This window comes from Camelus ferus, chromosome 15 (genome assembly GCF_009834535.1).
Source record: "Camelus ferus isolate YT-003-E chromosome 15, BCGSAC_Cfer_1.0, whole genome shotgun sequence".
NCBI classification, from domain to species: Eukaryota; Metazoa; Chordata; class Mammalia; order Artiodactyla; family Camelidae; genus Camelus; species Camelus ferus.
This window is the reverse complement of record NC_045710.1, coordinates 2,326,457-2,398,545: the sequence shown is the minus strand read 5'-3', so window position 1 is coordinate 2,398,545 and position 72,089 is coordinate 2,326,457. Positions and strand designations below refer to the sequence as shown.

Genomic DNA, 72,089 nt, shown 5'->3' with positions numbered 1-72,089 from the left:
CATGGGCAGTCCCGGAACACCAGACGGCCCAATCATCCTGGAGGATTTCAGAAATACTGTCATTTCCGGGAAAACTATACAATTTCCAAATGTCCCCTGATAGACTCTGTCTCTGGCTTTGCAATTCCCAAGAGCTCAATTACCTCTTTATGCTAAGACAGCACCAGTTGGGCTGATTTTAAAGAGCATGTTTTAGATAAAGTATAGCCTTTTACAGATCGCTATGTTTTGCTTTCTTAAAAGAAGATAAAATTTCAAACCAATTACCTGTTTCAGAACACCTTTAAAGGAAAAAAAAAAAAAGATTGCTTATGGCAAACTCCGTCAACAGCATTTTTCTTTAGCAGAAGATCATTTTCAGTCACCTGGATTGCACAGGCACGTGTGAAGGCTGGGGCATGAAGTGGAGAAATCAACCTGCAATTATTGTGAGATGTTCACAAACTGTCCAGTAGTCATGAAGCCAGAAATAAATCTAAAAATGTGCAAATTGGAGCCTCTGTCTAAGCTCTGGATATCAGAAACTGAGCTATTAAAACACTGCTGTTCTGCCACACAAAATAGAGAGGTGAAAGGAAAAACCTGACACCATCACACGACAGCAGGCAGCACCTGAAAAGCGCCAGCTAGAACTTGCTGGCGCTCAGGAAGCAAGGTAACTGGTGACAGTCTGCCTGAGTGTGGCTTTCCCTGGAAGCAGCACATCCAAGTCCTGTGGAGTCCATATGTTATGCAAAGTCGTTTTCAGACGTCCCACCGCTCAAGCCGCTCCTCTTCCTCTCTCCTCCTTGTGACCTTTTGTGCCTGTGACTACAGCCAAATGAAGAAAATCTACTTGTCTAGTGGCTAGAGTTTAATCCTAATTAAAGTCAGATGAAAGGAAACGCAACCCCTGGAGGACGCACAGTGTGCAGGCGCCGTCTCTCTAGTAATCTGGTCACTGGGAATTCAGGCTCACCAGCTTCACTCTGACGTGGGGACGCCAGCCAGCACCTGTCACCATCAGTGCACCAGGGAGCTCTTCCAGCCCTGCTGCCTGATTCCTTTTCAAGACCTCTGAACACTCATGCTTAGAAATTGTGGGTAAGATTCCAAGGAGGGCGGATGTCTGGGGAAGGAAGGTCTGCAAATACAAAGAGCTGGGAGAAGGCTGACCCTCCGCTGCCCATCATACGGCATGTCAGCCAAGTCTAGGAGCCATCCCAACACTCTAAGACCGCATCCCTCCAGCTTAGCATGGAACGTTAGCATCCTTCCACGCCTCCCACCGAGCTTCTCACCTTTCATTCAGCCAGCGAGGTGGCCCAGGACTTTGAAGATTATCAAAATGCATCTTGGAGTGTGTTTTAAAGAAAATGCTTAAAATACAAGGTTTCTATGGATTGCAGAGATAAAACAGACACTGGAGGCCTATTTTCATGCATTTCAAAATAAGATACTTTCTGATTTTATAAGAACCTGAAAATTTTAATCCACAGCTAAATCAGAAAGTTGCAGGAATTTCCACAATATTCTGCAGGAACGTTCGGCAAATATTTACGACCTCTTTCTTTTAAGATGAACTGGGCATACACCCATGGGTGGAGCAGGCCCTACGAAGCCGGGCTTCTAGACTGGCTAACCACACATCCACACACATGACTGATAAAGAGGCCAGGAACCCACGTGGACCCCGTGAGCTTCCTGTTCACACTGGATCCCCGGGGCCTCCAAGCCCTCCTGGAGCGATGCAGCAGTGGTCCAGGGAGACGCTGTCACAGCTGAGGAATATTAGAAGACCCTCATCCTTGGGGGGCTGCTGGCAGACCTTCCGCTCCCTCTCAGTACTGCTCAGGGGAGAGCAGGAGATGCCTCTAGATTTATTGACTTGGAACGTCTCTGGGCAGAGATGCTTCTAAGTCTTTCCAGAGGGAGACACTATTTTTATCTTTCCAAGACTATCTGCTGTGAGAACATTCTCAAACCTTTGCTTAGAAGATGCTCAGAAACACCAGACTCGGGAAGAATGACCCTCCAACAGTAAATTTTTATGTCCCGTTTTCAGACTGTACCACAGTGTTATGTCTGTCAGAAGTCTAGGATTTTAAAATTCTAAGCAGTTAAGCAAATTACCTTTGTGTTTCTGGAATCTTCTGTTTATGACATTTAGAAACGCAATTCAAACTTAACAATATTGAGAGTGTCAGAGGGCAATGATTTCAGAAAGGGCATTTTCTATATTCTGTATTTTATTTTCTGAAGTCACTTATATATATTATTTCCCCACGTAATATCCATTTTTAGTTTTTAGTAAGTTTAAATAATGTTCAAAATAGGAAAACTGTAGTGTAAAACATGGTTGTGACACTTGCCGAGGTGGACACCTACCTCTCGGTGCTGGTTACGTGGGTTCCTGATTACGTTACTTTGTGTGCAGGTGATTTTGATGAATGATGATTGGGACGTGAATAACATGGCTTCTGCAACACGAAATTTTAAAAAGAGAAGCAAGAAGAAATGCTTTTGCAATGGTATATCCCCTCAATCTGAATTAAGCAGAACCTAAATGAAGAGAAACGTCAATTGACATACGTCCCCCATGGTGGTAACAGAAAGGTGGGTCACAAGGAAACAGGTTCACTTGTGGAATCTACTCTGGGTGGGATATCATTTAATTGGGACCTGAAGCCCTTAAGAGCCTCAGTCCTCAGACAAAAATCCAACTAATATTCAATGTAGTGTTGTTACCAGGGTGGCTTTTACAAAGAGCTTTGATTAGGTATCCGAATTTTGACTTAACTAGAAAATTCATCTACACAAAAACGCGTACATTACTTTCATTGCTGTAACTGGACATTCGCCACTGTCCAGCATCTCCTGGATTACAGAAGCCTGCAGTGTTACTCCAAACGTTTGAATTTGGTCAGAACCCCTGACTGTGAGCCCAGCCACTTACATGTGTGCGTATCAGGGCCACAGTTAAGGTGAAGGGAGCCTGGGGTAGGACTGGGCTCTCGACCGCAAAGCCTCCGACGTGTAAATGACCCACAAAAGACGTGCCCACCCTGTGTGTGACAGAGGACCAGGGAGCAACCGCTCCTGCACCATCCCGGCTTCTGGCTGCCCGCCCGTCCATGTGAATGCCTCTGAAGGTGCAGGAGAGGCTCGACTTGCCTGCACCGAACTTGCAGCTGTTTGCTTCCTTGGAAAGTAAGAATAATGAGGTGAGCAAACAGAAAGACATACAGTAACCGAGCCTGTCAGTAGAAAAGACAAAGCATTGTTCTCAGAAACTGCTCCATCCGGGATTCTAACGCATCTCTCCGTTGGGCACCTGCTCAAAGGAAACGGTCTTCAGTGGTCCAGGACTCCGCGCTCCCTTAGCTGGGCCAACAAATATCCTGGGACTGTTTTGTGCACACAAGTAATGTAGATATTTTTGTCATTCTATTTTATAAATGAAAGGGCCTAAAAATAATGGGCTTTGTATATGATTAATAGATATATCTGAGGTTCTATATGAAGTTAACATGAGTTATAACCCTCCATAAAACTATTTTTTCCACAAATCATAAATATGTACTCTTCAAAATTATATTCCTGAACCCAGTACTTTACTGTCAAATTTTGCCAAGAAGGATAAATCTCAGATAATTTAGCTGCACTTATGAATCTCATTATGCCCATAACACCAGTAAAATTTCAATGTAATAGAAAAATGGGAAATTAAATTATTCTTATTTATAGAACTTAGCTAACAAAGTCTTAATTAAAAAAAAATACTTTCTACCTTCCTGTCATTTTATTTTGGTGAATTTATATTTTTTAAGTGGAATTCTCCAGTGTTTGGGCGGCTTAAGAACAGGACTGGATCTTGTGTTTTCTGCTAACCATCGGGTTCTGTCTCCACATCATCATTCTGAACTTTTTTCAGAAGATGATAAGAAGAGGTGAATTTTACTGTACTAAAGGAAAGCTGAAATTATCTTTTCTCAATCTCTTTCTTTCTTAACTTACTTTTAAAAAAATAGCTTCCTGGAGGGGAGAGCATAGCTTAGTGGTAGAGCACGTGCCTAGCATGCATGAGGTCCTGAGTTCAATCCCCAGTACTGCAGTTAAATAAATAAACCTAATTACCTTCCCTCAGCAAAAAAAAAAAAAAAAAAAAAATAGCTTCCTGGGCAAAAAATTCCTGGTTTCTTCATAATTTTTGCTGTCCCTTAAAAGTGGAAGGCAGCCCAAAAGCCACTTAACTAAGGGAACAGTTATGTAATGGAAGCTTCCTTCACTCAATTAACATCAGGATAGAGGGCAACTGTGCGTGCCGGGAGGAAAACAGCAAATCCACAGCTACACGTTCACTGCCGGCGCCCTGGCTGCCAGATGGCTGGACACTCACACCAGAGGGAGAAGGAGCTGCTCAGCTCTTTTCCTCGTTGCGCCAAGGTGACTGCTGAAACCCTATATATTTCCCCCCAAATCATACAGCTCCTCAAATCTAGGAGACTCCGAAGAGCACAAACTGTGATAATTTCAAAAGACATGGATTAACAGTCATGGTGCCACAGAGGTACACCCTGCTGTCCACCCAGGTTGTCCATCACCACTCGAGTTTACATGGAGAACATATCCCAGGCATTGATGTGTCCACAGGTGAGCACATCGCCCACAGGTGAGTGCAGTGCCCACAGGTGAGCGCAGCTACTGCAAATAAATCCATTGCCTCTCGCACAGCCCATGATGGTTGTTTCCATTCTTGGTTTTTTTATACAACATTTGATTAATGTTTACATAAAAATTCTATTGTGTCACAGAAAATACACTCGGGACATTGCAAAGGTGTGTCTCCAGTCTACTGTTTCCTCAGTTAAGAATTATAATGCGTCTGAGGAGTGAAGCCACTTCAGGTAGCAACTGTAATATTTAACAATTTATCACCAGATTTTTTTTGTGTTTGCCCAACCTTACCCTTCCACACATGTGGCCGACACAGAGCCACCCTGTCACTCTTCCATCCACCTTCCACGTGTGCCGTGCGGATGCCATGTTCCCAGTCTCTCCTGGTGCCCGGGCCTCTGCTAGCCAGCGGCACCAGTTCCCCAGCTGGTGCAAGGGAGGGGCGGTGACTGCCCCCAGCCTGGCTGCGGTGCTCCCAGAGCTCTCAAAAACTCTCAAGTTTTCTAAATTATGCTTGAAAGCTAGACCAAAAATCATATCACTATCTGACTTGGTATTCAAAGTATGTACAGGAAGTATGTAAGGCAATAATACCACAAGTGGAGGGGAGTAGGGGATGTAAAGGGAGGTGAGGCTTCCACACTTGTCCCAAACGATAAACCGCCAATGCCAGGAGACCACAGTGAGGTAACACCTGGAGCCGCTCCTTAAAAATAAAAATTACAGTAAAAAATACTTGACATAAATCAAGATGGAATCCTAAAAATGACATTCACAACACGCAAGAAAACACTTGTTGAAAACAAAGCAGAAAACAAGAGCAGGAAAGTGATGGCAGAAGTAAGTCTTAAGTCAGAGACAGGATTAATCCCTAAAAATGATTAATTAATTAATTAAAAGCTGGGCGTTCAAAGTGAACGAATTAGGAATGTTTTAGACTAAATCACATTATGGCTTTTTATTTATCACCTGGGAAGCTGACATTTTACCAAATTACCATTGGATCTGTTTCCAAAAGATATATTCATTTCTAATTCGTACACTAGATGGTAAATTTTTTAGCTGCAATTTTGGAAGAGCAGGGAGCGGCGGAGCAGCAGACGCCGACACCTAGCAAGGACTCGGGGCAAAGAGCGACGACGTTGGTTAAGACGCCCGCGGAGCGTGAGAGCGGCTTCCCGGCCCCTTGAAGTGCGCGTGTTCTCCATCTCTAAGACAGAGCTCCAGTCACTGGAAATGCCAGCTGAGGGGTGTTTCTGCAAAAGCAGGACCATGTATACTTTTGTCCTAAAAAGTTACTACATTGACTTCTCTCTAGTGCCAACACCAATGTAGTTACTCATAGATGGTTACAATTTACCGTATAAAAGTGAAACACTTTATACACAGGGAAGAAGTGACTGAAACGTAATATCAAGCAAGAAAAGATAAAATTTGGAATGAAAACGGGTAGGAGCATTGTGCTATAAACCCTGAGAAGTTGTTTCTGTTTAAATTCTGCAACAGAAAGAGTAGAAAAAAACATCTTACCACCACACCGTCTCAGTCTAGATGATAAATCCTAACCTTGGAAAACAAATAAGAAATCTTGACAATTCTAGCAGGATCTACTAACTTGGGAAAGTAAATACACATCAAAGCATGATTTATTTACGCAGAGTGTAAGCAAAGCACACACTATCATTTGGTTTTAAACTTCTGAAACGGTTATTTTTCTATGCATCCACGAAGTCTGTCAAATCCATATAATCTTCGCTTGATTTATTGACAAGTTAGGTACACGCTCTCACAACGGAATGCTGCTTCACAAAGAAGGGGAAGGAATTATAGGTTAGAATCAAGGGCACTGACATAAAACACTCAGCCTTTTAGCTTTAAAAACATCTCAGCCTGTTTAAACCTTTAAATACACATAATTGCCTTTAACACTGACAACATCACTTCAGGTTGAAGGAATGTGGTAGAAAACAGAACGTTTTCTGTTCTCTTGTTCCCGGCAGAGAAAGATGCCTTGTTGACAGAGAAGAGAGCAAATAGTCGGGACAACTGGGTGAATGAGACATTACGATTCAAGTCCTAGGGGTCAAGGTGACACCAGCTTACCTCTGTGTCCATCCCTGTTTACTACTCAACATAATCTCAGTATAATAAAAAAAAAAGAATTTATGGTTCTTTTTATACGACCTTTCACACACGTAAAGACACAATCATGTGCACACACAAAAACGCAGCAGTACGCTATTGGGCAGATTTTTCAGAAAGCGTTTGCTGTCTTAAATTAAATGAGCACGTTGCTCTCGGGTCTCTAAACATTAACATGAATACTGCTTTTTCAAATATGTGCTGATCTGTGAAATAGCCCTTTATTTGCTGACGTGCTCTTCTCTTATGCAAAATAATAAACACAGAAATACAGTCGTGTTCTCCGATGGGCTGGCTCTTGGAAACACAATGTGAACTAAATTCTCACCTGTACAGATCTCAGCCTGGTTATTGGCGAGGGGATGGGCTGAAAAGCTAACAGAAACGCTTGCTGTAAAATTGAGTGTGGGTCACGAACTCTCCGAGCCAACATTTAAACCGATCAAAATGAACACCTTTGTAAAAGCAATCATCTTGGTGAGATCACAGTCCCCAGCTGGTTTATAATCAGCAGCCAAGAAAAATAAGTCGTTTGATCATTTCTTCACGTAACTGTAATATAACAAATTTTTTTAAAAACCATCCCTTTCTGGTAAAAACCAAATGTTTTATTCAAAGTATCCAAGGTTCACGCTGTTAGTTTTATTTGTGAGACTGTGCTAGATTCAAAGCAAGAAGAGTGGGCCAAGATTCAAGTCAGCCGCAGAAATTTCATCCACCTAGACCATGCCTCGAGCTCTGTGTCCTTTGCTTGAGAAGTCCCTTAATGTGTGATGTGTTGCAGTTTCATTAGAATTTTGCATGTCTGTTAGACTGAATTATTTTCCATCTTTTAGGATTTGAGGCCATTTCTGATTTCCACGCTGCATTATATTTTAATAATAACTTATTCACGTATCTAACAAGTATCCTGAGGACCTATTAGGTCCGAGCGCCGTTCTAAGGACACACCAAGAGTAACACAGGAAGACAACCCCAGACAAATGTCTGCATCGAAAGTGATAGTTACTCCCCTTCAAAAAAGATATAATGACACATATTGGCAAACCGTTCTCTCCGTGAACTTGAAGAAGTAGTACCTGAACTGGGTTCTCCTCCGACGCCCTGGCGCCGAGGCCTGCCCCGCCCGTCCGTGCACACGAGTGAGCGTGAGTGCAGTGGGAAAGCCGGTGTGGAAGCGTCTCTGCGTCCAGAGTTTTGAGTCATGATGGTCTTTTCCTCTTAAGCCATTTTAAAACTGAAAAAAAAAAATTCAGGCTACTCTTTAGTCTCCTACCGTAGGCACAAACCATCCTGCCTCCTCCATCAAAATCAGTTGATCCTTAAACAAAAGAGCATCCAATCCACTTGACCGTACGGACTTGAAAATTCTCCACTGAGATCCAGGTACGGTGCTTTTTGAGAAGAAAGTGCTTCAGTCACCAGCTTCCCAAACCGTGGGTCCTGGCAGTTATCCTAGGAAAGTCTTCTTCTTTTTTTTTTTTTAAAGCTAGAAGGAAGCATTTCAACCAGTGATCATCTGTATTACATTTTTTAATAAACAGAAAACTCGCTCCCTTGCCTTCCATAAGCACAGGGCGGACGCTGTGATGGGTATCTTATCAGCTAAGAGAACAGCTCCCTCCATCTCTGTTGAATCAGATGTTTTTAAAAATCCATTCCCCAGCATGTATCTGCGCTTCGTTTCAGATATCCGGTAACAAATATTTATCTTCAAGTAACAAGTTATCAAATAATTGTGGATTGCTGATCACAGAAATGATGCCTATCTTGAAGGACTCAAAAGTAATTCAGACATGACATATTGGAATTCATATTACAGATAAAATACATCCACTTATCTCACATGGCATAGATATTGGCTGGAGCGATGTTTTCAAAGTCATGGAAATGAGGTGACAGCAAAGTGTATGAAGAATACAGAAGCCTGACAGCTCCTGAAGGCCGGGGCCGTGCACGTTTCTCTTCATTTTTCATCAAGAAGGCATTGATCAGGGTGCACGTCTGTCGTCCCTGTGTCCAGCGTCCCTGCTTTTCTGGGTGGTGGTGATATTCGGTGGGAGGCTCTTTAATGGGTATCATCAGCTAGATTCAACTTGATTGTACGTGAGAAACAGACCAACAAAATGCACTTAAAAAGACACAAAGATGGTCTCAAGGTTGAAATAACGTCTTCTCAGTGTAAAAACATAAGGTATGTGATCATTCTTTGTTAATTCAAAATTAAGTGTTACAGTTCTTTACAGGACTAGAGCGGAAAAAAAAAAAAAACTAAGCAAAGGGACCCTCGTCATCTCTGAGCAGTACTCTGCCCACCTTCCCTTGCACTCACCCCCTTCCCACTGCTGCAGACACAAACCTGGGACTGCGCCTGCCCGGGGCTGGCTTGGCCACTGAAGCCTGCTTGGCCTGGGATGGGTAGCTTGGAAAACTTTGGGGATCGGTGTCCTGAGAGCAGCCGCCATTCACGAGTGGTGGAGGGTGGTTGGAGGTAAATGTGGCAGCCGCACCATGGACTTGGCGACAGTCCACACTGTGCCGAGGCACCAAAGTGGAATGGCGTCTTGTCAGCCACAGCCGTGACCCGTCCCCTTTCCTTCATTTCCTTCCTGGGGTGACCTTCCAAATTAATTGTGCTTGAGTTCTTGTGCCAGAGTCCGTTTCTGAAGGGGCCCAACCCAGGCAGAAGGGTTGAGTATTATGCTAGAAAAATCACCCGCTGTAGCGCGAGGCCCAGCGTGTGAGCCCAGCTCTGCTGTAACGACTCCCTGTGTTGCACACGCTCACGGCGGGCGCACGAGGCTCCTTGCGGGGTTCAGGGACCATCTCTGAAGAAAGAAAACAAAGTGCTAAGTTAGGTGCAAGGATGAATATTTATTTTGAATGAAAAAAAAAAAACAACAAATTACAAAGTTTAAAAAGTTGACAAATACAACTTAGAAAAACATTTTATTACTAATTAAGTACTTAGTTCACCTCTATTATGTTTCCCCCTTCCTCTGCATGTTGGCTGAGTAGTTTGAATGCCTTTTCATATGAAAATAAGCTTATGGTATTTTCTACAGATACGCTAAGCAGAAAAATAAAAAGACAATTCTTTCTATGTTATAGATTATTAAGTCTTCCCTTGATTGACTAACTGAATATTTGGTTGATAATTTAGACTGCAAAATTGTAAACTTAACATTTTTATACTTCTTTCTGATTCATATTTTAATTTTCCTTAGCGCCATGTCAAGTTGTAGGATGTCAGTCCAGTCTAGCCGACCATCAAACTTCTCTCCATGTGTTGTACATGCCTGTGCTCTATAAACACTGGAATTCTTATAAATCCTACTTTACACAATTCTCATAAAAATAGTACATATTTAAAACTGCACACAGTGTATTATAAAAAATGTTTCTGGGAAGCCAAGCACTTCCTTTTTGGCTATGTGTTGTTAGGCAGCAAATCTTACAATTCTCATCACTGGTACTTAGAAGTTTCCACAGACGTGTTTCTGGCTTTGTTCAGGTCAAATCTTGTTTCTCCTCTGCCAGCTTCCTGTGTCTGCAGCCACGTGGCTGGGGACACATTTTTATTTCAAGAAGATCTCTGCCTGAGTTGAAAGAGTGGGGTACTGGCTGCCTTTCCGGAAGGTATTCCCGCTCGGGGAAGACTAGAAACAATGGTACGTGGCAGTGACTGCGGCCACGTAAACACATCTCACTGGAGCTCGTGAAACACAGCCCGCACGACTTCTCCTGAGCCAAGTGTCAAAAAGGTCCCTCGCCATCCCAGCTCAAGCCAGCCCAGAAAGTGTGACACGGGGCAAGTGTGAGGGCAAAGGGATGAAGATCGTGCGACCAGGCCTGCTGTCTGCACATTTCGTAAGAGTCTATGGTAGCGAGAACCCCTGTGGGACCCTTATAAGGGCCCTGGAACCTTGGAAGTGTCCCATATAAACAAAGGGCCCTACACTGTGAGTGGTACAGCGAATCCTGGGACAGTCCTCTGTAAAACTGAAGCGGTGATGCTGCATCAGTCAGGACTCTGAAGGCACCTGAGACACGAACACTGCATCTTATTGTGTCCTATTGGATCCATGGGCTATCGCTCACTCCAGAGGCAGTAAGTGGAGACTTTGCTGAAGGAATGTCTTTAGCAGAGGGATGAGGCGTTGAGGCACCGCAGGGGTTTGGCAACAAAGGAGTTAGAACCAAGACCGGGAAGTTAGGGCGGGAGGGGGATGAGTTGCCAGGGCACAGGGAGACTGGCCCCGGGTGGGCAACTTGGAGGGGCGGAGGCCACGACCACCCCCTCCCTGATGGCTCGCGGGGACCGTCACTAGCAGAAATCAACAGAACTCACTAGTCCAGCGAGCCTGCCCGTGTGAGGCGCTCCGCAGAGGTCACCCTCCCAGGACGAGGAGCCGGGGTGAGCGGGGCGAAGGGCAACTCTGAGCGGGCAAAGCCGAGATGAGCAGTGGAGGTAACTTCCCAGGGCTGCAGGCGGCAGCGGGTTAGATGGTCGTGCATACGACTGTACCCAGCACAGGGCCAGGCTCAGGTGGGAACGTCAGTTCTGGCATTTCTGGGATGAGATACTTAAGTGATCTCAGAGCAAAAGGGGGGTAAAAAAAAACACAGCGTTTGATGGGAAGAGAACCCTAATGATACCGCGCCAGCAGTCAAGCAAGACATGTTTCTAGTTACCGTTATTTCCAGCAAAACTATTCTCAGTATCACGTTCTCTAGTGAATGGAGAATTTACATCAAGGGAAATCGTTCTCCTGTTACTGAACTTGCACTTTTTAAACGTTACGGCCAACAGCCCCTAAAGGAGTCGCCATCCCTGGTGTGGACTCGGAAAATGAGGATGTGTCGAAAACTCAGAGACTTGGGGCACAGCGGCACATCTGGGTCAGGGTGCTGGAGAACCCCCCACGCAGCTGAGCAGAAAGGGGCTGAAACCCTAACGCGACTGGGTCCACGTGGAGAATGCTGCTTCTGCCCTGGCTGTTACCCCTCGTCTACACAGCGAGGGGTTGGGACCAGATAATGGCTCTCAGACTGTGCCCTGAGCAGCCCTGGAGGGCCCCCCCCCGCCCTCAGAGCTCTGGGCCCCCCTGCACATCTAAGTCACTCTCCTTTTATCTATTTGTGTGCATTTCACAAGAAAGTCAACAATGATCAGAGAAGGTCTGAAGCCATCCAGGATCTCAAAGGTTTCCTTTTGCTTCCAAAACAGAATGTCAAGACTCAAATGTTTTAAAAATCTATTTTCTAAAGACCCAGCATTTTCTCTTGACTGGCATTGCAGCTAAGTCTTAGCAGAAAGCTTACATTTACTTCAAATCGACAGCTGTTTATCGAGTCCAGACTCTGTGAGGCACCACTGTAAGGAAGTGTTGCCTTCGAGTCATTCCAGTTCAGAGCACAAAGAGGCAAAAGGACAGGCATGGAAATTCTAAATTCCATAAAGACATAAAATAAGTCGTAACTGTGTAAACTTGTAGGAAGTTTCTCATATGGAGAAAAATTAAGTTAGTTTTATTATTTCAAACACATGGAGAACTCAATAGATTCAAAGCACGTGAAAATTACAGAATGTATCAATTTTTTCTGAAATCTTCAGCAAACAACCGTCTCCTCCGTGAGGAGCCAGTGACGTCTCATACTCTGTAATTAAATTAAGTCCTTGTTCAAACTTAGCCCAACCATACGAGTTAATCCCTGTGCTGGAGAGTGTTGTCCGGGACACAGTAACACAGCAAACAAAGAAGGCCTAGGGTGACCCGGGGGTGACTCGGTTTCGGGCAACAAAACTCTGAAAATATGCTGACTATTAAAATATCCTTGAAGTACACGTGACTTGGTATTCATTGCTTTACAAAGTGTGTGTCGAATTGTCCTGTGAAGAACTGACCTGTATTTTCAAAAGGCCTGAAAGGAAAAGAACAAAAAAACAAAACAAAAAACCAGCCACTGTTAAGAAACGTGATGTATCAAAAAAACAAGCAAGTGCTTTAGTCACGACTGAAGGAGACTTTGCAGATCACTTTCAAACAGCGTTTGGCAGAAACAGCCCCTGCAAGATGGACAGGTAGCCTGTCCTTGAACGCCTGGCTCCGTGGAGGCTGAGCGGACACCGGCACTCACTTCCATCCCTAATAAACCTTTATAGCCACTGAAGCGGGAAGGAGGCCCCTGGCGGCCCTTTCTGTGCTGTAGTCAAGGTCACGCCCTCCAAGGCTCCTTGACGGTTTCAGATGTAACCACTGCTCCTCCACTCAGTCTAGCTGTTGTACAGACTGCTAACTCCACAACAAGGACCCGTCCCCACCTGGTTCTGGATTTGTCCCCACAGAACAGGTCCCGGTGTCTCGGCCTGGTGGGTATTAAGACCACTTGTTCCTTCCCTCCTGTTGCATTCCCCTTCCGAACACACCGCAGCCAGCGCTGCTCGAGGGGCCCCTAGTGCTGCGGTGCCAGCTGCCGTGGGTTTGACACCTCTGTTCTGCACCATTTGCCTTCCCAAATCTCCGTGAGAGGCGAGTTACTCATCCTTCTTCACTTGAAGCCAGTGTCACGTGGCCTATTTAGGTTTCAATTCTGAGAGCTCAGAATGAAAATTTGAAGGAGAGGAATTTTTTTCTCTCTTTTTGCAAAGTTTAACACTGTTGGTCCACTTATGAGCGTGCCTGTCCCCAAAGCTACAAAGCAAACAGAGTCTGCAAAACTCCGGATTTGGCCGCATTGGAGGGACCGTGGAGGATCCGCAGTTACAAACACGCACCGCATTGCAGGAGCAGAGCCCCCTCTCCTGTGTGGGCTGCTGCCGTTGCCATCAGGACTGGTGCTCATTGTGCTCGGAGGGCAGTCTTACCTGCCCTGTTGCTCTCACTTTACACAAGAGGTCACTGCAGCTCAGAGCAGCGGTCAGCCTGGCCTCAGGCCACACAGTAATGGTGAGTGACAAGCTGGCACTCAGACCTGAGGCTCTATTTGTAAAACACCCTGTGCTGGATTTCAAGTAAGTGACAATAAAGAAAATGTGGTTTGTGCTCTTCTGCCACTGGAACACTTGAAATATTTCCAGTGTGGCTGCTGCTTCCAGCAAAAGCATCCGTCTCACAGCCCTGAAACCAGCAAAGCCGCGCGGCCGAGCTACGAGGAGCCCTGACGGCGGGGAGCCCGGCGTCCCCCTGAGCCCTGTGTTCTAGACATTTGCAAACGGCTTTGTTAAGAGGGTGCAGGACCCCGGGTACAGCTCGGTTCCGACAGCAGAGGCGCACTTTCAGGCGTGAAAAAGGAAGCCACTCCGCCCATCCTCCCAAAGCACAGGTGTCCCGCGGGCTTCGGGCCGAGGCGCTGGGGGAGGTGGTGCTTCCCTTGCTACTGAGTGGTCAGCCCTCGGGGGGCACATCTGTGAAACGCGTCCCTCGGAGGTACTGGACTGCCCGGGAGGCGGGCGGCCCTCGGCTTCTCCAGCCACGCTTCGGGAACGAGTGACTCTGGGGCGAGCGCGCGCCTCTGCAAGCTGAGGCACAAGTGGGCGTGACTCACGGGAAACACGGGCTTGTCTAAGTGATGGGCACAGCGCCGGGGACTGGGAGCGGCCCCAACGGGCAGCGTGAGTCTGCCTCTGACACGCACCGTCCTGGGCCTGGCTCCTGCCCCAGCGGCTCGGCTCGGCATCTCAGGCTGACCCTGTCGGTCCTGCTCAAGGGCCACTCCTCCTCCTTCACCTTCTCCCCCTCACTTAGCATTTGCCCGAGTTTGGGCTCCCGTCGTGCTTTCCCGGTGGTGGGAAGGGTGCCCAGCTGTCCTCCAGGCCAGCCTTTAAGACCTAAGGAAGAGCCCCCATCAGATCGGCACACACCTGGTGCCGAGCTCAGGACGGGGCCTCCGTGGACACCCATCATGTGAGGAATTTGGAAAGCGTCACGAATCCAGTGAGCTTTTTTGGAAAATATTTTGAGATTTATGTATAAGGTGCTGAAAAGATCTGTTTCAGCTCTGTCTGAGAATAAAGTGCTGAATGCTCCCGTGACTGGAATCCTAAGAACATGCTTGAACCACCTCGTCATTTTATAATCTAAGGACCTGACAGTATCTTCTTCAAAGGCCACCCCCAGCGTCTCCATCTGCTGTCAGAACTCAGGCGAGCTGGACGCAAGCTGAATACTTGGGGAGGAGAAGGAGGTAAGCAGCAGGTGGGGGAGCAGAGCCCGGCCAGCTCCAGAGACAGAGGTGCCCCCTCGGCACTGCACTCCTCCCCGGGGAAGTGTTCGGAAGGTGCAGTGGAATCTCCCCCGGAGTGGGGTACTGGACCACTTACAGCAACCACACAAATAGCTTCTGCGTCGTTAGCACCTTGTCATTTCGCAGTTGCTCCCAGAGATGATAGCTACGACCTAGATAAGACAGGCAGGGACAGATTTTCTGTGTGAAGAAGGCCCACGTTTGGGTCAGGGTCAGGGTCAGCCCTAAGGCTCCAGAAAAGGAGTAAAAGGGTTTTCATTGGTCATGAAATCTCCCCCAAATATCTCCACTTCAACAAAAGTGAATAAATGAGACACTCGGTTGAGTCTGTTATTTCTCTCTAGTCAAGCCTTCTTCACTGGCAGGTGTTGAAATCCTCTTCCCAAGCAAACCTCTCAAGAAGGCCTCTGCCTCTCCGAGGAAAGGCTGAAAGAGGGCTCGGATCGCCTGTCTGGGGCTACACGGAGGTGAGTCACCTGCATTAGGGTCAACCCACAATCAACGGGTTCAGTCCTGAGGACTTCTGTGTTGGCAGGGGCTCATGGGAAATAGTCTATTAATTTTAAAAGGCAGAGGGACTGAGGGAGAAGGAACTTGAATGTTAATACCAGTTTTCCCCCAGCTGTGCGACACTCAGCAAGCGCATTAACAAGTAGGGCCCTGGTTTTCATTTATGAAATTGGAACGTTATTGATCGTCCGGCCTGCCTCAGAGACCTACGTGATATGACCTAATTCTCCTCGTCAAAAGACTCTGAAAAGTAAAAAGCCACAGTTGTTACCATTTGTTAATGTCATTGTTATTATTATTGTATAGCTTTAATAAATGAGTTTATTAAATGAAACACTAATGGAGTTTGCAATTAAACATATTGCAAACTCGAGCTCTTATCTTTGCATAGAGGACACATTTATTATTCTAAAATTCAACCAGTGAGCAATTTTTCCAGGCATAAGTTATTCTGAAAATGATAAAATCTGAATGCGACTTGTGATCATTTTAATAGCCCTGACAGCCTACACCGGCAAATAGCATAATTGCTGTATCGAGGACTTCGGCTAGTGTGAAAATACATCACCACTTTTCTCTCCTTGGAGTAGGTGCTCAACCACTGAGGGTGGACTTTGATTCTAAAAGCATGTTTTTCTATAATAAGAAGAATGTCCATAATGTATTGCTATCAACTTAGGTTCAGGCAGTGATCTTTTTTTTAACTTGAGACTGAGACAGAAATATCACTACAGAATTCATTTGGTGGAGAGAGAACTATTAGCTTTGACATAAATAATTTAAACTAGCCAAAGGTATGAGAGTCCAGAAAAGCTTCCCACAAGCCACGCGATACACGTAGTAACCGTGGTCACTGCTGCACAGATGCAAATTAGCGTTGTCAGTGGGAGAGAACGCAGAAGTCATTCACGGCATCACAAGGTCAGAAGGAATCATAAGGGGCCAATCACCCAAGGTCAGCTCACACTCACCAAGGGCCACCCCACACTCTGCCTGCACAACCCCAACAAGAGGAGACGTGTCCTCTCCAGAGACAGCACGTTTCTGTTTTCTCATAGATCTGAGATTTCAAAGAAAAACCTCTTTACTTAGACCTGAAGTCTGTCTCCTTCCAGTATCTTCTGATCATTTGAAGCTGTACACAAAAGTCTAACCTCTCTGCCGCGTGAAACTTTCAAGTATTTTCAGGCCGGCACGGACAATTCCTGGCTTACCTCTACTCAGACAGCATTGCTGTTGCCCCCAAGCAGTCCTTAAATAGCCTCAGAGGAGTCACTTTTACCCCCTTGGTCGTTTCCTCTGGATGATTTTTTATATCTCACTTAAAATACGATGATGTGGAAAGCACACTTTCTGGTCGCATGTTGGAGGTCGAAGCAGGCAAACATTCCTGCTAATACAGAAAAAGGTGATAAATTGTATCTTAAGAGATAACATTTTCAAGGCATTTAGAGGACTTTGAAAACCACAAGGAAGCGATGGGTTAAATCTTACAGGAGAGGAGCCCCACTCTGAGGCGAGCTCATGACACCCACTCTTTCCCCCGTGAGCTGTTTGCCAGCTTTGAGCAGGGCTGGGGATTTGGGTTTGGTCCAGAGAGAGGGCTGTTGCTGGTGAAAAGAGAAACCAGCAAGGAGTTAATAGTCAAGCAGGTCCTGAGAGACACATTGGAAAACCTCGAGTATCTGCCTGGTTTTCGCTAAAGACATTTGCTGAGTCCTGAGGCTGCGCAGGGAACAGAGGGCTGGGATGGGAGATTCTGATGTTCAGACCAAAACCGCCTGCACTCTCACACCACTTGGGACTCAGCGATGTTCCAGGAAAACAGTCATGAAAGCAAAGCACGAGCGAGCAAAAACCCTACAGGGAGTGTTGAATTAACAAGAGATGGTCCACAACAAAGACTGAGTGGGGCACCTGTGGACAGTGGGCATCCAGAGGTGAGACTTCAGCTTTGGCTCCTGGAGAGGCCATTCCTGGATGACAGAGAAACCAAGCAAGAATACAGGCTTCTTCTGAAAATAGACATGTCTTCCTGGCAAGGCGTCAAATGTGAAGGCAATCATCAGCGGAGTCTCCATAGACCTTTGCCATCGTCATTCTTGTCATTGTCCGCAATATAACTAGAAATGACTAAATGTGCAGAGACAAGTCAATGATAAATAAAAATGAGAGAGGAAGATAAAAAGAAACAACAGAAGAAGACCCCCAACATGACCAAAATACTGAAGTTAATGGAAAAATAACAATGAATAATGCATTCAAAAGCACTGGAACAGAGGAACCAAAGACGCAAGAGACAGGAAATTGTTTAACTACACAATTTGAATCTGTAAAAAGGTGTCTAGGTGATGATCTAGATCTAAAATATTTAATATCTGAGTCCACAGCCCCAATGAGTGAATGTAATTGCATAGTAAATGCTGTAGAAGAAGAAAATGTGGTCGCCAAGGCAGCTAAGTAGTCAGTGCCCCCAGAGGAACAGCAGAATGAAGCACAGAAGAAAAGAAAGCTCACAGAAGAGAGGCAGGTAAAACGGTGGGGCACACTCACTGTGAAACTGAAGTCTCAGAGAGAGAAAACAGAGGCCAAGCAACAGTCGGCAAGGTAAGGACCAAGGATCTCCTGGAAACGTGGAAAGGTAACAGGCAGAGTCAAAGAGACTCAGTGGGAAAAGCACAGAGAAACAACCCTGGGCGCGGCAGACCTGAGCGTGGAAACCAGAAGCAAAGCTTAAAAGCGTCAAGAGAAAGCGCAGGACTTCAAAGAGCCTCGGTAAGACTGGCAGCTTCGCGAAGGAAGACAAAAACAGAAGCCTGAAGGCAGTGGAATGACACCGCCACAGCACTGCTTCTCAGAAGACTATTAGTTAAGTATCTGGAGACACCATTAGACTACGTTTTGTCCTACCAGCCAGGCATCCGAGTAATGGGACTGTCACAGGCTCTAGGCAGCATTTCATAAGCCTGCAGTCATGCACAGAAGAGTAATTTCAAGCAGTGGTAACAACTGGAGATGATTATGGTGTTTAATCATTTGCCCTTAAAGAAAGCTCTTCCTGCCTGGTGTTTGCTTTAAGCACTTTTTGGTCCTACATGATGAGACAGGACAGCATCCAGTGATAATCTGTTGATTATGGAGAACTTGTAAGCTTGATACATTGGGAATCTTCACCAGTTATGCTGATAGCCAAGATTATTATAATAATCTTCAGAGGGAGAGAGTAATTTTCACCAGCAAGCAGCTGGGCTCTGAAACGACACTTGCACATGTGTAAATCCACCGCACACAGCTTTGCTGACACCGTTAGAACAGTGGCTTAAGTAAGAGCCAGTTTTTTAAAGAGTGGATCATAAGCTTAAAACAAAAATACTATCGCAAAAGCAGTTTAGGCTTGAAGTCACAGAAAGTATTTCCTCCCGCAAACCATACAGGAAAGCATTTGAGAAAGTAACTGATCCGCCCGATGAAGAATGGGAGGCAGAGTCGGCCCAACTTAACTGCTCCTGTAATTAGCCATCCCTTTCCTGCAGGGGCGGGACTCCTCTCCACATGCTGGTAAATTATTCCTCTTGTCATACCAATTACAAAGATGTGTTTCTAGTGCTTCTACGCTAATTATGAGAATTGAGTTCTGAATTTCCAAGTTACCTAATTCTTTAGTGATCTGTGATCATTTTCGAACTTTCTCAAACAGCAGGTATTTTTCAATCCCACCTAATTTTAGCCGGCATTTAATTATGCGCAAAGACTAATCCTTTTTCAGGGTTGGTCTTGAGCGCGACTTTTTTCTTTTTGACGACCCCCCTGTGTTGCACTTCTCAGGAGTCCTACTGTGCACTTGAAGGGTCTTGGTGATGTTAACGACAATTCTATGACAAGACCAGCATTTGAGATCCCAAAAGGAAAATCTCTTCCTATAAGGAGAAAAAATATATATAGTATACACTGATGGGAAATGACTACATAAATTATTACAGAAGACGCTTCTATAATGATAGACCCAGAGAAGCCACAAAGGCTCCAAATGTTAGGAACACTAGCAATAAGTCTTTAAATGGGACACTTCAAAAAATATATAATCTTAATTTTGCTACCAGATTCCAGCCCATAAATAAATTGGAACATGCCTATATTTATCTTGTTTGTCTTCAAATAATTCATCAATGTATTTCTTTATTTTATTTTATTTTATTTTTATATTTCTTTACTTTATTCAGGAGCTTATGAACATCCCTGACAACTCTTAGGGCAGTAACACTTCTTTCTGTAGGGGCCTCATGTCTCTAGTCGTGGCTTTAATGATTTAAGCCACTCCTTACAATCTAGATTATTCATCTTTTCCCTAAGACCCAACCTGCCAACTAACCTAGTCATTTTTTAACTCTTCCCTTAAGAATCAAGTAGAATGTACGTGACTTAGGGATAAAGATGATGCTTCACTCAGCTTTACCCTCTCTTGTGCCAAATGCAGTGCCTTAAAAATCATAGGTGCTTCAGCATCTTTTACAGCAGTCAAGACATGGAACAATCCGAATGCCCACTGGCAGATGGCTGCATAAAGAGGCTGTGGTACACACACACACACACACACACACACACACACACACACACACACACACAATGGAATACTACTCAGCCATTAAAAAAGAATAAAATCATGCCATTTTGCGGCAACGTGGATGGACCTGGCAATTATCATACTAAGTGAAGTAAGTTAGAGAAAGAAAAATATCACATGACATCACTTATATGTGAAATCTTAAAAAATGACACAAATGAACTTATTTACAAAGCAGAGACAGACTCACAGACATAGAAAACAAATTTATAGTTACTGGGGAGAAGGAGGTGGGGAGGGATAAATTGGGAATTCAGGAATTGCAGATACAAACTACTACATATAAAATAGATAAACAAGTTTCTACTGTACAGCACAGGGAACTCTATTCAATACCTTATAATAACCTACAAGGGAAAGAATATGAAAAGAAATATATATAGATGTATGTATGACTGAATCACTATGCTGCACACCAGAAGCTAACACACCACTGTAAACGGACTATACTTCAAAAATAGTAAGCATTTTTATTTAATGAGCTTAATTTCATTGAAAATCATTTGCCCCTTCACTTCAGATTGTAATCATGGGCTCGTATATTTAAAACTGGTGAATAGATGTCGAATATTGTGCTCTGTCAGAGACAGGTAATTGTTGTGTTGAGAAAGGAGTGGAAACAGCATTTATTTAGTGTCTAGCTTATGTCCCAACCACTACAGTAGATTCATACGTGTGCCACATCATACAATCTTTACAAAAAATGGAGTTACCATCTCCCTTCTGCATGTGGGAAACCGAAGTTCGCCGGGAGAGTGCCGCGCGCAAGGCTACGGGCTTCCGGCAGGTCCTGAGTATTCCGACTCCAAAGCTGGTACTTCTCACTGCAGGAACTCGTTTCCCAAAACAAGTGCAGACTAAATCAAGACAAAGCAATTTGGAAAGCACAATGGAAAACGTGCTTATCGATACTCCAAGAGGAAATAAAGACTTGGAAAGCTTCCCCATCCATTTCTTCCTTTGGCTGTGAAGCTCTCTCAGCAATCTGAGGAGACACGCTGTTTGCTGGTGAATCAGGACAGAACATCCCTCCTCGCTAGGCTGCACAATCAGTCTTCTCCCTGGTCGCCAGGACTCTGCAGTCACCATCACTGACTACGAGAAAAAGTGATGACATTTCAGTAAAAATGTCTTTGTGACAAGTGAATAAACCAAAAAAAAAAAAAAAAGGAAGAAAAGGAAGGAACAAAGGAGGAAGGAAGGGAAGGGAGGAAGGAAGGAAGAAAAGTTCCAATTTGAGAAAACTAAGGCAGCAGGCACTGCATCTGTGACATCACTCAGAAAAGACGGGAAATGAAAACGCTGTCTCTTTCAGACTACTTTCTGAGAATACAGGTCCTCGTTCCGGAATCTGTGATCAGCCGCGGTTCTGTCCGCAGATGGGAAGTCAGCCCTGGTGACTCCCGTCTGTGCAGCACCACCCCTTCAATCGGTAGCTTCCTAGATATTCTTTCCTTTTCCTTCCTTCCTTTCTTTTTTCCTTCTTTCCTTTCTTTCATCTTTTTTAATAATTACCACAATATCACATTCCCTGAATCATTAAGAAAGCTCCGCAAGTTTTTCCCAAGAGCGTTCTTCATTTGTCTTACTCTCTATTCACGGAACCACTTACCATTTGGATCTTGGACCAGTTACTGAACTTCTTTCGACCTTTATTTCTCTCATTTGCAAAACACAAGAGATGACGGTGAAGATGGTGGTGCGCCACAGCCCCGACTTCACAGAGGTGGCCACGCAGAAGGCAGGATGTGTAAGCGCCCCAGTGCGAGGGCGGCACAGTGACCCCCCGGCGCAGGTGTTGGAGGAGGCAGGAAAGGAGAAGCATCCTTAAAGCAACTGTTAGACGGGCCATTTTTAAGTCATCACATAAAGATTTCATACACACGTATTCAATATTGTTTGATGCTCTACATGGTGTCTTCTTAAGACCAAAGTCAGTGTCTGGCAAGGTCTGCCTGGAAGCTTCTAAATTTTTATTTCCCTATAAATTTTGACCATGAGCTGAACACCTCAGCTGAGCTGGACGTGGCTCCCGTTGGTAACCAGGGTGACATTTTTGGACTCGTTTTAGAACAGACAAGACTAATAAAGTCCAAAGAATGGTGGGTTGTCATGACGCGAGGGGCACTGGTTTCCTTGGTGAAGATGAACCCACGCAAAGACCCATCAGATGAAAACCGTGGTCCCAGAGCACAGCGTGCGGGGTCCTCCCGGGTGGCTCTCCATCAGTCTTGACCACAAGTGACTTCCACACACATTGTCCATCTGCACGGAGCAAATAATTTCACACACCCTCATGCTCTTATAGGTCTACTTTGTACTTCATTGTAACACAGAATGCAATAAAGATTGATTTTTTTCTTTTAAGACTAATTACACTCCTAGCCACTGTAAACTGAACACAGTCCTACAGTGACGAAACCAGGATCCTGTGTGTTGCAATGACTCACTTTATTCATAAATTGCCACCAAAGGAAACAGTGCTTATTATTTATCTCCGAATACACACAATTCTCTCAGCGGTATCAGTGCCTTCGTCCACTGTAAGGCAGGAGGCAAAAATTATTTCCTTGGCTTTATCTATGACACAGAATTTTATTAAGCTGATACGTAGAGGAATTTGCCTTCTAACATGACTCAGGCATATTCAGGAATAAATTTTTTTTCTGGAGCTTTTACAAAAGGCAGCTGGTAATAGTTATCCAGCTAGATCCAGAAAGTCAAAACTGACCCAAATTTGTCATCTGGAACCACAGACCAATCTCCTCCATCTCTCATCGCCTTGTTCTTGTATAAACCAGGAGTGTGCTCAGATGTTTGTTGGCTGGTTTGGTTTGGTTTAGTCTGGGGTTCGGTGTGTGTACAGCTTGATCTACTGGGTGGTCAGTCCCCCTATAAAGACAAAGAGAAATTCTGAAATCCACTTATAGGGAAACATCAGAGGGTCTGAAAACTGTCTCTTGAAAATTGTCAGGTATAATTTGAAAGATGATTAAACGCCATTCAAGGCCTGAAGAACTTTAAGAAAGCTGTTGTCTCTGTGAGTTTAAGACTTGACCAATTTGACATAAACAAAAACTGTCCTCAGTGTCATGGCCTCTGCCCAATGTCACCCTTGGAGATGGAAAGACGGCACTGCAGGAGGAGGAATGGAAAACGCACGTGGGCTGAAGGTCTTCCCGCTGCCAGCGCTGAGCAAGGCGCTTCCTTTGCTGCCCCAGCACAGCCCTCCCGAAGCTGCGAGGAGCTGGTACCGCCACCCTCGCTGGCCGGGAAGGAAGCTTGGGTTCCGGGGGTGATGCAGTTTCCTCAAAGCCAAGCAGCTGCAAAATTACTGCCTACACCTGACCCTCCTTCCACTGTAGGTGGACGTGGACTGTTTTAAACACCGAGATATAAAACTGTGAGTTTGAGGTGTGCCACATGCTGATTTGGCCACACAGACGCTGCAATCCGATTGCGGCCGCAGGGCTGGCCAGCACCTTTATCACATCACAGAATTTCCACTGTTCTTTGTGTTGAGAACAGCTAAGAGCTGGTCTCAGCGGCTCTCACGCTCACAGCAGAGCACGTTTGGTCGCGACCACCGTGTTGTGCAGCAGGTCTCCAGCACCCGCCTACCTGCTGGCTGCCAGTTTGTGCCCTAAACAACAGCTCCCCAGGTCCTACAGCCGACTTCCACGTTACAGCCAAGCTCATGACGCGAAGTACCTCAGTGACAGGGCAGCAAGGGGGGGACGCAGACGGAGCTTCCCCTGGGACACACCTGCTCTAGCAACAAATGGAAGCCAACAGCAAGGGAGTGAGCAGAGGGAAACACTCGTCTCATCAAAAGTCCTGTTAGACAGACTCACTTGTTCACAAACAGAAACAGCCTCACAGACAAAACACACTGACGCTACCGGGCGGATGGGGTGGGAGGGGGTAAATTGGGAGCTCAAGATTTGCAAACACACACTACTATATATAAAATAGATAAACAATGTTAACCACTATATATAAAAATAGATAAAAAACAAATTTCTTCTGTACAGCACAGGGACCTATATTCAATACCTTGTAATAACCTTTAATGAAAAAGAATATTAAAATGAATATATGTGTATGTGCATGACGGGGACAGTGTGCTGTGCACCAGAAACTGACACACTGTGACTGACTACTTCAATTTAAAAAAAAAATAGATAAACAACAAGGTCCTACTGTACAGCACAGGGAACTATAGTCAATATCTTGTGGTAACCTGAAAATGAAAAAAGAAAAAAAGAAGTCATTTTAGAGGAAATAGGTGGGAGAATGGCAGTCTGTCCTTGAAGGGCCTTTCCAGTGCCGTGAATGTTGTGACCAAGTTCCCTGGTGCTCAGCACAGAGCAGTGTCAAATCACACAGCGCTCGAAGAACCCCAGGAAAAGGCAGCTGGAACTAACAGAAGCCAGGGGCAGAATTCCAGCAGCGATGAGGCCCACGCCCGGCGAGGTGGCTGGGAAGATCAGGAATAAAAAGCCCAACACCCTAGCAGTATAATAATGTCATTTTTAAAAAAATGATTCCTTGGAGGCCAAAAGCTCAGGTGTTAAGGAAGTAAATGGCTCCAGGTCCCGTGGGGCAGGATGGAGGTCGCACGAGCTGCAGTGGTGCCCTGAGACTTCGGCGGGAGCAGGGCTGGACTCACCGGAGCAGGACCAGCGACAGCGGGAACTGAAAGACAGCCGCTGCAGGACCTCTCCTCTGTACAGGGCGGTGGTCCTCAGAGTGTGCATTCTTGAACCAGGAGCAGCGCATCACCCAGGAAACTGTGAGACATGCAAATTCTCACAGACCTACTGAATCAGACCAGGAGTGGGACACAGCAATCTGCGTCGGAACAAGCCCCCAGGTGATTCTGATGCCCTGACGTTGGGAACCACTGATGCGTGGGGAGCTACCTTCTTGAAATGCTGTAATAACTCCACACAGTCTCTCACGCAGAGCCCAAGCTCCTCCTGTGGCAGGTGAGGCATGCAGAGACGGGTAAGGCCAGGTGAAGACTCAGAAAGACAGATTGTCCATGACGCGGCCCTGGTCCCCCTCCAGCCGCACTGGATGGCGCTCCGGGGGCTGAACCGTTGAGCTCCGCGTGCACGTGTCATTACTTGACACATTTGTCTTTGCTCACCTGCTTTCCCTGCCTTAACCGTCTTTCCTTACCACTCATTTTGCCTGCTTAGCTCCTACTCAGTCTTAAAAACTCTAGCACCTGTAGTCTGAGAAAGTGAGTGCATCTCTTTTACTTCGTGAGGCTGTGCGACACGACCCTCTCCACTGGCTCCACATGGCCAAGTGCGCACATAAAAGCTTAGAACACTGTCCTCCCACGGAGATAAATTCAAGCCAGGAGAACCTGTCCAGAGCAGCTGTCCAGTGAGCACGGAGCCCTCCCATTTACCTCTGTGTCTCCGCTCCGTCCGAATGGCCACCAGATCACTCGCTGCTGCTTCCATGACTCAGCCGGTTTCTCACCATCATGTCAACATCCACTGAGCTGAAGACTTAAATGCCATGTGTGCAAATTGTCATTTTGGTGATACCTTTTATGTAAAAGCGCTTAGAAGACATACTGCCATGCAATGAAACTCAGCTATCATTATATAAACCTGACGAAGTCTGAGCGAAAAAAGTTTGTGACTAAATAAATAATTCAGTGCTTCCTTATTAACAATGAAAGATATGGAAATTTAAAAAGTAATTTTGCGCTTCCCAAACCAGACTGAGAAAGCGATGTGTGGATGGATGTGTGTATTCAAGTGTGTGCGTATATATATGAATGTCTTTGTATGATGTTAATTAATTTTATTCTTTTCTAATCTGGGTGGGAAAGATGAAATTTCATTATTCTTTGAAGGTAACACTGCACGGGGTGGGAGAGATCTGGAATCTCCGTTTGTACAAGGCAATGCTTTTCCTCGTCAGGTCAGGACGCTGACAGGCACGTCTCTTGCTGGATGACCCTAAGCAGGGCTCCACCTGTCAGTCAGAAGCGTTTTCATTCCCATATATGCGGAGGATTTCTTTCTGAGTCTCATGTTATTTTTATGTCCCTCTGAGCTTTGCTGTAGCCTCTGGAGTTGACAGACAGATTTCTGAAAAATGAAAAAAAATGTTAAAGGGAAAAATCACAGGCTCCCCATAGTGATTTAACTTTTCCTACAATGAAAAATAAAGGACCATGAGAGACATAGGTAAAAATCAACAGATAAATTACAATAATTCTTTTTATAAAGATCACATAATCCAAAAGACAAAATCATTTATCCTTTTTCAATCCTACCTGTTTTAGTACTAAACGGAATACTAGCTATGATTGACAAGCTTACTTACCTTATTCACAGAAATGCCAGGAAATATTTTAGAATTCAAAGTTCTCCACAGAAAATAGCTTTTGTCATCAACACCGGCATGAACGCCTTTAGGGAGACGGATGCGTGTAGGACTGCTGAGCTGGCTGGGCTGAGGACAGCTGGGGTGAGGGGACCTGGAGGACGGGGCCCTCCGTCCAGCCAGGAGGCGAAGAACGCGGGCCTGGGACACGACCAGAAGGCCCCCTCATCCTTGTCCCTCAGGTGATTCGCCTTCCGTTTAATTTGCTCACGTCTTAGGATTTTACGTTACTTGACTGCCTTTACTTCTGTATTTTCAAAGATTAATCACTTTACAATTTAACCTCATTCCTTATTCTATGTAGCTGCTCTGCCTTCCAAATTCTAATTGTGTTTATTTGGTTTTCGTGCGGAGTACTCTAGATCTCTCACACTGAGTGTCCTTAATCTTTTGTATACGTTCCTTCATCTTTTAAAATCTTGTATGTCTTTTAAAATCTTACATGTCTTTTAAAATCTTATATGTCTTTTAAAAGTGTGTTCAAATTATTTCCACTTAGTCTAATTTTTACCCTCTATCATTAATCTTTCCTTCCCAGGTTTTTATCTTCTATTTTTAACACTGCCTAACATCCATTTTTAAACATTTTATTAACTTAAGACGATCGTTTTAATATCCTTATTTCATTTCATTCTCTTCTTCTTGATTTTTATTATCTATTTCTTATTACCTGGAATTACTCATTGATAGTAGGCGGACATGGGAAGAAGTCCCTGATCTGTGGGTAACCTCCCCAGCTACACCCCAACATCATCTCTGACATCGCTCCCATCCTTTATAATGCAGCATCCACTTCCCTGTTCACTCAGAAAAACACTCTTCTCTAAAGTGAGGACATGATTTACCACAAAATTACACTTTTTTTCAGTTGAAGTACAGTCAGTTACAAGGTGTCAATGCCTGGTGTGCAGCACGTTTCAGTCACACGTATACATACATGTATTCATTTTCATATGTTTTCATTACAGGTGGCTACAGTATATTGAATACAGTTCCCTGTGCTCCACAGTAGAAACTTGTTGTTTATGTATTTTACATACAATAGCTAGAAAAGTAATTAGATCATTGCAACGTTTTTATTTATCTTTTACAATCCAGCATAAATACTGCCTCCTCCATGGAGCCTTCTCTGATTGCATTAGCATCCTTCCTCTAATCTCTGTTCTCCAGATGTATTTCCTGTTTCCTACATCGCCTTGTAAGTGACTGACTGTCTCATATCTCTGTCTCTCCTGCTACTGTGCACACCCCTTAAGGGTAGGGAACTGCCTTATCCACCAGTATATTTCCTAACACATGACAGAGATTTAATACTTTTTGATTGGTGGAAAATTTGAGGCAAGTTTCAATTCAGTAATAGAATCTTAATGAGAGATTTGTGGTATAGGAACATGTTTCCTTGAGATGGAGTGTGAGGCTGGTGACTACACATGCCCAGGCATAAGCTGGACGCCCCGCATGGTGGGTAGGCACTCAGACCGGATGACCCCGGAGGTCTCCACGCTCACTGGACGACTGCTCTGGACAGGTTCCCCTGGCTTTAATCACGAAGTCCATACCATTGACTAGATTTAGGTCCACTTACCACCCTCTGGAAACACACTCTAATATATCCAACATGGACGTTAAGATATTCGCTTACATGTCCTGAGAGTTTTAAATCCCTGTCACTCATTGTGGTACCGTGGGAGGTAGGAATCCAATGTCATTTAACTTCTCATTAGTGAGAGGTAAAAGGGTCATTGTTCAGGAGAAACTCATTCAGGGGAGTTTGTCGTCTTCTGTTGTTTGTCAGACGTCCTGAGAGAAGCCTGAGGTGGTGGAACAGGCGAACAGGCCCAGAGTTGACCACAGCCCCGGGCACGGCCCAGCTCCTGCAACACAGCATATTGCGCCCACAGCCAGCGGCTGTGGCCACAATTTTGCAACCACTCAGGAAAGCAGATTCCCTCTTCCAGGGCACCCTCGAGTCCGGCACCTTCTCATTTCTAACTCCTCCAGGAATAGGGCTGCTAAGAAACAAGGAAACAAATATCTAAAGCAGCATCTGCTTTGTGAAATCAGAAAGTATCTGTCTCACTCGTGAGACCCATGCACGTTTCATACGCCCCTAGTAGGAAAAACTACACTTAACATAATGTTGCTGCTCTGTGTGAAATATAAGGGGAAGCACACACATATCTTCCTGAGGAATCAGTAAAGCAGGTGTGTGCGTCCCTTCCCCACAAAGGACTCAGTAGAGCTGTTTATGACTGAGTTTCCCTCAAAACCATAAAAGGTATTTTTACATCACTTGAGATAACAAATTTATCCCATTAAACTGATCTTTTGAGCTCATGTGGTCTTAGGAAATGATGTACATTTTTACTACATTAAAGAAAATTAAATCAAGTCCACCAGCATCTGCAGAGCGCCTGCCCTGTGTGAAAGACACGATAATGGAAAAGGCTTCCTCCCTGAGGTGCTGAGAAGGTTAAGACAAGAAAAGATTTTTTTTAAGGTTTTTTTTTTTAATGATAAAACCATAGCTAACTTACACCAGGTACTCAGAACTGTACGAATTCACTGAAGGAAAATACAGTTTGTACCCAAGGATGACGAGAAGGAAGAAGAGCTTCAGGAGAGCAGGAAGGCGTAGGAATGGATGAGCAGGGGAAGCTTCTGGAAGGAAAAGCAAGAATCGGCCAGGATGTGTCAGGAGACCAAGGAGACTCAGTGACGGCTCCCTGATGCCCCAGATGCTCACTCTGTGCTTTGCACCTGCACCGCTGCGTGTGCTTCTAGCAAGGCCCTTCCCGGGTGTGCAGCGCGGGCGTTTTTTCTCAGGTTCTTTCCCCCAAGGCCTTCCTCCACGCACGGATTCCGGCATCGAAACTGGTACTCAGTGGGCTCTCAAAAACTATCTAATGGAACAGTAAAAGAATAAATGAGCTGCTATGTTTTAAAAGAGAGTTTTCATATTGAAACCAGCTTTGGAAGGATTTGCCTGGCTGTTCGCAGACCTAGGACAAAAGGAAGACCCAGAAATGGGAACACAAGCTAGAAAGCTCACATAGATGTGGGCTGAGCCTCGGGCGAGGCTGCGGCTAGGAGGCTGGAGGAGGAGCTGCTGCAGAGGGAGCCTGTGCTCAGGACTGAGCGCAGGGAGATGGCAGGGTGGGCGCAGGGGCGGGAGGCAGCCTGGTAGGCCACCTGCTGTCGGCCGGCTGCGGGACTGTGTCTTCGCTGCATGACGGGGGTGGGGGGGTGGGGGTTCGCAGCTTCGCCCTGAAGCAACACGGCTGTTTTCTCACCGCTTCAAAAGGTCAGAGGTCTGGGGGACAGAGCTGAGCTCTCCGCGGGGCCTACCAGGCGGGGACCATTTTACAAGAAAAAGGAAGCACCGTCTATGTTTGCCTGCGAAGGCGGGAGGCAGAGAGGGCCACCCACCAGGGGGCCTGAGGAGTGGTCCTGAGACAGGCGTCGTCCCCCTCCCCGGCCTCGTCCTCACTCCAGCCCTGCGGCCTCCACCCCCACGCAGCCAGCGCCAGCGACACACCTTTGATCGTGCGGCTCCTCCGTGGTGCTGGGAAAGCGTCAGCATCCCTGCAGACGGCCGCCGCTCGGGCCCCCTTCCCGGCTCAGCCCCAGCCTCCCCTCAGAGGGCAGCCTCCTGTGCCCCACGTCCCGCTGCCCCCACCGCCTCCCACCTGCACCACGGCCCCCACCACCTGCTGCTGCCGTGACCTCTGCCACGTCTGGTCTCCAGGCGGCCCCGGGGACCAGCCTCCAAACCTGAGCTGCACCACACACTCCCAGGCTCGCCAGCTTCCCGCCTGCAGCCGCGCAGGCCTTTCTGCTCCCAGCCTGAGGACCCAGCGCTCGCTGATGCCCCCCGATCTCCACCAGGACCGCAGGCCCCCCTCCCTCGGGTCTGTGCTCACAAGGCAGCTTCTTGACGGGGTCTAACCAGACGCCCCCTTTGACAACTGCCACAATCCCCGCACCCGGCTCCACTTTCCACTCACGACCCTAGAAAGCACACTTACTCAGGGTATGTATATCCACTGTGTACGGTCCTCTCCTTCCCGTCCCCTTTCTCCGGAAAACACAGATTTGGGGAAGGCGGGAGGGAGCTGTCTCTGCTTCCCCGGTGAATCCCAGGTGCCCTGGACTGCATCAGGCCTGCAGCCGGCACACAGTAAATGTTTGCTGAGTAAGTCAGGAAAAGTGCTTTGCATGAATGAACCCGTTTGAGTCTCACAGGAGCCTAGTGAATTAGGTGCTGGCAGAGCGCACATTTCACAGTGCAAGTAACAGACACACCAACCTAGACACGTTTAGTGTGTCCCCACCAGGAGCACACGGCTACGGAGAGACGACGCAGGAATTCGGAACCGAGCCCTGGGCCCCAGCGCTCAGAAGGACTTCCGCACGGTCAGGCTCTCTGAGGCCTTGTCAACGGCGCAGAAGTTCACAGCAGGCCGGGATGCAGGCGCCCCCTGACTCCCTCCTTTCTAACTTCAGTGATGCACACATAGCAAAGCATCAGGCTCTTGGTACCAGTCAGCACTCACTGAACCACGCCAGTGAACTAGCACGTGGGACGGACACAGAAGCTGGCCGTGGAGCGGTGCCAGCCAGCCGCCGCCCTGCCCTGTGAGACAGCCAGCCATGCGCCTCCTTCACGCGTTAGCAGGTTCACAGCCAACCAGACAACCGGCCAGACGCAGAGGGACTGAGATCACAGCAGCACAGGATACCTGGTTATGGCTTTAAAAAAAAATAAGAGAACTATCGAGATGGACCTAATAAATGAGCCAAAACACATAGCACCATGCTGTTGAATGGAACATAAACAAGCAAAAAAGACAATTCTCCTCTTTCTGAATTACCCTGGCTGTGTCCTGTGTAAACCATTTTACAAGAAAAAGGAAGCACCGTCTATGTTTGAAGTGCTCACAGCAATTTAATTGGAAGACGGTGAGGCACCGGGGTCAACATCCTTCCGCGGATCCCACAGCACAGATAGGAAACATGAAACACGCTCAAGCTGGAGGCACTTTCCAGAGCTCCCTGGGAACATGCACGTTGTTTCTGTTAAAAAGAGGAAGTTTTATTATTATCTGAATAAAGTTAATTTATGGAAAACAGATGAAGTATCCGGTGTGGGTTTGTAAAGCTCGTATTTAATCAGGGCATTGTAAGTTCAGGTGTGTGCAACTCAAGCCATTGCAAAGACATCGTTCACTTTCCCGCAGATGATAGGACGGCCAATTGTTACGCACAAACATTAAGCCATCCTTTAACAAGGAATTGTGAAACATTAATATTTACTAATTTCAACATTTCATCTCTTTAAAGCGAGAAAAGGGGGGTTGCATAAACTCCCAAACGCAGTGGATCATGAACCTGCTTCCAGCAATAAAAGCATTCTGAGCTCACCAGCGAGAGCATGCGGCTAGAAATCGCTCTCTCAAGCTCTTTTGCCAATGAGACAAAACAGCTCCTGCCTGACGCACAGGGCTGGTGATCTTCAGAGACCCTGGGTGACCCTTCTTCTCATCCAGCAAAGCCAGCTGGAATCCAGCAGTGATCCTGGAGCCACACCCCAGGCTCCCTGCAAGTTCTCAGCGCTCTGACTTCTGGACCCCACGTTCCCAGCTTTCTCAAGCATCGGGGTACCTTCGAAGCATCAAAAATTGTCACACGCTCCACATAATAATGCCTACATTACCAGCATCTATTGATTGAGAAAATAAATGACGGCAAATAGTTGTTAAGAATCAAGTACTAAATTTGCATGGTTTTATGGTTTTTAATCACAATGATAACCATGTACATTAAAAAAAAATAGAAAGGCAGCATTGCAAGACTGTGTTCCTCCTATAGGCAGCATCTACTGCACAAGCAGATCCCTCAGATTCCCACAGGAGCTCACTGCTCGCCGGCACCCCACCCAGAGGAACCCCAAGTCTGTGGGGGGACTTGCATCGCAGGAAGGAAATTGGAGACTGGAGAACCTTGGGACGTCAGGAGACCTTTCTTCCCTCACATCTGTCGGCATTTTCTAGCAGCATCTCCACTGTATGAACGGGGCTAAATGTCTCCTGTATCTGGGAAGCAAACTGCAGACACATCTACACCAGCAGAATTTCCTTGTCCCCTTTGTGGACACGCCTGAGCCAAAAGGAAGGATTAACAGTGAGAGGTCTGGCCGTGTTGGAAGGCTCACAGGAGACCTTCAGTCACCGCGGGCACTAGCTTCTCCCACACAGAGAAGAGCGGTCTCCCATCGGTGTTCTTCCCCTCAAGCCCACTACTTGTAGGAAAGGGGACAAGTGAGGCACAGGGGCCACTGAGGCCTTATTTCCTCACGACCTCACGAAAGGGCAAGGGAGCTGTTGGCGATCAGTAGCAGGCCTTTCTTAGGTTAAAAAAAAAAAAAAAAAGACTCTTAGAAATAAAGTGTAGGGGGAAAAATATTTTAAACATTTAATTCTATAGTCAAATGTAAAAAAACAAGCTATTTTCCAGGGATTCCCTTAACTGCATTTCCTCATGAGAGGCAACTCTGAGTAGTGACCACCGTGACGGTCATTATGGATCTAAAACCACAGATGTGAACCCAGTGTCTTCATCAGTCACCACCCAGAGCTATTCCTGAGCTTAGGGCATACATGCCAGTATCAAAAAAGAGGAGGGAAAAACGGAAAACCTATTGCAGGCTTCCTAAGGCAGCTTCACTCGAAAGACCGTAACTACAATAATTCGATGTTGATTTGTGGGCAGAAAAACTGTAGATCTTGGCTATGTGATTTGTTGCCGTGAAACTAAAGACAGCGTAAGCGTATCAAATAGAAACAGGTAACATACGATTCCACAAAATTTGTCTAGTAAACTTTTACACTATCCATGCCTTTCCTTTTCTTTGCCTCTCCATTACTTTCCCTCAAGTCAGCTGTTTTTAGAACAAAAGACACTCAAAACCATTGTTTACAGTGTTCTGAAACACAGTGGGAAGAAAGGGTTTGCATGTGTAAGTGTGTGTGTGAGAGAGAGAGGGGGAAAGAGAGAGAGGAGGGGGAGAGAAGAAGGGAGGAAGGGAGGGAACGAGGGAGAGCTTCCGAGTGGAGAAAATCAAAATCAAGACAGCGTCCTTCCCGAAGCTCTTTCTAAACCTTCTTGGCTGCGCTCACAGCAGTTCTGAGCTGTCTCCAGACAAGGGGGCAATTAGGCTAACGCCATCATTCTGTTGTCCCTTTTGTTCCTGAAGCCTGTTCTTTAACACGTGTCTAAATAATTTAATTTATGGATGGGATGCTGAGCAGGTTCAGTGAAATGGGGGCAGGAATCCTATGAATCTTAATGCCTGTCACTTTCCTGTAAGTCCTTCCACGTTAATAAGAGGGATTTGCCGGTCCCTTTTTAAAAGATCCACAGAAGTCAGTAGCCTACAGCCACTGATGATGATAGCTGGATTCGTTTGCATTAAATGCGTCCACAAATGATGTGCAAAAGAGCTATTATTCCTGAGTATCTGCAAGACAATTCTGAATAGCGTTAACTCAGCTAAAATAAAGAGGAACAGACATTTTAATTTACATCGTAATTTCACAGTGAATAAAGTTGAACCAGCTAGAAGCAATGAAAAGACCCAAAAACTCCCATAATGGTTAAACGTGGTTTTCATCATTAGAATTTCTTCTTTAAGAGAACTGACGTTTTATAAGGCCAGCGTCCTCATCCATGCCGTAGGAAAAGCACTGGAAATAGAACATGATTTTTATTTCTAGTAAAATGTATTGAACACTTATGTGAGCAAGTCATTGTGCCAGCCAGGGTAGGGGTGGGGATGGGGGCTGTGGGAAGGTTTCAACAAGGAAGGAGCTGAGAGGAGTCCAGTAAAGAGGGGAAGTTGTAAATGATAGAAAAGTGAAGTTTAAATTCAGCCACACATTAAATGTGTGGAATATCTGCCTGCTGTCAGCAAATACATATACAGTAAAATCTCAGTCAGTGCATTTACAGAATGCTTTCTAATTATATAAAGATGGATCTTAAAATGCTCAGCTCACACTAATGAAGGAAAGATATGCATTGATCAGCTTTCCTGACCAAATCTAATTAACAAATTCATTTATATGTAATCATTGAAGACCACTGTCTTAAACAGCAAATGTTTTTATTTCCGAATATAGAAAGTGTTCGAGATTGGCTATGTCTAGGACGGAACCTATAAGGAGTGTGTTGGAAAAAAATCCATTTTGTCAATTGATTATGTGAGGATTTGTTGCTCTGATTTTTAAGTGTTGTGTTTTTTAAGGGAAAAAGAACTGAAATGGAAGAAAGAAAATGAAACAAGAAAAGAAGAAAAAGAAAAAATCAAAAGCTGAATTAAGGATTCTAGGAAGATGGCAGTGGGAGAATAGTTCTGAATCTCCCCCAAAGCACCACGTAAAAGCAGACAAGGGCCAGGACAATATACTGAAAATCCACAGAGAGCATTTACACTAAAATTAGGTGACAAGGCACACCTGGGAAACCCTAACTAGCAGCAGAGGCGGGTGGGGGGAGTCACCGTGGTTACCTGAGCTGAGTGGTCAGAGCTGCAGCAGAAAGCAGAGGAAGGCAAGCGGGCGGGGCACGCACGCTGCGCCAAGTGCCGGCGGGTGCGCACAGGAGATCAGCAGAACAGACGGGGTGGCGGGAGGGACCCGCGCTGGGCTTGCAGACTCAGTCCATGGGACAAGACCCTCCTCTGTGAAGACACTGGTGGGTGGGAGTAGAGTCCCAAACTGAACAGGACAACACAAAGGGAAGAGGCAGCAGATTAAAAGGAGACTGAAATCAGAGGAGGCAGATCTCAGAATGTTTGCCATCGTATTTTTTTTTTATTTCTGAAAGTTGTAGTAAAATATACATAAAATTTACCATTTTCACCCCTTTTAAGCATGCAGTTCAGTGGTATTAGGTACATTCACCTTGTTGTACAACCATCACTATCATCCATCCACAGAACATTTTTCATCCTGCAAAACTAAACTCTGGACCCATTAAACAATAACTCCCTATTCCCGTCTCCTCTCAGCCCCTGGCAACCACCTTTCTACTTTCTGTCTCTATGAATTGGGCTACTTTAAACACCTCACAAGAATGGAATCATACAATGTTTGTCCCTTTGTGACTGCCTGTTTTACTGAGCATAACATCCTCCAGGTTTGTCTGTGTTGGGGCATGTGTCAGATTTCCTTCTTTTTTAAGGCTGAATAATATTCCTTTTATGTATATAACACATTTTCGTTTACTCATTCAACTGAACCATATGATCCAGCAATTCCATTTCTGGAGTTGTCACCAAAAGAATTGAAAACAAGGCCTCAGAAAACACCCTAAGAACACCCTTGTTCATAGCAGCATTGTTCACAGGATCCAAAGGTGGAAGAAACCCAACTGGTCACCATATTTTTTATCACTTTATTAAAACAGAAAAAGAGGGAACTCCAGCACTGTGAATCTAGACAAGGCATCTTCAATGACACCTCCTTCCTAAAAGGACTGGAAAACTCATTTCCAATGATTATATAAAAATATCCCAAAAAGTAGGAAAAAAATCACTACAATGAAAACACACCATAAAGACATGCCCACAAAACCAAGGAAAATACTAACCTAACATTTCTAAGTGAACTAAATGAGTTTTTTTTAATAGAAACCTGTGAAAATGACATAACAAATATTTAGCAAAAAGCAAAAATGAGATGGTTAGAGAAACAGAAGATTTGAAAAGAAAGGTAAAAGTACTAAGGAAAGAATTAAAAATAAATGAGTCTTTTTTTCCAAAAATGAAGGGCAAAGTAGAAGTTGCACAAGAATAAATAAACACAATTGATACGCATTAAAATTTAGAAGATGAGAGAAAAAATTATGGTCTTAAGACGTTAAAGAAGGTACAACATGCTTATAGGAGTCAATGAAGAAGAAACTGAAGCAATGGGACAGAAGAAATACAGTGAAGTTTTTCTGAAGTCTTGTATTTTTTAAGAGAAAAACACATACGGAAAGGGAATTCCCATGTGCCCAGAAAAAAGGGGATGTCACTAAGAGCTATTCCAGTAAATCTACTGCACGTTAATGAAAAAGAAATCCTCAGGGCACCAAAGCAAAGGACCAAGTAATTTATAAAGAGGAAAACAAAAGTGGTAATCAGACTTTTCAGCAGAAACACTGAATGACAGAAGGCAGTGGAGTAAGACAGTTATCATACTCAAGGAAACAAAATAGGAGTCAAACAGTCTTTATATACAAAGGAGATAAACTATCATTACAACATACAGAAACTCAGAAAATAATACTGCCATGAACTCCTTGTGTGTAATCTACTGGAGAATGAGCTTCCAACAGCCGGGGAAAAGGACTTATGACGGCATGAGGACTGGGAGTCAGTGGTGACCGCGTAGTGACTTGCAGCACAAAGATTACGTGACGATCACGCGTGGCATGGTGCAGTATGGGAAAGACAGATGCAGGGCAACCATCAAAAACTGGAAGAGTGAGAATATATAAAAAGCAACTGCTCACAGGAGGTGTTACAGAAATTAATGGGGTGGCAGAGACAGGTGTTAAATTAGATATTTAGGAAGGAAAGAGATGTTAGCGGATGTTAGATGGCAGAAAAGAGGACAGAGAGAGAAGAAATTAATAGATAATTTTCTTATTGTTCACAGTAGGAAATAGATAGAAAATAGACAAATAAAGGGACCTGGAGTTTTATTATAAAGATAACCATTTTCTAAAACCACAAGCCTATCTCAATGGCAAACGGGCAGGAGAAGAAAGGGAGAGAAAAAGCCACCAGATGAACATACGGTTATATGAATAAAAGCATACTCTGTACACATTCAACATAAAACCACGAGAGGACTAAAACAAACATAGCAAGCATATGCATATGTGTGAGTGGGTCTAATTCATTTCCTGAAAATGTAACGGAAAAGTTGTTGTGTCAGATCACAAAAGGCTAATTTTGGTGGCACTTTGGGGCCAAAAATCATCTCTAATATCCTTTTTAGTTAAACAAAATGATGATTTTTTTTTAAATCCAACAGATAATATTAAAAACCATATATCACACAATGGTGTTATAGTTGAATTATTGTTATAGAAAGAAGTTCATGGATACAGGCGTTTTTCTTTAAATATCAGATTAAGAGAGTGCATACAAAACATCCTGCTCCGCCGGCCCTGGGCTCCTCCATATCTGGGCCCAGGCGCTGATTTGCCTTTCCCTTTAGCCTCTTTTCCGACTTGAGCTGACTTTCTGCTGAGCTCTGGGACCTTCTAACTGTGAATATCTCTCAGCCACTAAGGCTTTTGCCATCATGTCACCCACCCCTTCTGTCTGATCCCTCCCAAGGTCCAGATGGATAAGCCCAGATTTCATTAAAAATCCACAACCCTCTGGACTATTGACTCTCTGAGGTGACATCTGGCTTGTAAGGAAAGTGTGTCTGTGTGTGAGTCTTATCTGTGAGTATTATGCACATATAGTGCATCCTTTAGGGATAAACCTTTCTCTAATACTATGACGATACTAGCCCTAGAATATGAGAGACATTTCTATATTCCTTATGGCTAAAGTCACCATAGTGTTTGAATAAGAAGATATTTTTATTACAGTTAGAATTTATAAGATTATGGTAGAAAACTATATTAAGAAATTTCTATAACCTTTACTGGTTAGAAATTTAGTCAAAATTAAGAGAGTATAAGTCAAGAATATCTCCTTCTTACTTACGCCTTTGCCCCAAAATTTGATTCTTAATAAGACTCAATTACTTTCAAAAGATATACTTTTATGCCATTATGAATCACTTAGTAATACAGATGTTTAATTATATAATTAGATTTTTAACTCAAGTGCCACTGAAGATTAACTTAATTGCAAAATAAAATTATACAAAGAAAAAATCAATTTTCTAAGGGTTAACTTGGGCTTATAAAAGACATTTTTCACACAATGTGGAGAAAGATATTGAGCATTTCAAATAGAATTAAATACAAAATAGAAAAATTGCTTTAAAATACATACATAGATTAAATTTATAGATGATTTAGTTTGTTTAATATGAAACACTAATTAAGTGGAATTATATTACTGTCTAGAATAGGCCATTTAAAAAGAAGAACATAACGTTGTAAAATATTAATGTAAGCTAAACCAAAAAGGGGCGAAACTCAAATGGGTGAAATAGTGGTAACTACATGCAGCATCCTGGCGTGACCCCTACAGTGAGACTTTGCGTGAAGATTGAACTCCTGTACCTTCATCTGGCAACCTCAATACAAACCCAAATCTAAGTTTACATCAAAGTTATATTCAAACCTAGACGGTGCAAAATTAATTACAGTCTCCAAGGTAAACATTCTTTCCAGAACGTCACACTTCCTTATCTTCATGTGGACATTCTTCTTAATGTGATAAGAAATAGACGAAATCAATATGAGAATTCAGGAACACATCTGTAACTTGGAAATTACAAGCTCTACATCCCAAAAACCAAAAGCAACGAAAACTAAAAACTAGAGAAGCACAAAATTTGGTAAAATGGTCATTTACTCAGCAAGTATATGTTTTTCTCTTTATTTCAGCTATAAACCAACGGGAATTATTATTAGAATTACTGCCATTTGTGCTGTTTATTAATACATGCATGTGTGTACACACATGCGTACATAAGAAGTACATTTGTATAAAGAGAGATACATAAACAGTTATGTATATTAGAATAAATTATATATAGATGTATATACTTATAAAGGAATGAATATATATACATATATGTACAAATTCATATATGTATACACACATGCACATATAAAAATAACCTTAAAGAAAAGTGTGTGAGCTTCTATAAAACTTCATAAGCTAATAAGTAGATTTAAAATTAGATATAAAGATTGAAAGCTATGACATGTTTTTCAATAAAATTGGCTTATGTAAAATCATGTTCATTTTTCCAAATTAAATGATATATATTATTGATGAGGTTCCCACAAAAATTTTTTCACGTCTTCTGTTTCAGAGGGGATTAAAATAATAATTCTAAAATACAGAGAGAAATGAAAAGTGGAAGAGTTTTAAATGTTGTAAATGAATTGTAGCTATGACCTTTTTGCTTCACCCCATATGACACTAAATTCAACAACAAATAAATTGTTTATCTCACGTCTATCACATGTTAGACATCTTTGCTATATGGTTACTAATTCTAACGTGGCTACACGCACACGCATGCACGCATGAACACATAATGAATACGTGGGTCGCTCAGTTGTTCAGAACAAGGATCAGCATAACCAACAGCCTCTGGACAGCATCACTCATACGCCCAGCAAACCAGAGGAGAGAGACATTTCTTAGTTTCAAATCCACTGAAAATGGTAAAAGGTAAACACTGGTGTCTGCACAAAAAGACAAAGTAACAGCGAAACTCTGGCAGGAACCGAAGTCAAATATAAGGAAGATTTATGTATGTGACGCGTTTCTGGAGAGCTCGTTCACGTTCACAAGGAAAGTATTTTTTTAAAAACCCAACAGATAAAATAGCCACGGCGAGAGGACAGTTGAGGCCATAAGAAAATTCAGCGGAGACACCAGCACAACTGCAAGTCCCACACCTAAAGTCTCCAGTTCACCCTGATGACCTAGCAACAGCAGAGGCGCGCGCCCGCCCGCCCGCCTTGCGCCCCGCGCGCCCGCCCGCCCCTCCCGCGCTGGCGGAGGCCGGGACCCGGCGGCCCTTCCGTCGGCCTTGCAGCCTGCACCGGCTTAGCGTCGGTCGGTAGGAAGTCAGCTGCTTACGCTCTCGGCCTCTGTGCGGCTGCGTTCTTTATCCTCGTTAGGTAATTGGTAAAAGGAGCACCCAAACCGGAGAGCTAGGCCCGCGCGGAGGCATCTATGTGAAGGACGTGCTGAGTGCTGTGCAAAGCCTCAACTTGAAAAGCAAGTGAAAGAACAAATCGCTGTGAAGTGGGAGGTGCAAAGGAAAACCTGAGATTTCTCCCCAGAGCCCTGTGATCTCATTCCACGGTGAAGCAAAGCCACTGGACTTTGCTGGCAATGGATACGAGTGTAGTAAAAGGGAGAAAATGAACAAAATGGTCAGTTGTCCGAGCCACACCCAGAAAGCCAGCTCTGGCTGTGCACCGGGACTGACTAGTGGTCTGTTTTAATACGATTTAAAATGGAGTGAGATGTTCAGTAGATTTATTGGGTATCTTTCTCATGAATTCCCATGAGTCATGACTTTCTTAGATCATCCATTTTTTGGTTTTAATAGCAGTGGTGATATTTTCTGTTTTTTGTTTCCTATGCTGTGGTTTTTTAAAAGTTGAGTTTATGCCACGTGCTGGGCCCTGTTAGGCAGGCTCCGTAAGGGCACACTAATGTGCTAGGCCGCTGGAGCAAAGCCCCACCCCTGGGGCTTCAACAGCAGAAGTCTGTCCTCTCCCCGTTCTGGAGGCTGGACAGCCAAGATGCGGGTGTCTCGGGTTTGCTTCTTTCTGAGGGCTCTGGGGAGCATCTTTCGGGCCCCTCTCGTTGGCTCATAGTCGGTGGTCTTCCCCCTGTGTCCTCGCACCACTTCCCCTCTGTGCCTGTCTGCCTCTGCTTCCAAATTTCCTCTGTTTATAAGGGAACCAGTCATCGGATTCAGATCCCACCCCGGTGATCCCCGTTTCATCTTGATCACTTCTTTTAAGGCCCTATCTCCAAATAACGTCACATTTTGAGGTCCTGGGGGTTAGGACTTTGACCTTTCCTCGAGGACACAATTCAACCCATAATAAATGTCTTTTAATTCACAGATCCATCTTGAGGAACAAGCATTATTATCCACCAAATGAAGGAACTGATTGAAGTATCAGAGCGTTTCACGCACAGCAGGTGGAGAAGCAAATTCCAGGGGTAAATTGGGAACTCGAGATTTGCAGACACAGCCACTGGACATCAAGCAGATAAACAAGCTCCTCCTGTACAGCACAGGGAACTACAGTGTCTCGTAGTGACCTGCCGTGACAAGGAGTATGAAAAGGAACGTGTGTGTGTCCATGTGTGACTGGAGCACTGTGCTGTACACCAGAAATTGACACAACACTGAAAACTGACTAGACTTCAATTAAAAGTAAATATATAAATAATTATGTTTAGATGCCAAATAAAGACCAAGTTTTAATCCTGATAATACACAGCACAACCTTCAACTGGAAAAGCCTTCTTTACTAGAGAAACACACCCCCCCCTCTAGAACACACCCCCACCCCCTCTAGAACTGTAAACAGAGACCTTGCGTGGACTTTCTGTGTTAGAGGACGCTGGAGTGGGAGACACTTCCTGAAACACGGCGTTTCCGTTATTCTTTGATCCAGTGATCCTCACCTCTAGCTGCTCATGAGAATGATCCACGGAGCATTTGACATTCACCAATGCCCAGAACCCCTGGCCAACCACATGGTTTCTTAAACTCACGTGTTTCTAATATTCCACCAGGGTTGAGACCACCATATTATTAATGATTGTGAGATTCTTTTTCTTTCCAGATTGAATATAAAGAATTATTTGGGGAAAAAAAAGACCGAATTCATGTCAGTTATGAATAAAAAATCAAAATCTATTATCCACTGAGCAGGAAAAATGTAATTACTGAGCACATCTCACACGTCAGGTTCCGTGCCGAGGACACGACTCTTTCTTTTTTCATAAGGGAAAAATATCTGTTGGCAACAGAAGAGCATTTCTAACACTGCTGACAAATCAGCCATGTGACCTGGGGTCTTTCCACAAACACTGATTTTTTTAATTTCTCATCAGTGGAAGGAAATTATAAAATCAACGATTTCTACCTCCCAGGAATATGTGAAAAATGATTAAGAAGAGGAAGAGGACAGCACTGTGCAGGCACAGAGCAGTCTGCCAAAGCCGTTATTAACAGCAGAACCATCCGCGGCGTCGGCCCGTGCGCTGCCGTGTCATTCCGCGCCGCGCGAGCTTCTTCACGCTGCTCATCTCCTGCAAACGAGCAGCACCTGAGAAAGTGGAAAAGGAAGGTCATTATTCACACAAAGGGACCCGCAGCATTCACATTTCTTAAATGAAGCTGGTAAATACGCTGGCTTTTTTCCTGTGATATATAGAATTGGTCAAAACACGTTATATCCTTACACGCTTCAAAATCTACTGGCTAAAGGTGAAAGAATTTAGGTCCTGATGAAAAAAAAAATGCAGAATCCAGAGAAAAAGAGGTGAGGTATCATTTTAGACCTAAAGACAGTCATTTGCACAATTTAATAGCTTTTATTTTTAAAATTGCCATCGTGAGGATGCTGGTGGTGGCAATGATGTTTGGGGACCACAGGTCCTATAATTAGACTATGAGACAGAAAAACATGTGGCGGCAAGTTCGAGGTCTCGCCTGGCGGCTTGGATGGGTGTTTTAGAGACAGTCGTCCAGGGAGGCCTGCGCGGTTTCTGAGTGGGGTTGTGTGCTTCCAGACAGTCTGTTGGGGCGAAGCAGGATGGCCTGGAGTGAGCGGGGCCAGAGCCGGCCGGACAGGACGCAGGACAGCCCGGTCCACAGGTGACGCCACAGAAGAGATCGGGGACAACGCCACGTGAAGTATCGCAGACGTGGGATTAGAGGTCTTCGTCCCTGCACATGGGACAGAAACAAGAGAGAGGGCTGAGGGTGGCTGTCTGTGGCCTCAGGCCGGGGTGACTGTGAGAGATAAGGTGGTTTTAGCAGAAACTCAAATTTGCAGGGAGTTAGAGTTAGGTTTGTGCCTGCATCACTACCTCTGCTTGCAACTGACCTTCACCCACCTAGAAATACGCTGAAAGCAGAGTGAGGAATAAATCCTCTGTTGGTCCCCGGGATACCCAGAAAGAATCAATGGTTTAGAACTCTCTCTTCAAACACAGTGATTGTTGATTTCTTATCTCCTGTCCACTGTCAACAACATCCCCATGTTTGGACAAAAGCATTTGCTTCAGAGGCATCTCCAAGAAGCAATGCAAACTGAGACATTTTTGTCAACCTTCCGAATGACCTCCTGTGCACCTGTCTGGAGGCCAGGTGGCTTCAGAGGTAATAAAGACCCTCCCTGGTCCCCATCTCTGCTCCATCTCTAAGCCTCTGTAAGGAAAAGGCTCCCCCAGTCACTAATTAGCAGCAAGTGCTGGGACCACCGTTCAGGGCTGAGACGCCCAGGAGTGGAGATGGAGCGGCGGGGCCTGAGGGAAAGAAAGCCGGCCTGGGACACACATTTTCTTTCAAACTTTCTAATTAACTTGCAGTGTGACCTTGGACAAATCTCTTAATCTCTCCCCACTTGCCGTCCTCCCACTGTCCGAAGGAGAGACACCGGTATTTATCGACTCCCTGCCTCTCTGGAGTTTCGCAAAGATTAACAAGATACAATTTATAAAGCGCCTTGAGCCCTACCGCGTTGCCACAGAAATCAAGGATTGCCTGTTTAAATCCACGGGCACCCAGAATGCGTTTCCTGTTGTGCGGTGTGTACAGCAGTGCCTGCGTCCCTGACTTTCTGTAAAATGCTCTTGCACATGCATGAGTGGTTCATCCAGTAAGTCCTTTCTGTCCCCACCAACTGTGATTCCTCTGCCCTGATTAATTAGCTAAACCTGCAGGAAAGCCTCACCCTCCAGCTCCTTCCTTCTGTATTACCCATGCAAAAGTGAACAGTTTCCCTACAAGTTAAAAAAAAAAAAGCTGTTTAAATGTGGGGGGAAAAATAGAGACTGGAATAAAAGCTGTTTGAAATACAATGCTCGTGTCTCCCCATTGCTCAGTATTTTATGTGTCTGAAACGTGCACGTGACTCTGAGTAATTGCCCAGCACTTGCCCCGTCCTCGGGGCTTAGGCAAATCCCTAGCTTCCTGCTGGCCACGGCTCTTTTCTTTTCCTTCTCTTTTTTATCTTTAATGCACTGTGCTACGAAGATTTGTATAGCAGAAAGGAGCCTCTCTTCCCTCAACTTTTCTCAATGAGGGAATTAAACATGTCACCCAAAGGCAAGAATAAAACCTTACAGAAGACAGTCTGCAGCTGAGATCTTCAAAAGCTAAATTGTTCATAATGAAGTGTTCAAAACTAAATGCTCAAATTTGAAACAAAGAACGGAGAAAGGAAAGAAGGAAGAAGGGAACAAACCATAAAATTGGGTACCCAGGATGGATTCTGACAAGAAGTTGATAGATGGACCTGGCCAGTTTCAATGACCCCCCCTTTCATCTGGGAATTGGGCTACCATAGAAGATGAACGTCGTGCAGATGACTGTTGAACGAGCCCACTTCGCTTGTGAGATGCCATTCATTTTGTGTGTGTGCGTCTGGTCCCACTGCATACCCTGTGGTCCAACAGCGTGAACACCTATCATTGGCTGAGTGAGGACAGAAGGAAGAGAGAGGGGAAAAAACTGTCTTAGGCATCTCAGCCTGATACGTCTCCTGAACACTTGGAGATGGTTTGCTCCCAAGCGCTCGCTGCAGCTGTGCAAACTAGGGTTAAAGCTGAAGGAAAAGACATTTGTAGCTTCAGCTTTGCAATCCGAATTCAAATGAGATTGGAGTGGAAAATGTAATAAGGATGATTTTGTCACAAATTCCTGGTGGCTTCTTTTTCACGCCTGACGGGGTTAGGATTGAGTCATGCCAATGGGATGCAGGGCTCCTATCTGCTCCTGGACTCAGGGCGCTCAGAAGAAAAGGCATCCGCACAGGAGCAGCCCCTCTGTAAAAGGAAAACTGCGGAGTGAAGGCAGAGAGAGTCGGAAGGCACCAGGGAAGCGCGCCGCAGCATTCTTGCAGCCCTCCTTCCTCCACAGGCACTTCCTCACTTTGCCTTTTCCCTAACTGTAATTTCTATGCTAATATATTTTGTAAAAATAGGTAAAATTAGGGACTTGAAGTTTTGTCAGAGTGAAGAGGTCAGCAGATCCTCTTCCCCTAAAACACAGATACTAAACTGGACAAAAATATCAAAACAACCATTTTAAGGGTTCTCAATACTAACCTAAAGCAGACAGCGAATGGAGGAGTGTTTACTCATGGAAAGCTACTGAACTTTGGGTCACGTTGGGGGGAGCCTGCAGTGGTCGTGCCCAGGGCCGCCTGCACCCTCCTGCCAGGCCAGTGATGGTAGTGGGGCTGCCAGGGCAGGGGCGGGAGGGCCTGGCACAAGGAGGAAGCCCTGGCATACTTTGAAATCGCCTCTCCCTACGTACAGATCCATCAGCAGAGGGAAGAAACTCTATTGTCACAAAGAGCTCAAGCACAAACTTCAGTCACCACTGAAAACTGAACTGTGCACACCTGGGAGTGCCTTCTGAGAATCCAGAGCACAACATAAAACTAAGAATTAAAAACAAAACGAGCAAAGATCCCACCAGCTCCAAATCACAGGGGAGATCAAATCTAGGCAAGTTATTATAAATACAACAAAACAAAAAATAGAAGCAACAATAACCCTCAGGGAAAAAATTCAGAGTTGCAAGAACTCGTTATCTGAAATGTCTCGTCTTCAACCAAAAATTATGAGGCTTGCAAAAACAGGGAAGTGTGACTTGTATACAGGAAAAAGTGGGGAAGCAGTCAGTAGAAACTGACTGTGAGTGGGTCCAGAAGCTGAATTTAGCAGATAAAAAACTTCAGAGCGTCTAAAAATACTCAAATTATGGAAACTATATTTAAAGAGTTAAATAAAATATGATGAAAATGACTGCACAAATAGGGAATCTCAATAAAAATCTGTAGCTACCAAAAAAAGCGATGGAAATTTTGAAGTCATAAAGGACAGCGACTGAAGTGGAAACTTCGTGGGGTGGGCTTGACAAGCAATGGATGTGAGACAGCAGAAGAGAGAAACTGCGAAAGTGAACAAGAATCAATGGAAATAATTCAACCTAACAACAGAGTAAAACACGGGAAAAAATTAAGAACAATTAGCTGCAGAAAGTACCTACAGGACATCAGGGAAGCGAGCACATGTAACAGGAGCTCCAGAAGGAGTGATAAAGGGGAAGAAAAGCAATGAAGTAATGGCTGGAATCATCCCCAATTCTGTGAAAAACACTAACCTACAGATCCAAGTGGTTCACTGAAATCCACGTAGAAAACCCAAAGAGATCCACGTCTACCTACATCGCAGTCAAGCCGTGCAGAGCCAAAGAGAAGAGAAAATCTTGAGAGCACTAAACAGAAGCACGCCTCATCGCATACACACAGAAGTGTTGGCTGAACATGACCGACTGGTCAGCTGAAGCCGTGGAGGCCAGAAAGCAACGGAATGATGCTTCCGAAGTGCTTAGGGAAGGATGCTCAGCAGGAAGTCCGTGTATCAGTGAAGCTGCCCTTCGAAACTGAAAGTGAAATAAAGACGTTCGCCCACAAAGAAAGGCTGGGAGAATGTGAGTTGCAGACGTGCCTTATAAGAACTGTTAAAGGCAGCCTTGCAAGCCGAGAAGGATGTAAGATGGTAACTTGAATTCACAGGGCAAAAATGAAGAGAATTGGAAATTATAAATAGAGGAGACTTCATATAAAAGACTCTATAAATATATTGCTTCTCTTACCTTCCTTAAAAGACATAAGAGGTGGGAGGAGGGACAGGCTTGGGGGAGAGAGGGCAGGATGCAGAGGGACAGGTGTGACCGCATCTTGAAGGAGGAGAAGGGAGGGGGGCACTGCCTGGGCCCTGTGTCAGCCCAGGATGTCCAGCCACCGCGGCACTGGGAGCCGTGAGGAGGGGAGGAAGGGGGGTGAGGACCTGAGGTGAGGAAGACCGGAGAGGAGGTGGGAGGCAGGGCCCACAGGCCTCCCCAGCCATTCACCTCTTAGAAACCGTTTGCTCTTCATTCTGGCTGCAACGGAAAACAAGACTTCCTGGTGTCAAACATGCCAACGACGCGTGCACTCGCATGAAACAAGCGTAGGTCATCTCCATCACGCATGCAGACCGCTTAGAACCGCAGAGACAGAAAAGACACAATGGAACAGCGCAGACAAGTCACGGCCCCGCGCGGAGGCAGAGCGTCGGGCGTGTGGTGTCCACAGACGCCGGCCTCGGACCCGGAGCTCTTTGTGCAGAAACAGCTGACTCGGCGCTTTCCTCTTTTGATCTCAGATAACATTGCAGGGATTAAATTCTTGCAATGACCAACTTCATTTTTAATACAATTATTCATTTATTTAATAAATATTTATTGAGAGTGAATGTGCCGGTCTCTGTGCTTAATAAATTATTAAATTTTAATCACAGTGTGTGTGGACAAGCACCCTGATCTGAGGGTGGATAATGCTCTCATTTATGCTCCCATTTACTACTCGAATTGATATTAGACAGTCATCATAAAATTACTTATCATGGCCCAGTTTTTCCAATTACCACAATGCCATTGAAGGATCTACAAAAGAAAAATATCTTATAAAACCCAGGCTTAAAAAATATGTAAAGATCTTTTGTAAAAGGATTGACCCGCCCCCAGTTTCTGAAAGGAATATTTTCTCACCATAAAAAATCATTTAAAAATACAAAAATATAAAGCCTGAAAAACACACTCTCCATCCCGCCACACAAAGGCAGGCACTCATAAATCTATTAGCATGTTCTTCTAGAGTTTTGTCCCCAGTGTGTAGGTTTTCTCAGGTGAGACCTTGAGATTTGTCTTTCTTAAATTTAATAGTCTTAACTTAGCTGTTCCCAGCGTTATTGCTTATCGAAGTAGAGTCGGTTTACAACGTTGTGTTAGTTTCCGGTGTTCAGCACAGCGACTCAGTCAGACATACACACACATATATTCCTTTCCATACTCTTTTCCATCATAGGCCATTGCAAGGAGCTGAGTGTAGCTCCCTGTGCTGCACAGCAGGGCCTGCTGTTTATCTGTTTGATGTGTAGTCGCTAGTTTCTCCCCAGTGTTAATAAACACTCATTGTAAACATCATTTCACGTTCCAAACAGCAACCAGATGAAATGGCCAGCTTTCTCCAGATTTTTTAATTTTTTGCCAGCAGAAATAGCACACGGTGAGGACTTTGTTCAGAAGGTTTTGCCCAAATGGAGTCGACAGCAGCATTTATCGTGTTTACTGTGCGCCTCACACCGTGCTTTCCAAGCATGATCTCATTTAAAGGCCACAATAATCTTATTGGGTAAAAATTATTATTGTTCATATTCCCTAGATAAGAAGCTGAAGCTGAGAGCGACGACCAAGAGGCACAGTGACGTCTGCTGAGCGCCCATCATGTGCCGTCTCTGCGGTGCTCGCCGGCTGTCACCTGCCCCGTGGGGAGGATGTCACTGCTGTCCTCCCCACTTCACAGGTGAGGACACGGAGGCAGCGGCTCTGGGAGGAGCTTCCCCGGGCTGCACGCCCCAGCTGAGCGGGAGCGGAGACCTGAGCTGCTGGCTTCGGAGACGGGCTCGTCACCACCCCGGAGCGCAGGCAGCTGGCAGAGCGGAGGAACTGACACTGTGCCCTCAGGACACGTTCCCAGAGGCCATCACCGCCCAGGAGGCACTAGACCCTCCACAGCACCCACCAGGTCACATTCCGATCCGGAAAGCGTGACTCTGCCCATTTGCGTGAGGGCCTGGTGTCTGTTTCCATCTTGCAGAAGCAGAAGAAGCACATGCTTACACGCTGAGTCTTCTGCTCTGTGGGCTTCCTAACCGATGCACCTTCGTTTAGATATTGCCCATGTGGTACCAACCTCAACACCCTGCCACTGGGCATGGCCTCTCCCCTCCACCTCTGTGGCTCCTGGTGGCTTTCACATGTCCCACCAGCAGACCTAGGGGCATCCGTGCCTGAGTGACCTCCTGCAGGGACGGGAAACAGAGAAGGAGTTGAGGGAAAGGGAAGGGAGAAGAGACAGGAGGAGGCAAGGTCGCTCCCTTCAGCAGGAGGAAAACCTGGTGGCTGGAGATGCGGAGCAGAGGTTCTAAACCATGTCTAGGAGCGGGGTCTGGGGAGACCTGGGGTCTGGGGAGGATCACCTGTCCACGCGGCTGGGAGCAGCGGGCACCTGACCGCGGGTGAGCTCACCGGCCAGGACTGAATTTATCCCTAATCAGAACGCAGGACTCTGAAAATTCCTGTGAACACCCCCAGCTCTCAGGATGCATTTCATTTGCCTCCAGAAAACCGTGACACTGTTTATAGGAAGGAGAAAGAGGATTTTTATAGACAAACTCACGACAGGCTTTAAGGACATCAGGGGGAACTCACTACGAAACACTAATAATTTCAGTGTAAATGAATCTAAAATGCATAGATAAAATTGCTCCTAGATTGCATATGCATTTTTTTAAAAATCAAAACAAAAAAAATGCCTTGGGCATAACATATTCTACTTTTATTTTGAATTTTTTTAAGTGTCTATCACAGCAGCCTCTGAGGAGAGACACAAAACCATAAATGTAGTTAGTGACCAAATCAGCACCAGGACCTGTGAGCCCCAAACCTCAGGCCCCCCATTCTTGTCCCTTAATGTGTTGAAATATCAATTTCCAGTTCAGGATGGAACAGCCGGAACCCCCGCTCCCTCACTGGAAGGAGCACCGCCCTTCCTGGCAGGCGCTGAAAGCGGGCTGGTGTTTACAGAGCGCCTGGGGGACGTCCAGGGCAGCTCCGATGGCGGGTGTAACCGCAGACCTTCTCAGATGATGTCAGCCGGGGTGGCACCCTGCCGAGGCCCGAGAACGCAATACGTCACTTAGAGAAAACAAAGCAAGTTGAAGGTGGTGAGCGAGGAAGCCGGTTAGCTAATCACAACTGGGTCAGTTAGGCAGCGGCTTTGCTCTCGGCACCGCGCAAAGGTGGCTGCAATCCACACGGACACGGACCTGCATCTCAGGGGGTTTGGACAAAAGACAAGTGGGGTCAACATCGGTGGACACAGAGACCAGTTCCACTCCCGCTTTATAAGCCGTCTGGACGGCTGAGCCCCTCTAGAACGCAGCACTTAGAGAGCCCGCGGGGACACCGCCGGGATGCAGGACAGACAGGCGGCATTAGGCAGACAGGGGGCACGTGCCTGAGCCTGGTCCCCCTTCCCGGCTCCGCGGGCAGCGCTGTGTGTCTGGGAGGGTTACCTGTCTGACGCCCCTACTTACCGCTTTCTCACGCGGTTAGCCGTACGTCGCTTTGTCCTTATTGCTCCCCCAAAGCAGAGATTACCACTCGGTTTTGCAGACGTGATGTCTGAGTTCCAGGCCGCTTCACGTTTACGCAGTTCACCGAGCTGGGACTTGGGCCTGAAACCGAGTCAGCCTGACCTCGGGTTCTCCGCCCAGGAGCCCTGGCAGCGGCCCCGCCGCCGTTCAGGCTGGCGTGTTTGTCCGCTGCGCCTGATGCAGAGACGCTCGTGGGGAGGCTTCTCCCCCTGTGCCTCCAGCTCCTTGCTCCTAAGAGGAGCCCGTTCACTCAGGAAGGCCTTCTGACGGAACAGGATGCGGAGAGACTGGCCTGTCACTACCGGGGGAAAGACTGACACGTAAGGGACTCACAGGTCGTGTCCAAAGACAAAAGTGCTCCGAGCAGCTGTTGAGCAGGGGGAGAGGGGACTTGAGTGAATGAAGGAACGAGAGAATGAATGAACGGTTTCTCATTCCTAGAGAGTATGTTCTCCGAGCAGGGCGCCCCCGCACGGCCGCGGACGCGGCGAGGGCACGCTCAGGGCGCGTCGCGCCCCCCCTGCCCCCAGGGGGGCACGGCTGGAGGGTGCTCTCGTGCCGCCGTCGTCAGCTCCTTTCTCACTTTCTGTTCTGCTCTCTCTGTCTCACTTTGCCTCAGTTTTGTTATGTACCAATTTTAAAGAACTTTTCCCTCACACTAGCTCCCTCGTTCATGGGGCCAGCATTTCTCCAAACACGCCCTTTTCTCCTTGTCCCCTCAAAGCTCCTTTGGCCTGAAAGCACCTTGCTGTGCCTCCTAGGGTGCCTGAGATGCGTAGATCTCGGCGAAATCGGCCGCGTCAGCAACCGCCTCCAACTTCAGACTCGCCCCTTAGCCGGCTGCCCTCAGAAGGGCGATCTGAGTGTCGGCCGCCCGCCCGGGGAAAGTGCGCGCCGGAGCTCGGGGCCCGGGCGGCAGCCCTCCCCGCGCGACCTGTGCTCCCGCGACCCGCTGCTCCGCCAGTCTGGCGCGGAAGAGTCTAAAACTTCCCCGGGGAAGATCCTGTGCTCTGACAAATGCCCCGGGAGGTGAACACACATCAGAAAGAATATTTTTAAATGTGCAAAGTTGTTTACAAATAAGAAACTCAAAAACATGTTTTTAAAAGCACCAAGAAACAAAGCAGCAGGAGACAGCTCGGCGCTCCCCGCGGCTGCTCCAGCAGGGGGTGCCGAGCGCCCACAGGGCCGCCGGCCGCCAAAGGCGTCTCGGTCACCAGGCACGAGACCCGAGACACGCCTTTGACTTGCCCCCCCCCCCCCCCCCGCTCATCCTCCTCCTCCAAACTCCGCGTGTTCTAACCCCAAAGCCTCTCTCTCATCGGCATCTTCCTCCGCGTTCTCGTCCTCCGAGGCCACGCTCCGCTCCCGTGCACGCTGCTCTCAGCCCTCCTCCCCCACCCCCCGGGGGTCCTGGGCAGACACTCCGGCTCCGAGCCGCGCGGCTCCGATGGTTCCCCAGGAAGTCAGTGTTCGGTGACCGCCTCTGTCCTTGCTGGGGCGGCAGACAGGCGCCGCGTCTCTGTCCAGACTCCTCGTGCTGCCCTTCCTTCATGCTCTTCTTCCTGCTGTTCAGGAAACTAGCTTAACTGTGCAGCCTGGAGGGACGGCGCTGACGTGGACTCTATACAGACCAAGGGTGTGAGTCTCAAATCGTTGTCCTCAAAATGGGCTGGCCTTGGCGTGGCCGCCCCGGTCATCGTGAAGCAGGGACTGTGTGACTGTGTGTGTGTCTGTGTGTGTGTGTGTGTGTGTGTGACTGTGTGTGCGAGAGTGTGTGTGTGAGTGTATTGCACCAGTGGGAATGTGGCATTTTATTGCTCTTAAACTCCATCCACCTGTAAAGTGCACAGTGTGGTAGGTGAGGGGGAAATGCTATGGAACAAACAGCAGTTTTCTAGAAAATAATAATGATCTTAAACAGGTTTGTTCTAAAGCAAATCATGTGGTTTTTACAAATCCCATCATTTACCAAGAGGTGGACCTGACTGTCCTCCTTAGAGTCAGCGTGGAGGGGACCCCCGGGGGACAGGCTCACGGCCCCACGGGGAGGAGGCTGTCGTGGGGGCCTGACTTGTGCTCGCGGTGGCCAGTCGGCATGGAGCCACAGCATGAGGACGCTGCGTCCCAACCAGAGAGCACCTGGGGGCGTGGGAGCGGAGGGGACTCTGTGAGTAGCATCTTTGTCCTCCTTTTCCACAAAGTCATTTATTTCGCTAATGGGCTGAAATCCCTTGAATACGGCTCGGATAATAAGTGGGCTCCTGGACTGTGAAAATTGTTTTCCAGAGGGCTGTGAACTCCAAGGGCTCTGAATTAAGAATAAAATCCAACTGCAGAGAAGAGAGGTTTTCCCAATGAGGCGGGAGCTGGATGGCCAGCGACAGGTCAGCCGGAGACAAGACTGCAGGAAGGGCAGACGGGGGGGCGGCCGGCTTCCTGAGCCCCCAACACGACGATGCCTATTAAGGACGCACTTCTGCACAGGAGACTCTTTACAGAACAGAAATAAGACGTGATAACCACCCAGAGCCTGCTGTGGAACAGCAGGGAGGCGGTCAAGGAGGCCTGGCGCCCAGGAAAGCGGCCGCTGGAGTGTTGCGTGTCCTCTGACAACGGCGGCCGAGGGGAACCAGACTGCGACAAGGGAGGAGGCAGCTCTGTGCGCAGCGCGAGAGCACACACACCTGAGCGTCTAAGGGGGAACAGGGCCAGGTCTGCCCGCAGAAATCCACGGGGCCTCGTTCACGGGCCACGGGGCCCCTGGAGGACTGAGGACGGCCACACGCTTTGTCCATCAGAGGAAAGACGCAAGCTTGATCCACAGCCTTCATCACTATTTAACAAGTGGCCGCCAGCTGTCGCGGCTTCCGGGGACTGGGGAGTTACTCGGCGATTGCTGAACACTGGGCTAGTGCACGCGACAAAAGCCCTAGAGACCCCCTGTGCTGCTGTTTACTTCCCGTGTCCCTCCGTAAAAAGAGGACACTGAACCAGATCACTAGGGCAGCCCCTGGTGCTGAAGCTTCAAGGACGGAGTGCTGCAGTGACGACGGCGGACCGTGACGCCTGGCCCGGCTTCAGAGCGCAGTCCCACCAGCTCTGCTGTCAGCTCGGGTAAATCCGTTACCTTGTTCGAGCCTTGGGCTCCTGCCAAAGTACTTGCCTCGTAGGGACGCTACAGGGAAATGAAGAATGGGTGCTGAGTGCCCAGCCTGTGGGGCCCCCGTTCACCATCAAGCTACCGTTGGGATTCTCTGAAACCAGCTTTTCTGACCTAATCTGGTGATTGCGTCACCTGCAGGTGAATGTGTCGGCGGCTCTAAGTCCCAGGTGTCAGCAGCGTAACACGGTGACAGTTCCCTTTCGCTGTGGGAAGCGCAGTGCGGCCGTTCCTGGCAGCCTTTGCGGCCAGGAGGGAGGCAGGGACCCAGGTCCCCCCGCCTTCGACACCCGCTCCGAGCCTGTGGTTTGCGAGGTCACCACAAATGGGAGACACAGACACGGCCCCTCGGCCTGGAGCTGACCTCTTCCTTCCTCACGTTGCACTGGCCGAAACTCGTCACCCACTGTCACCCAGACACACGAAACTGAGGAGGGCAGACGGCCCTTCTGCCAATTAGACACTAAAAAAACGCTAACACTGGCTTTATGACAAATAGTTTACAAGGTGAACGGAAACTCAGGAGAAACAGCATAAAGAAATATTAAGTGGTTTATAAGCTTCCACTTGTGTTATCATGAAGGTCAAGTCACAGACCCCATCTGAAGAAATGAGAAATACACTGCCTGCCGCTACGGAGCGTGTGGGCACCCGAGGACCACGCAACACGGCGTCTGAAGGCACGTCCTTCGCCGTCAGCGAAGCTTCTCAAAACACTGATCTCATCCTTTATTACCTTTGACTTAAGCCTAAGCTCACAATGCGGTAGTTTTTAGTGAGAAAGTGATGTGAACACACAGGAAACAGCAGCGTTAGTGCCCGTCCCCGAGGGGCTTTCAGGCACTGGGACCACGAGCAGGTCTACACAGCGCGCTGCTCTCTCACGCGATGAGAGTTATGGATATCACGCATGAGGTCGTCTTGGTGGGTGTGCTACTTGGCTATGTGCCGTGAAAAACTGCCACCAGCCCAGTGGCTCAAAGCCCGCAGGTTTACTGTCTTGCATTCGTGGAGACCAGAGGCCGCCGTGGGTCTCCCTGGCTCCCGTGGACGTGTCGGCGGCGCGGCTGCCGTCTGCCCGGGAGGACTGCTCCCTCGTCTCCTCCTTCTTCCCCGGGCACCTGTCCTCCACGGCTCCCGGCCCTTCCTCCACCTTCAGAGTCAGGAAGAGCGCCTTCTGTTCTGCTCCCCTCTGCGGCCTGGTCACATGGCCTTTCCACTCGGACCTGCCTGCCTTCCTCTCAGAAGGACCCTCGTGACTGTGCTGGGACCACCTCACAGTCATCGTCATCTCCCACCTTAACTGCAGCTGGGCAGCGCCTTCACCACGCGGGGCACGGTCACAGCTTCTGGGGATCCGGACACGGGCCTCCTCGGGGGGCCTTGTGGAACTGACCGCAGCCGGTCAAGAAGGGACGCACGACTGCTGTGGCTCTAACACTTCACAGACTTGATAGACTTGTGTTAAGTGTGGCGACATAACACAGCCCTGCCGGAGCCTGAGGAGCAGCGAATGCTGCTGCTGCTGCGCGGGTTGTGACAGCTGTTCCCACAGGACAGGGCAACGCGAGTGGAGTGATGCAAAGCCAAGGAGTTAGTCTTCAGCCCAGGAGGAGGGACAGCTGGCAGGCAGCCGTGGAGGGCAGGCTGGCTGGACCACCCCCTGAAAGCAATGATAAACCTTAGGCAAAATATCTCAAAAGCAGGAGGAGATGCCACATTGAAAACACAGGAAGGCAACAGTGAGATTTGTGAGTTTGCACCTTTTTCCTGCAGGGCCTCCTCCCACCCACGTGTGGCCCAGAGCAGAGCATCTGGAAGGTGAGGGTGAAATGCTGAGTGCGGGGGAGCCACTGAGAGCGAGCACCAAGACCTGCCATAAACTCCGCCCAAACCACTGGTGGACGCCTGAAATGTGCAGGGGGGGCCCCGGGGACCACACACACACACACACACACACCCGCGCAGCAACTGCAGATGGAAAGAACTGAGTGTGAACTTCAGCTGCTGCCAACGGAGGGAAAGACCGAGGTGAGTGTCTGCGCGCAGACAAGTTCGCTGCCGCTGATTCAACGTGCTTCAGCGAAACAGAAATGAAGTCTCTACAATGTGTCCTTCGTAAAGTTCAGGTTCCAGTTTTAACAACCCCTAGTCATGAAAAGAAACAGGGAACCGCGACCTAAGTCAAGGCCAGAAAGAAATAAGAAAGTCAACAGAGACTAAACGCAAGATGCCCCAACGCTGACGTGAGCCGGCAAGCGCCTCGGAGCCGCTCCTGTAAACAAGGCCGAGGGCTCGGAGGACGCGCACTCACGGAACGCGACCGAGCGGGGAGGCCACGCGGACGCTCTCAGGGCAAGACACGCAGCATCGGAGACGAGACGCTGCCGGGGGGCCTAATGGCAAACTGGGGGCAACAGGGGGGAAACAGGAGTAGCGCAGTCTGAAGAAGAGAGAAATAAATAAAGTAAGAGTGAACGCAGGTGTAGGAAACCGCGGAGAAGACCGCGCAGCCGGACACGGGCGCGTTCATTCCCAGGGTGAGGAGGGGGACGGAGCAGGACAGAAAACGTCTGAGGAAATGATGGCTGCAATTTTTGACATGTAGTGACAGACATCGCCTCACAGACCCAGGAAGCTCAACACAACATGAGCAAAGTAAATAAGAAGGAGACTACACTTAGGCCCCATCATAAATCCTGCTAAACCACGCATTTGCCAGACCCCAAGGTTAAAGGTAAAATCTTCCAGACTTTGCACCTAGAGAGCAGCAACGCATTTCACACGGGGAAGAAATGGCAGAAACGACGCTGACTTTCTCATGAGACATGATGGAGCCAGAAGACAATGAAACTGCGTTTTTTAAGTGCTAAAAAAAAAATTAATCCAGAAATCTATGCCCAATGGGAAACGTCCTTGAAAAATGAGGATTAAAAAAAGACATACCAGATGAAAAAGAAAACTAAATTTTTCTCTGAAAGACCTGAGCTATAAGAAACGCCGAGGGAGCTTCTCTGGGCCTAAGGTCAATGGTGACGTAGGTTCACACGAGCGAATAAAGAGCTGTAGGTCCGGCAGGTGTGTCAGTAAATATGAAAGCCTGTAAATAGGTTTTCTTTTTCTCGTGATTTATTTAGATCGCACATTACCGTTTAAAGCAAAAATTAAAAGACTATGCAGGGAACAACGTTTGTACACGTACTACGTGTTGTAACACAGAAGTTGTGCTGGGGACCCCGGCCAGTGAAGTAAGGCGAGAAAAACCAGCGGCACCTGGGCAGACAGAAAGCAGACAGCCTTTCCCACCACTGCCACGCCTGTCTGTGTAGGACAAGGACTTTCAGAACAACCCCAAGAACGAATAAGGCCACAGATACGAGGCCACTGTGCAAAGAGAAATGTTATTTCTCATTCCAACAACAAAAGAAGGAAAATAAGATTTTTAAAAATTCCTTTACAGCAGACTTAAAATAAGAAAATACTTAGATGTAAACGTGACAAAAAGGAGCAAGTTTTCTATATTTAAAAAAAGTAATATATTAATTCTAAGTCAACAGTGATAAAAAAATATATATATATACTGTAATCCATAAAGCAAACTCCTAAAATGTTTTTTTTAAAAAAAGATAAATTTAAATGAATTTGAAGTGGTAGGTAAAACATACGTGATTAACTCAAAAATGGTAGGAAAAAAACTAAAACTGGAACAAAAACCAGAAGAGACCCCGCTCTGCAAAAAAAAAAAGTAATGATATGAGAGACTTAAATCAAATCATATCGAAGGTCACATTGGATGTAAATGGGCAACACCCCAAATGGAGTCAAAGGAAGCAGAAGTGGGCAGAACCGAGTTTATAATTAACCCAGGGCCCGAAATTAACCTGCTTTGTAAAAATGGATTCGATACAGAATCGTGTGTGTTGAAACTCTGTTGCGTGGCATCAGCGCGGCCAAGTGAGTTTCATTCAATAACGCACCAAACAAATAACACAGGAACCTGCAAACCCCAGACAAACACTCGGACTCGCTGAGCCTTTATCGAGGGTTCAGTCTATGGTTTAACTGACAGCGGAGCGTCAGGGAAGAGTTTATCTTCCCCCATTTCTGTCCACACCGTTCAGCCCGTGGGGGACCTGACACGGTGTGGGGGCACCGGCAGGGCGCCGGCCCCCGGGAAGCCCTGGCCCCTCGGAGCCGCAGGGCGCGCGGGCCCAGCCCCACCACTGCCTCGGAGCCCTGGCCTCCCGTCAAAGCGAAAGCCAGCATCCACCTCTGGGAAAGAAAATGGCCCAGAAAGGGGCAGGAGCGCCCTCAGACGACAGGTCTGTCACAGGATTTTTAAAAATAACCAACGCACAGAAGACACATTTTGGGGCCCCGATAATAAGCAGCAGACGCTCACAGAAGAAGGAAAGCTAACCAGCGACTCTCTCTTTCTCTGACATTTTGAAAAGTTCAGTAGATTCATGAGGGACTGAAGAGAGGAAAACACAACTTCATTATTTTAAAAAGGGCAAAGCCTGCGTCCGAGGACCTGCAGGCACCGCGAGCCCCCGGGAGGCTGGGAGGCGGTGCGGGCAGAGCCCTTGGCAAAGCGGAGCGGGACGCAGGCGACTGGGCGGGAGGTGCCGGGAGCGAGAGCTTGGAGAGGCCTTTGCAAGCCACTGTTCCTGCAAAGAACAAAATGCTGCCTTTTCCGAGGAGCGTTTGACAGTGTCCTCCTTCACTGACGCAGAAGCCTGCAGTCCAAGACAACGACCGGGTTTAGAGGTCTAAGGAGGAAGCACAGGGAACCGTGCTTCAGCTGCCGTGGTCTGACTCAGGGAAACGTGGGTGATTCTGAGGCTTATTGTGAAGACAGAAGCACAGCTGGGGGCCAGAAGCATTTCCTGGTGACCTCATATTAATTGCTCAAGGTAAGCATCACTCAATGAAAGGGACACCAGCTCAGCCAAGCGCACCTGCATCAGAGTGAAAACCTAGTCATTCAGAGGCTGTGAACCCTGCAAAGCTACGGAGCCACCTCTGGGCTTGGGGGTAGAGAGTGCGGAACAGTCACATCCCACCTCCACCGCCACATGCACACGCCCAGCTCACCTGTCCTCCACTCTCTGCCGTACGCCGCACTTCTGAAAAATCTTTCCCCTCGCCACCAGCACCGCAAGCCTTAATCCGATAGGAAGCGAGATTAGGTATCATGTGTGAGCTTTTCCGCAGCAGTCTAATTTTTCATTGTCTCTAAGAAGAAACATTTCACCCGGTGCTGAGCTCACTGGTCAGCGAACACGTGCTCTTGGCCGCCCACCTAAAATGCCCTTCAGCTGCAGCATCGCTGTGTCAGGCACTGCAGCATCCAGAACCAGCTCCTCTCGCTTGGAGTGGAACAGGGTGTAATTGCGGTCCGGCTCTTCACTTGGCTCATGATGACCGTGTTAATGGAGTGTTTCCAAGGTGTGAGGACTTCACGAAGTTGTGCAATCCCGTGGCCATGGTGTTATCACCTTAGAAAATGAGAAAATTCAGCCTCAGAGTGATACAAACTTTTGCACAAGGTATTCTGATATTTTTCTCTAGTTTATTCAACAATAATTACACCTGTAAGGGTCCCTGTGTTCACTTCTGGGTCTACCAAAACAAACAGCTTAAATACGGTCCCCAAGCTCCTGAAACTTACAACCTAGAGAGGCGCATACCAGGCAGGCTGACAGCAGCTGTAGGACCCGGGCCGGCGTTTGAACTCCTCTGAGCTTCCTCTCTTCATCTGTGGAAAGAGAAGCAAATGTTAATGACTGCATCTTAAATCTGAAAAGGAATTGAAAAGTCTACAATAATAGATGCTGGAGAGGGTGTGGAGAAAAGGGACCCCTCCTACACTGCTGGTGGGAATGCAGACTGGTGCAGCCACTGTGGAGGACAGTATGGAGTTTCCTTCAAAAACTGAAAATAGACTTACCACATGATCCAGCAATCCCACTCCTGGGCATACATCCAGAGAAAAATAAAATTCAAAAAGACTCACACACCCCAGCTTTCACAGCAGCACTATATACAGCAACCAAGGAAACAACCCAAATGTCCATCAACAGGTGACTGGATAAAGAAGATGTGGTATATCTATACAGTGGAACACTATTCAGCCATAAAAAAGAATCAAATAATGCCAATTGCAGCAATATGGATGGACCTGAAGACTGTCATTCAAAGTGAAGTGGGCCAGAAAGAGAAAGAAAAATGCCATATGATATCATTTATATGAGGAATCTAAAAAAATAATAAAATAAAAATAAGGACACAAATGAACTAATTATTATTTTGACTTCTTGAATATCTGTAAGCACATCTGACTGTCCTTTATGATTGGATTACCGCATTCTGTTGATTCTTATTTTGTAGTTGGCATTACTCCTTTGATAACTATGTAAGTTTACAAAGCTAAAGATCTAATCTGTTCTTAGGGGAAAAAAAGAAAAGAAAAGGAATTAAATAGGCCAACATGTAAAGTATAAAGTAGCACCTGTTGATTCGTGCTCAGTAAATACTAGGAGGTACTAGGACTAGCAGTGGTGACAGTAAGCGTAGGTGTGGCTGAAGCAGGCGCAGTGGCGGTAACAGAGCACCAGCGACAGTGGCAGGAGGAGCAGCCGTGACAGTTGTAAGAGTAGTAACAGTGGTGGGAGCAGTGACAGTGGCAGCCGTGGTGACAGTGGTGGACGTAGCACCAGCAGCACCAGCAGGAGGAGCAGCCGCAGCACGTGGGTTGGCGCTGCCCTCTGGTAGCTTCAGCGAGAGTTGCTGAGCACCAGAGCTGGACGGCGGGTCGGGGGGCGTCTGCAGGGCCTCCTCCGTCTCTATCTGCTCCTCCCCACTTTCTTCTTCCCCCCGACCCTCCCAGGGAACTCAGGGCTGCTTCTCTTTGGCAGGGATGATTCCACTCACACCTGCTGCAATACACGTGGTGGTCGTGCTGGTGCTGGTGGCAGCAGGTGGTGGTGGTGGCAGGTGGGGGGATGCAGCCCAGCAGCGGGAAGAGGGGCACATGCAGCAGCAGCTGAAGCCCTTGGAGGGGACGCACAGAACCCAGGTCTTGGATGGCCAGGGGTGATGTCCTAGGTCAGGTGATGCTGAAGCTGATCTGACAGTTTGGGCTGGACTGGCCAGGCAGTTGTGGGTGTTGGTGGGAGGCGGGGGGACGTGCAGGACACAGGCTCGGACCTGAGGTGTGTCCAGGTCGGGGGCTGCTCAAGGGAGGGAGGGTTCGGGAGTCAAGGTGCAGGGAGAAGTGGGCAGAGGCCAAGGGCTCCAGCCAAGCCAAGGGTCGGGCCTTTCCAAGGGTGGCTGCCATGCTGAGGAAGGTTCCTGAGGTGAAGAAGGGCAAGGCCTCAGAACCCACGGAGCCCCTCCCTGACCCCAGGCTGTGCTCGGCCCCTCGTGTTGTCTCTCTAATCATCCCGCTACCACGTTGCCTCTACAGTGTCTCATCTCGAGGGGATGTCTTCACACCTACAAGGGTTGAGCCTTTAGAACATTCTCTGAAGGATGCAGCCCACCTGGATTCATCCACCTTCCCCCACGACCCCCTAACAGCAGAAGCGAGAACCGGTGTGGCTGACGGTGCTAAGATGGCCCCGGAGATGCCCGTCCGGGCACTCCCAGCCTCTTGTGATCCCCTCCCCACGGACACCTGCTGCTCCGGACCCAACACAGCAACCACAACGCCAGGGTGGCTCGGTGGTGAGGTTACGGAGGGTCGTGCCTCCCGTCCTGCCAGCACTCTCTCTCTCTCTCCCCCTCCCTCTCTGTCTCTCCCTCTCTCTCTCTCTGGCTTTAATGAGGCACCTGCCATGTTAGAAAGTCATATCACAAAGAACAGAGGGTGGCCTCTGTCCAACAGCCCTCAGTAAAGTAAGGCCTTAGAATGGAGCTTAATCAAAGACCTTTCCCTAATGGAGCGTTCAGACGAGACCACGGCTCTGGCCAGCAGCCGGCCTGCAGCCTCGGGGAGCAGTGCACGCAGAGGACCCAGACTTCTGAGCCACAGACATGGAGGCAAAATGTGTGCGGGTTCCAGCTGCTCAGTCCCAGGGTCACTTGTTACACAGCAAAGATAACTGACGCTACCGTGTTCCACACCTTGAGATGGTACCTAAATCAGGGTCTCACGAAGACAGTAAAGGGACTGAAAACTCCTGGACCCGCAAGTCTGGCATAAACATACATTCTGCTCGTTTCAACGTAACTACAGCCGCAGATGGCACAGTGTGCAGTAGGGTTTGAATATTAACTTTTGATCCCACCCCCAATAGGCCATTGCTTTTTTAAAAATGAGCCAGGTGTGGTTATGGTCACAGGCTCAGTCCTGGTCCTCTCTGAACCCCGTCTGCCCGGGCTGCTTGGATTCCACGTGGCCATCGCCACCAGGCTTTTGTTGGTTTCATTTCCTGTGTCTGGACCTATTTCCACTTCCAGAAAAAGAATCTTATTTTAAGTGCTGAGTCTCTGCCAGTGGAATTCCTGAGGAAAGTTTGCTCCTCTCCTGTAAAACACCTGCCACCTCACATCCCTGCAGCGGGGTCCTCCCACTGTGCCCCACGCGCCCCCACAGACGCTCAGAGCTTCACGCCACCAGCCGTCGCGCCTCTGTGTCCTGAGCTGCCCGGACCCCGCGAGCAACAGGGGATGGGCAGGTGGACTTTTCACCTGCTCACTCCTCGGAGACAGACTTGAGGCTGAAATACAGAGGAGCCCCTCGCTCCGCTCTGCGTCTTGGTCATCCTCCAGCACTGCCTCACCTGTTCACTCCCCCTGCTCACACACGCGCACATGTACACGCGCGTGCGCGGACCTACCTGTGAGCCATCATGAACCACCTGTAGGGACGTAACAGCCCAAGAGTGGGGTTTCTTAGCCCAGGCTGGCTGGTATCGCAGTGTTCAGCTAGAAGCTCACAGACCGCTGAGACCAGACGTCTTACCCGAAACATTAGTGAGCAACACAGAAGCACACGCCTGGGAGTTAACTGGGTGATGCCGTCTCTGAGTAGTAAGACCATCATGTTATCTGGGGAAGAATCCTATCTTATTCCCCTTGGAGCTTGTCAACTTTCTCGACGTGCCTTTCTCGAAGCGCATAGTTGTTATTAAATAAAACACAGTCTGGTCTTAAACAGGAGCGACAAAGCAGATATCAAGGGCTCTATCCTGGTCTTGAAAAGTCAGTCCCCGGACCAGGTTATGGCCAAGAACGTCCAACCATTTTGACAGTCACTTTGTGCTCCTATCTAACATTCATCACTATTTTCAACTCTCGAGCAGGTGACAGGTTAGTATATTTCTAATTTGAAGCAAAGGAAAACAGCCAAGTGAATTCTCAGCAAATTTCAAAATTTATGATGGACACTTGCATGCTGTCTGTCCTTGGATGGATCTGGAAATGTTATCTGTTAAGCCCCATAATGTATTGAGCGCCAATCCCTGCGGTCCTCTGTAAAACTGCAGTGAACATGGCGAACGTGTCCCCAGCACCTACCACGTGTCAGGTGCTGCTCTAGGTTTAATTCTCTCAACCCCAGAACTGACGCTATGAGACGAAGGGCTGTTAGTAACATTCCCGGGTTACAGGGGAGGAAATGCGGGCAGAGATGCTGAGTCACTTGCCCAGGGTCGCACAGCTGATAATTTAGGGCTGCGCTTTGAGCCTAAGCAGGGTGGAAAGGACGTTGGTGTTTAACCACTGCACTACAGTGCCTGTTTGGTCCGACTGAGTCTTTTAACTGTATTGTTCATGTGAGAGAGAGAGAGAACAGGAATTATAAATAATGAAGAGATGGGCCTGATTCCATCTCTTGGCTCCACTGCTGGACCCCACGAGGACATCCTTGCGAAAGGGCCAGAGGAAGTATAGAAACCCAAGCACGGACTGACATCACTGTGCTGCCGGATGCAGAGGGCACTGCGTCCTTTGAGCGAATGCGGGACTGAAAGGGAAGGAGCACAAAGGGACAGAGAATGACAGAAGGACCCCCGGAGGCTTCAATTACAGTCTAGGCAGAAAACAATGCCCCACACCCGTCGCTCAGCAAATAACGTGGTTTTACAACACTCAGTGAAACATCTTACGAGAAATTAGATCCACTTGGCTTTGGCTCAGTTCAGAAGAAGGTGCTTAGAGAAACTTACCCTCATACCCAGAAGAGTCCACCAAGAAAAGTATTATTTCAACTGACTCGGCCAAAAGAACTTTCACTTTTATGAGAAACTGATGACTCTCTCATGGGCTGTGAAATGAATACTCTTCATACGGCTGTAAGGGATATTTTTCTTGGTATCTCTCAATGTGTTCCCACCTGTTTTATCTTATTTTATGGTTCAACACTTCACGAAGCAAGAAAGATGAGAATCAGCCTTACCGTCAATAAAACGTAAACAGCGTCCTCTCTCACGGAACAGTTGTAAAACAGAAACAGAGTGACGTTCGTGGAGGGGCTGGATTTGCGTACCTGGTGCCCGTTAACCGGTCATCTCCTCGTTCGTTCGTCCGCTCTCTCCCAGGTTACAGGTAAACAACCGCGGCCCAGGCAGACCAAATGACTTGCCAAGGTTTTCACGCCCATCTTTCGATTCACGTGTCACTTTTCTCCTAGTGCCCATTTGGACCTGAAATGCCTATCTCACATTTGAGTGAAACAGACTATATTCTCCCTCAGATGGGCTGCTGCTAATTATGTGGGGCAAACATTTCCAACACAAAAACTTTTCCACAATAAAAATGATTACACAAAGGGCAGTTTTATTCGATGCACTTTGGAAGCTTTGAAAGGCACCTCCAATCAGCAAGCAGCTGGATAATAATTTAAGCCAATCTCTGTGGTTGTTTAAAGAAAATTAAAACATGTGACATTGTTTAATTCTGTGGAGCAGTGCTCAGTCTCCAGCTCAGTGCAGGACAAAGGCTGTAAAAGCCACCGCACTTTGTAGCTAGGAGCCCCGTACGAGGTTTTATCTTGCGCAGATGGCATGATATAAAGCTGTTAGGAGCATTATTTATTTCAAAATGTTTGCGTTGAAAACATGGAGAGACAACCCATCTCCAATTTAAGAACATCCGAGGGCAGAGAAAGCAGAGCAACGTCGAAGATCTGCGATTTCAAATAAAACTTCTGATGAAGGACATTTTAGAAATAATTATAAACCCATCAGTTACTAAGACAATGAAATTTCTAAGTCTTCACAGTAAATGGCCCGGGGCCCTATGGACATAAGAAACAGTGCTTCCATCCAGAATGTTCCGCACACAGTTTAGGACGCACTCGTGCATCGGATCCGAGCGCAGCAAACATCAGTTTGTATCCAGCTCTTGAATTTAAAAATACACGTGCTCTATCGACATACTTCTCCTGTAACGTCTGGAATCAGTGCTCCCACGGGGTGGAGGTTCTGTTTAAAATCAGGTGAGTTTACTCTTTCATTTAAAACCCTCTTTGGCGGCACAGTCTTGGCGCCAGGGTTGGTCGACTGCAGCCTGACAGCCAAATCTGGCAGCTGCCCGGGTTTATACGGTCCTTGAGCTGAAAATGGTTTTACATTTTTATAGGATGGTAAAAAAAAAAAGTAAATAAAGAAAATGCAACAGAGACTGGATATGGCCCACAAAGCTTAAAATATTTACTATAGGTCCTGTATAGGAAAAGTGTGCCAACCCCCGGTCTACAAAACAAAATCCAAATTCCTGGTCTTGGCGTCCAAGAGCCTTCCTTAGTGAGCCCAGAACATTTCTCTAGCTTAATCCTTTGCCTCCTCCCCCATCTAAGCCATCGAGTTACTATTACTGCACAACAGGTTACCCCAAAATGTAGTAGCTTAAAACAACCACTTTGTTGTAACCCTGGATGCAGTCGGTGAAGAGCCGAGGACGTGGGAGAAGGGCTGCTTCTGCGCCGTGATGCCCGCTCGGGCCGGGCGTTCTGCAGCCGGGGGCTGTGATCGCCCAGCGGCAGCTTCTCTCCCGTCTAACTCCACGGCAGTGACCGAGCTTCCTCACAGCAGGGTGACCCTGGGGTAGCCAAAATTTGGACATGGTGACATAGGGCACCAAACACCAGTGAGTGTTCCAGAGACAAGGCAGGAACCACGTCACCTTCTCAGATGCCCACGGGGAAGCTATGCGGATAAACTCCGCCACATTCTAACGCTTCTGAGCAAGAACAAAGGGAGGGATTGTGGGCCCTGCCGGGTAATGGGAGGGACGGCGCGGCCCGAGGATGGGAGTGCAACCCCAGGGGGCTTCTCGGAGGAGTCTCCCTTCCCTAAGCTGGTCACACGCTCTGTAATTCAGAGTCGTGCACACGTCTGCCTTCTGCATGAGCGTCCCTGCCTCCCTCCCCAGCGCACTCCTAGACATGCGTCAGGGCCCCACAGGGTCGCCCACGAGGAGCTTCTCCCCTGGCATCTGCCCGCAGAGAGCTCACTGGCTGCGAGGGGGGAGAACGCACATGTGGAGGGGTGACTAACAATTGAAGGCAACAGATGATAAATAAAAAGATCGATCGATGTTTCTGAAAAAGTTTGTTCCGCAGAAAAGTTGCCCATTTGAAAACTGGCTCGTGGCAATGGAGAAATTGAACAGCTGGAACACGTGCTGGTGACCTGAAACAGTGGTCACCTCGCTGGCCAGAAGCAGGGCCCACTGCGGTTGAGATTGGCCCTAAAGACCCTGTTAGGTCCCAGAGCCCGTCCCCAAGTCCACACCAGAGAGCTGAGGACACGCTGGGGCTTGATTCTGTCTTGGCTGCTTCTGACGGGAGGCTCCTCTTCACCGTCCATCTGGCTTCCGTGTCTCAGTGAAGGGCGGCCCCGCCGCCCGCGCACCTGCAGGTCTGTGTCCTTCGTGATGAAACCCAAAGACGCGGCCGTGCTGGCCGAGCAGGTCCCTTCTCGCAGGGACAGACTGCGGGCTACTGAATGGAGCTGCTCCCACAGGGCCCACCCGGGAGCAGGTCACGTTGAACACAGCGTGCAGGAGGGGACTCCGTCCTGTAAACTGGGTTGAAACGCCCCTCCTGTCTCCACGGCAAGCATAGTGCTCACGGCACCAACGGCCAGCCAGCCCGGCGGTCCCCACCTGGAAAGACGGCAGACAACAGGCCTCACCGTCCAGCCAGCCTCCCGCTCGCCTGGGCGCGTCCCACAGCCCCAGCAGAGCACACGTGCACATTTCTCATTACGTAGGAATGACACAGAAAAAGAGTCACCCAAAGGTTCCACCTTTTCCTAAATCAAAGAACTTAGCAATAAATGGCTTGACATAAACAGATATTACTTTACCCACAATCCAGTCCCTAACCCCACAGCTAAGGAGGGCCGGGGGGTCTGTGATCAGAGGAAACAAAGTGAAAGCAGGGGCGCCCGCACAGTCCAGGGGGACGTGAGGACGAGGCGACTGCATTTGACGGGCTCCGTTTTTAAAAGACAAGCAAATTTTATTCTGCCCAGATTTCTGACCCGAATGTCTGGCAGGAACCGTGTGAACAGTAGGCCACCAGCATCTACCTGCCTGAACTGGGTGTGCGTTAACAATCTTGCCTAGAGAAACAGGGCGACACTGTCCATTGCAGACCAGAGGGAAAGCAGCCCCCGTGCAGGTGGAAGCAGGCCCTGCAGATGGCCTGGGGGAGTGGGCAGGAGGGCTTCACCCAAGCCTGCGTCCCTGCCTTTCCCCGCGACGCCAGGGCTCCAAGCTGAAGGGAACACGCGTGCATGCGGACTGCCCTGCCTGCTGAGAGGAAGCTGGCTTAGCCACGACCGGAAAGCCAGTGGACGGAAGCCAGCATTCCTAGTGCTGTTTCCACAGTGGCCCAGGTTCTCGGGGAGACTGAAGTGGGCCCACAAGTCCCTGGGCTGCGGAAGCCACATTCTTCCTAACTTGGCCTTAACTAAGTCAGCAGGTCAGCGAGGTTGTCCTCTCCCGCACGTACAAATCCTCGAGGTCACTTGGCATTGATTTCAGCAGCCCCCAGCTCTGATGCTCATGGTGGTGGGCCTGGGAGCGCGAGCCGCCCCGTTGAGCAGCCAAATACCTGGTGTAACAGGTGCTGCTGAAGGGGGTTCTTTCTGGTTTAGTTTTCCCTCCTCCCCGTCTTGTCCGGTGTGTCTTGTCCTCTGCAGCCAGAATTCTAGACTCCAGCACGCACGCCTCTCGTCACGTTTCTGCGCCAGCTGGGGAGCACACGTGGACCTAGCAGGCACATGCGTGTGTGTCCGCACACGCACACCCTGCCCTGCACCTCTCCGATGTTCACTAGTAGCAGCAGTGTTGTCATCATAACCTCTGAGAAGTCAGGAACAGTGGGGCCCAAAAGCAGGTCCTCAGAACTCCGGGTCCTGCGTGCCCCTCCATCACAGCCGAGCCCCGCGGTCTTCCGCTCAGGAACTCACCGTGGCCCCCTGACACCTGGGCACAAACGCACCTGCCTGTTTGCAGCTCACACGCCGACATGGATGCCCCCAAGTCCCAGCAGCACGATTTCCACTCCACCTGCATCCATGCGCTCCGCTCACCGTGAACATGCTCCCCGCACACGCTGGCGTGTTATTCTCAACTCTGCGTTCCTCGGCCAGGAAGCCCTCGGAGCACCCCCGCGGGGTAAGCCCTTTCCACGGCGAGGGGACACGAGCGTGCCTGCCGAGAACTCTCAGGTGTGCAATGCCGTCTTCGAAGCCTTCCCGCCCGCCCGCCCCCTGCGAACTCCTCCGCCCCGCGCTCCTTTTAGACTTGGTGCCGGGGCAGAGCCACTCTGGATTGCTCTTCCATTGTGCCTTTTGTGGTTTGTATCTGTTCCCCAGGCTCAGATGGCAAACTCCTTACTGGATCGTATACTATTCAGTAAGGAATCTGCCTGGCGTTTGGGGGAAGGACGTATGTCCCCCAGCAGTGGGACGTCCAAATCATGCGCGCATGCCCCCTCAAGAACGAAGGCTTTAAGAAAAATTAACCGTGTGGGACAGAAATCTTTCAAAAATGTGATTGCCTTCCTTAAAAGCACGTTTGGAATATATCTACTGATGCCTTTTCTCCTGGCTCGCGGTCACGTTTACGGACCCAGTCCTTTCTCGGGCACAGTGGCCTCCTCGAGGGCCGGTGAGACGGCGCGGGCAGTGGGGGCAGCAGCCGTGGACTCGGGCTGTGGCATTTCTGAGCTCCCACGCATTTTTGGATCCCTGGGGCTACGCTGTCTGCCCGGCCATTGGCAGGTCACAGCCAGGGTTCCTTTGTCCGCACCCCGTCACTTCCAGTTTGCGTTCAGCTGTTGTCACCTAGGAAATCAAATAACCAAGCTTGTCTGAGATTTAAAAGGCTTCAAATTAGAGCAAATAGGCCAAAGGCAGCATCCCCGGGAGTCGAGCGCGTGAATGTCAGTGCGTGGGCTTGGCGGTGACGCCGCCTGCCTGATAGGCTTTGCGCTTTTTGTCCCAATTATTTATTTAACCAATATTGACAGACCAGGCCCCACTGCAGGAATGAAGCTGTGAAGAAAACAGACGAAGACCCCTGACTTGGGGAGAAACAAAAGTCCGTGGGTTAGCAAGAGACAAGGTACCCGAGGCAGTAAGTGCAACGGGGAAGCTGAAGCAGGGGCCAAAGCTCGGGACTGAGAGCCGAGGAGACGGGCCGGGCCATCTGAGCAGGGACCTGACTGGAGGAGGGAGGAGCCGCACGGAGGCTGGCGGGGGACGTCCCAGGTGAAGGGGACAGCCAGGCGGCGCCTCAGGAGCGTGGAGACACCCTCACGGGGTCCTGCGGGCTCCCCGGCGCCCGGGCCCTGACTTGGGAGATGGGGAGGTAACGAAGGGCTCTGAGCCGAGAGCGATGTGATGTCACGTTGTGAAAGCACCCCTCCAGCTGCAGGTTGCAAACAGGGACGGAAGGGAAAGCAGAAGTGGGGAGCCAGCGAGGGCCACTGCAGCCACCCGGCGGGGACAGACGGTGGCCCGGGCCTCTGTGGGCGCAGTAATGGGGGGTGGGGGGGCGCAGGTCCTGTACATGATGACAGGATAAGCCCAGGAGGGTTTGTTGGCATTTCAATGTGGGACGTGAGAAAAGGGGGCAAGGCTCCGAGGTTCCCGTCGTGACCACCGGGAAGAGGTGAGCTGGTACTGACCGAGAGGTGGGTGGATGTGTTCAGGATGCCCGTTCGGGGTCTAAGTGGAGAGACCAGTAAACCGTGGGATGTGTGATTTGGGAAACGTCTGGGCTGGAGAAGCAAACAGGGCAGTTATGAGCAGAAACGGGGCAGAAAGTGACGATTCTGAGGAGTCACAGAGGCTGACGTCACCTGGGGTTGGGTCCTGAGTCATCGGAACACTTAGGGCTCAGAAACGAGAACCAGCCGGGAGGGCTACGAAGGACGGGTGGGCGGAAGGAAGGCGGGGGCAGGGGCCCCCCACACCAAGTGAACAAATCACCCAGTATGAGGGGCCGGGGGGGGGGTGCTGCCCCGAGCATCAGCTACGTGAGGGTTGTTCACCCAGCCACAGCGGTGCGGGGTCCGAGACAGCGTTCAAGGAGGGACCCTGGAGGCAGTGAGTGTGGCACCTCAGGTCCTGTGCGCTTTATAGACGGAAGGTGGCGGGGGGATGGCAGGAAAGGAGAGGGGGTCAGGGATAGGCTCCAAAGACAGGGAGATAACACCACTTTGTAGGCTGCACAGGAAGATCCTATAAAAAGGGGAACATCAATGATGCAAAGGAAAGAAAAAGTGCTGACCAAGGTCGGAAAACCGACAAGGAGGGCTGGGCCCCGTGCCCCAGGGAGAAGGTGCGTCTCAGCTGTGAGCGGAGCTCACCCGAGGGACGGCCGGGACGCAGCTCTGATGCTGGCGGGGGCTGAGCTCCAGCTCAGAGGCCCGCTCGGCCCACTGGGGGAAGGACAGAGACCCCGTCCCCTCCCCGCACATGCTGTCCGTGCTCCCCACAGGGAGGACTGCGTTAAGCACCTGGTGTCTGGCCAGGGCTCAGCTTTCCCTGCTTCAGCGTGATCTGTATTTATCACGTATTAATGCCACTCACCCATTTAGAGCCACTAATGAAAACAGTTTATGTAAGAAATGAAAACAATTTGTGTAACCAATGGCTAATCCTAACACTTGGAGAAGAATTAAACATTCAGAACATGAAATTCAATAAGGCGCACGTTGGTTGTTCAATTTACCGCAAGACTGTGGGGACCCGGGACAGATTCTAATTCCAGCTGACCTGGTTGGATGCCGCCAGAAGGAGCGAGAGCTAGTCCTTGTCTGCCAGCCTGGTCCTGGGTCCCCCGGGAGCAGCACGGGGGCTCCTGGACAGAACGCAGACTCTGGGGTGACTCAGAGCTGGGTTCCGATGGCCACTCCCCGCCTTCCTGCGTGTGCCCCCGGGGAAGGCGCTTATCTCTCCTGAGTCCCTGTTCCTGATCTTACATCGGCTTCTAAAGTTAACTGTCAGGATTCCATGGGGTCCCGTCCAGAAAGTACAGTGTCCGGTCCCCGGGAGGCACGTGGGAAATCCCAGTGCTTTCCTCCCCAGGACTGCGCTTCATTCTCCGTGAAGAACACACGCACAGAGATAGGAAGGGAAGCTGGGATTCGGGTCAAACCACAGAAGACGCCACATCAGAGGCGGGAGAGGAAAGGGCTGCACAAAGGGCAGCTTGCACGGAGGACCCCTTGTGGGGCGAGGGCCGGCAGACACTCAGGCCGCCTGAGTGTCACCTGGGTGCTGTGAATTCTTGCTTTTCTCCTGCGGGGCACAAAGCAGGCTTTGCAGCTTAGAGGCAGGTGGGGAGGGAGCTGACGTCCCCATGGGGAGGGGGGACAGGCGGTTGATCGACCCTGAGTTTGTCCCGCACGCTGTCCCAGAGGACCCAGGGCAGGTTACTCCTGTCCCCGCAGCAGTGGCCTGCTCATCCACCAGCCTTCTGTTGACTGTCCTCCCTGCCTCACGTCCCCACCCCTTCATCGTGCTTCCTGGAATCCCCATCCCCATCCCAAATAGACTTACGGGCGCCCTCATCCTCAGGGCAAGGGAGGCAGGTCAGAGCTGGATGGATGTGCGTTGAGCTGAGCA

General features: G+C 48.0%; 1 long non-coding RNA gene across 1 annotated transcript; it reads right to left on the bottom strand.

The window, feature by feature from the left end:
• Positions 1-42,910: 42,910 nt before the first annotated feature.
• On the bottom strand, positions 42,911-59,793 carry LOC106729952. The gene is made up of 3 exons (XR_004326091.1): positions 59,685-59,793; positions 59,089-59,492; positions 42,911-43,281 (listed from the first exon to the last, which is right to left on the bottom strand). It is a non-coding gene; the product is annotated as an uncharacterized LOC106729952 (long non-coding RNA).
• Between the last annotated feature and the right edge of the window lie 12,296 nt (positions 59,794-72,089).